General features: G+C 38.8%; 2 protein-coding genes across 2 annotated transcripts; one reads left to right on the top strand and one right to left on the bottom strand.

Moving 5' to 3' along the window:
- Positions 1-10,182: 10,182 nt before the first annotated feature.
- On the bottom strand, positions 10,183-19,668 carry LOC117382947 (GTPase IMAP family member 8-like). The gene is made up of 6 exons (XM_033980193.2): positions 19,656-19,668; positions 17,602-17,644; positions 17,392-17,439; positions 13,600-14,244; positions 12,253-13,383; positions 10,183-12,148 (listed from the first exon to the last, which is right to left on the bottom strand). The coding sequence occupies exons 2-6, from the start codon at positions 17,615-17,617 to the stop codon at positions 10,506-10,508; spliced, it is 3,483 nt and encodes a 1,160-aa protein (XP_033836084.2). The 5' UTR covers positions 17,618-17,644; positions 19,656-19,668; the 3' UTR covers positions 10,183-10,505.
- A 28,081-nt stretch (positions 19,669-47,749) lies between these two features.
- LOC117382946 (cationic amino acid transporter 2-like) lies at positions 47,750-60,036 on the top strand. Its single transcript, XM_055227341.1, has 12 exons — positions 47,750-47,897; positions 48,824-49,209; positions 50,732-50,887; positions 51,474-51,636; positions 52,661-52,800; positions 53,695-53,917; positions 53,990-54,126; positions 54,217-54,319; positions 56,200-56,321; positions 57,574-57,740; positions 58,482-58,590; positions 58,871-60,036. Exons 1-12 carry the CDS (start codon positions 47,887-47,889, stop codon positions 58,999-59,001), a joined length of 1,848 nt encoding a protein of 615 aa, XP_055083316.1. The 5' UTR covers positions 47,750-47,886; the 3' UTR covers positions 59,002-60,036.
- The last annotated feature ends 2,315 nt before the right edge of the window (positions 60,037-62,351 follow it).

The raw sequence follows: 62,351 nt of genomic DNA, 5'->3' as shown, positions 1-62,351 counted from the left end.
CAATTGCTCATGTATGTGCACACAGCGGATCTGTGCTTGAATAGGACTGTGTCACCTCGCTCATAAACACACAGTGCTACATGATTATGTCACCGGTTTATGGAGGTGCGAGTGCAGGACATAGAATGCTCCACAATCGTTCTTGAATAGTGAATGGTTCAAAAAGCCTTCTGTGGCTACGCACTTTGTCTAACTTGTTCCCAGTGCATGTTGAACTCTGCCAGGGCTTTGTCACCCATTCTGTTCATTGTTTTTATGGATAGAATTTCTAGGTGCAGTCAGGGAGTTAGGGGCCAGAGAGGGGCCGGAGGGGGGCTGGATGGTGGCTGGTTTGGGGACCACAGGATCTCATCTTTCCTGTTTGCAGAACAAACACTCAGTCTCCGCTTCCACTATCATCCATGTTCAATATTCAAGACCATATCAAATTCTGCTTGTTTTTCTCATTTCATGCAACAGTGTGAACCGAAACACAATGATTTACCCAAGAATAATGCAGCAGTTATGAGCGCACAGCCTGGCCGCCGCTGTAAAATAACGTCCTGTGTGTGATTTGTTCAGCGCTAATATCCGAGCGCTCACCGCATTGAGACGGATGAGCTGCCGTTCTGCCTGCGTTCCTTTTGGCAGTGCACGGTCTGATTGGGAGAGCTGTTCATTTGCATTGGACAGTGGAAATGAACTCCTCTGTGATGGATGGGCCCAATACAAAATCATATACACTGTAAAAAAAATCTGTATGTTAATCTGGTTTGAATTTAGAATGTTATAAGCAGGTAAGGCACAACTAAATGTTTATTGAATGTTTAAACTTTGGTGCTTGGACATCAAAACCGTAAACAGCAGATCCCAGGAAATACATCAGACATCTGAGTCCAGAAAAGTGCAATAGTAGGAACAGCAAAGATACCTTCCAGAACCCTTATATATGAAGATGTATGATTACCATTTGTGTAAACATAGTAAAAAGAATTAATATTCAGAATGCAACACATTTTAAAGCAGAACTAAGCTACTTTCAGCGATAGAGCTCCTCCTACAACTCCCTTATGAGAATACACTATCAGGGAACAAATTCATGTTTTTGTCTTCTGGGAGTATAATCACATAAAAGGCATACAATGTTGCCAAATATGAAAATGAGCTGGGCGAACTCTCGTCAGGTTGTGTAAGCCATATTGCAAGATTGGTTTTCTGCAGAGAGAGACTATACACGCTTAAAACACCCCAAAAAATACATACTCAACCATCACAAGAATGTACAATGTCATTTATAAAAAGATTTCTGCTTTAAAGCCTGTGGATATTGTGTTTTTACAGTGTGCACAGTGGTTATAAGAGCCCCTGACTCCATGTGGTCCCCTCCACACAGTTTTCTACCCAGACCATTAGAGTTGGGATGGAGATGTCAGCGCTGGATTGATGTCGCCGAGAGAGGAGAAGGCCTGGTACATGTGGACGTGTGTATAATATAACAGCGTACTGTATATTTCCCTGTTATAACTTGGAGAGGCTGTTTATTCAGAGCAATGCATCAGACTCTAATAAATTCTGGTGTTAATCAAATGTCAATGCAAAGGTCAAAAGTGTAATGTGTGGAATGGAGAAAATAAAACAAAAATGTTACTGACAAAAATGAAAAGCTTATTCTGGGAGTAAGCTATTATTTTTTTTTTTTAGCAAACCACGTAATGCTTTTGTAATATGCTCATAGAAGTGAGGAAATCCAAAGTAATACTGAAAAAAAAAAAAACATATATATGATTTGATATATTTTTGAAAGGGTTGAAATTATGTCTTAAAACCAAATAGATGGGGGAAATAGTAGTTAAGCAAAGAAATTACAAAGGGGAAGATGATGGGCAGAAGAAACAAAGACAAACAAAGATTACTCAATATGTGTGTGTTTTGTGTGTTTGTTTGTACGAGAGGTCGTACGGGACATACTCTTATGCTACTCCTGCTTGCTTTAACATTACGTCTACTCCATGTAGTTCATCTACAGCTCTCCTCATGTACACTACATCTCTCCTCATGTACACTACATCTCTCCTCATGTACACTACATCTCTCCTCATGTACACTACAACTCTCCTCATGTACACTACAACTGTCCTTATACACACTACATCTCTCCTCATGTACACTGCAACTCTCCTCATGTACACTACAACTCTCCTCATGTACACTACAACTCCTCATGTACACTACATCTCTCCTCATGTACACTACAACTCTCCTCATGCACACTACATCTCTCCTCATGTACACTACAACTCTCCTCATGTACACTACAACTCCTCATGTACACTACATCTCTCCTCATGTACACTACAACTCTCCTCATGTACACTACAACTGTCCTTATACACACTACATCTCTGCTCAAGTACACTACATCTCTCCTCATGCACACTGCATCTCTCCTTATGACCTCTACATCTGTCCTCATACAAACTACATCTTTCTTCATGCACACTACCTCTCTCCTCATCCACGTTACATCTCTCCTCACGCACACGAGATTTCTCCTCATACACACTACATCTCTCCTCTGCACACTATATCTCTCCTCATGTACACTACATCTCTCCTCATGTACACTACATCTCTCTTCATGTACACTACAACTCTCCTCATGTACACTACATCTCTCCTCATGCACACTACATCTCTCCTCATGTACACTACAACTCTCCTCATGTACACTACAACTGTCCTTATACACACTACATCTCTGCTCAAGTACACTACATCTCTCCTCATGCACACTGCATCTCTCCTTATGACCTCTACATCTGTCCTCATACAAACTACATCTTTCTTCATGCACACTACCTCTCACCTCATCCACGTTACATCTCTCCTCACGCACACAAGATTTCTCCTCATACACACTACATCTCTCCTCATGTACACTACATCTCTCCTCATGTACACTACATCTCTCCTCTGCACACTACATCTCTCCTCATGTACACTACATCTCTCCTCATGTACACTACATCTCTCCTGATGCACATTACATCACTTGTTAGTAATAGTGTGTAAGTCAGATAGTTATAGTGTGTAAATTTAGAGTTGAACTGCATATGTGAAAGAGCTACAGTGTTTAAGCAAGTAAAAGTAATATAAGAGTGAAGAGATGTTTATGTCCCGTACGGCCTTTCATATGTGGGTGGTATATTTTTCTATAATTATCTTTTTGTCCTTTCTCTCCTCTCCTCACCTCTCTCTCTCCTTTCTCTGTCCTCTGTCCAATGAAAATGTGTTTTTATAGCACATTTAAAACAACCACAGTCGACCAACATGCTGAACAGATCATAACAGAACACCTATCATTTATAAATATGTTTTTGGATTGACTTTCTATTCCCCACCCTCATTTTTCCTTTCTCCTTAAGTCTCCCCTCTCTCTTTTCTCTCACATAACCATCCCTCTTGTCTGTTTCTCTCTCTTTCTCCCTTTCCCCCTCTCTCTGTCTTCTACTGCTGTTTAGCCACTTTCAGCCCCTCCTTTTCGATCGACTCAGCTCCAATTGAATTGATTTCCTCATTACTGGGTTATTGACGCTCTCTCCTGGACATAACATTAACAGCGGCTAATGCTAATGCTACCATTTATCTTCCTAACACATCTTCTGTCACAGTTCAGGGCCAATGCTACGAAAAATGCGTTTCCCTCCTGTTCAGACCCATTTTCAACAGCCTTAAAGGAACTGTATTTCCTGGGCCACAACTACTTAAAAAAGGTACTACCATGGCCAGTACGGTTGTCAAAGGTATCGAAAATCAGATACTAACTGATACTAAAACTGGTAATGAAACCAGATACTCATTTGAGCAGGTATTGATTTGAAAAAAGGCACATTCACAGGACAGAACTGAACCCTTTAGAATGATCTTGAGCCGCATTAGAACAAATATAAGACCACACAGATGCACATTAGTAACAGCCAGGTGTAGCTACCCGCAAGTTTTTGTCTATTTTGCATGTTTTGGGTTGATGGGGGAAACCGGAGCACCCAAAGCAGACCCACCCAGACACAGAGAAAACATGCAAACTCCACAGAACCGGGACCCTCTGGCAGATAAACACTACAGGCTTCACTTAGCACGAACAATTAAAACAGCGCTAACGTCATTCTGCTCCTCTGCAGCTACAGCGTGAGAGCCCCACTCAGCACTGTGCCTCATTAGGACCCCCTCTCTCTCCACTCCTCTTCATCACCTTTCTTTCTCTCTTTTGTCTATTCTCTCCACCTCTTCCTCGCCTCTTTTACCCTTTCTTCAGTCCTGAGTTTTCTCTTTCCACCTTCTCCCTTTTCCTTCTTTCTTTCTCTCCCATTCTCTCCACCTCTACAAAGCTCTCTCCCTCATTTCACCCCCATCCTCCCCCACCCTATCTGTCTGTCTGGCTATCTATCTATCTATCTCTCCATCCTCTTCCTCTCTCCTTTTCCTGTCTTCATCTCTGTTTCAGTATATCGTCTGTCTCTCTCTCACACATACATGTCTCTCTTCTCCCTCTTTCTGCCCCATTCTTCTGCTTTTTCTCTCTCTCATTTCTCCAACACCTTCCCAGCTCCTTTTGTATCTTCTTTTTCTCTGCCCCCTTCTTTCTCTCTCCCTCTATTGATCTTATTCTGTTGCTCTTCTTCCTCTCTCTCATTGTCTTCTCTCTCACAGCATCCCTTTCTTTTTGTGACCTCTCTTTTCCTCATCCCTCTTTCTCTCCTCTCTCTTTTCTTTTCTTTTTTCCCTCTGTTCTGAGCTGCTGAGTCACAAAAACACTGCAAAATTCTGAAATGAAAGTGTCAGACAGTAACTTTTTCGCATTCAGATAATTTGTCTTGGGTTATTTGTCTGATACTCCTAATAGTCTCTCCAGAGAGATGGGTCAAATGCAGAGTAAACAGGTGCAGTTTAATTAATTTTAATAAAACACAATGATCAACTATTTAAACACGCATTGAAACTGAGCTCTCTCTGCACATGCTATACTCTGCCTACCTACAGGAAAAATGCTGCACACTCTCTCCAAAGTCCATAGACCGAAGATACAAAGAACAAAACTCAACACACAGGAATCACAACATGAACATGAGTTTATAGATGGACACAGAAGCACTAGAAACACTGCTAAAAAACACAGAATTGAAAAGAGTGCTTTTTTGTGACCTCTCTCTCAAACCATCAGAAACATTGTGACACTAGTCCTGCAGGTCTCTGACTCTCTCACACCACATGTTTAAAAATGCTGTAGTTTTCTCCAGCCAATGTCTGGAGAGGAGCCTGGGGAAGACCCAGGGCACGCTGGAGGGAAGATGTCTCTTGGACGAATGGATCATTGGAAGGACAAAACATTAAATAAGGCACAAAATCAGCATTATATCTGAAGAAACAAAACACAAATGTTCAAATCATTTAAAGCGTTTGTCAATTGTAGAATTACAGTGGGAAGAGTAATCCAAATGTTTACTCAAGTAAGAGTGCTGCTACTTGTATGTATTGTAAAATATGTCTAATAGTACATAAGTAGGAGAAACTGTATGCTGCTACAAAAGTACTCTTAAAAATGTTACTCATAAATAACTGAGTAAATGTAACTGAGTAAATGTAAGTACCACCCCCTTGGGGATTTGGAGAGTTCATACTTTGAAAGAAGAAAGTTTTTGTGTTAAATGGTAATGATTAAAAGTCTGTATTTATATTCAGGAAGTGATCAGTCATCAACTTGAAGAGTTTCTAATAAGACAAAATCTAATTGATCTTGAAATCTAATTGAAAATCATAAAGAAAATCAAGATTATTTTTTAAGTCTTAGCAACCCTGCTTACTAAGAGAATACTGTAATACATTTAAGACACATGACAGACATTCACAGTAGGGCTGGGTGGTATGGTGATAAAAACACACACACACATATTTTTGGCAGCATTTTAGATCAGTATTTTATATAAATTCAACTGAATTGAGAAATCACAAACCACAATCTGCATATTCTCTGTGTTTGTCCGTTATGCTGAGCTCAACACTTATGATTTTAAATGTAACTAATTATAATTGCATGGCTAGAATTATACTCAATTACAAGTACAGGTTTAAAAATCTTCTTAAAAAGTTGTACAAGTATAGTTATCCCCAAAATATCCCCAAATATTACTTTTAAAAAATGACGTAGTTACCCCTGCTATTAGAAAATACAAAAATAAATCTGGCTCAAAAAGAAATTTGTGATATTATTTTTTGCCATATCACCTGCACCTAATTCACACTAGCAAGAAAATGAGTCCAACAGTGATCCAAAAACAGCACAACAGGTATGAAAAAATACTCTTCCTTTTTGAACACACACTCTTTTTTAAGTGTTTTAATAAAAACATGGACAAAATGCATTCTCGTCCCCCTCTCCTCTCTCTCGCTCTCTCATAGTCAGATAGATTGGATCGGATAGATTGGATAGAGGCCAAAGAAAACACAACAAAATCAAATTAAAAGCAGTGCGTTTCCACGGAGACAGACGAGGAAGCGGACGCGCGGGTCTTAAGGTGGACAGGTCTGTTTTTAAGGTAGATGGAGAGCAGAGGGAGAGAGATGTGTGAAAGGATTTAGTGGGACAGGTGACTCAGGGACAGGACAGGTGATCTATCTGCGGTGTGCTTTAAAACATGGGACTTTTTATTCGATTTAGTGTAACACCAGTAAAGCAGCACGGTGGAACTTTATTATGATCTATGGAGCAAGAGAAGAGAAGGTGACTGGAACCATAAGACTGAATAATTATAGAATAGAAACAAGACTTGTAATTAGGTCGTGATTTGCAAGCATCGTAATCCCGCTGTAGGGTCTATATGCAACTGTGGTCTGCTATTCTATTGTATTTGTAAAATTTTGAGGAAAATCACAAAAGTCAAGCAAGAAACAATAACACATAGACAAGTAGCTGGTATTAAAACTTAGTGTAGTCAACTCTAATTCTGAGTGACGAAAAAATATAGAAAGACGGCTCAGTAGTGCCACCTCAAAAATCAATTTACGTTTCTGCAATGGAAGCCCGACCCAGAAAACTTTCAGCGTATACAGTCCTTATAATTTATCTTGCATGTGTATTATTGTAGCACTATAAAAGCAACTGATATTTACAATTTTTTTCCAGGAGTGTCATGGAATTTCTAATTGTAAAAACCTAAAAAATATAAAATCAGCAGAGAAGTTGTCTTGAATCAAAAAGTCTTGTTTATTGAATCAACTGTGCACATTTGTCAAAGAGCTGTTGTCCCTAATAATGTCGTCTCACCCTCAGCTCACAAATGAACATTCATACAGTGTATTTATGCCCTGAAAACAATCGTACCCGTTTAGTCTAGTCCAAGGGCCTCGAGGCTGCTGGACGCAACAAACAGCAGAAACACCCATGTATAACAACAGATGGTATTACAAAGGTTGAATTAAAAAGATCCATAACAATACAAGTAAAGATTTAGGGTGAAGAAGGCCCTAAAAATGAGCATTAAAGGTGCCGTGCCTGATTTTTACTGTCTTAAAAACATGAAAAACTGAACTAGTTTGCACTGATCCAAAGTTTCTTAGTGTTTCTCAGTTACCTTTTGCATTCAGAGCATCCTGATTATTCACCACGATGAGTTTATAAGCGCTTTTCACAACTTACAGAGTTCAGAGCGGAGTTTTGTCATGACGTTAAAGCTAATAGTGCACTTCCTGATTACATCCCTCCTCATCATTATCCCGATTCTTTCTCTATTCCTTCTACTCTCCTGTTTTTTTCTCTTTTCTCCACTACGCTCCTCCTCTCTTCCTTTCATCCCATCCCTCTTCCTCCTCCTGTCTCCTCTCCTCATTCCCTCCACTCTTTCTCTCTTCCTCCTCCTCTTTCTTTTCTTTCTCTCCTCTCATTCGCTCCTTTCTTTCTCTCTTATTCTCCGTCTCTCTCCTCTTATTCTCTCCATCCCTCTGTTCCTCCTCGTCTCCGTTCTCATTTACCTGAACGTGTCATCTCTGTCACCTCCTGTACATCTCCAAACACCACATGTGCCACCAGGAAATAGCATTAGCATCCAGCATAGCCCCATCTGTTCTCCAGTACAATCAGTCTAATGGGAAATCACATTAGGAGGCTAAGTTATGCTAACACCATGCTAGCTCCACAGTCTGGTTTTGCTAACATTGTATTATGGATTCAGCCCACTGCTCTCAGACTTGTTGGGGTCCACACAGACATTTAAACAGAGCCGTGCTTTGAAAAAATGTTTGCTCGTCGATGTTACAAAGAGCCCTGCATCAATAGTGCTAAGCCTGAGAATTTAGATGGGAATAAACCAGACAGAAATGTTAGGAGAATAAATCACAGAAAATTCCTTCCAAAATGCAGTGACAATTTACATTATTGACATTCGGTCATTCATTTTTATTCATCTAATCATAACTATTGTGCAATTTAGACACATTTTGGCCCCCGTTAATATTATGGTTACTAGGGAACAGTTATCACCTCTACATATGTCAAATCTCCTGCCCACGTGCAACCAGGACTTATATACAACAACAGATTTTTTAGTTATTGTATGTAAGTGTATTGTAAGTCCTGGTCCAGATTTTTTAGTTTAATTATTGTGCTTAATTATGAAAAATGTATTATAAAAATTAACTGTTTTAGTGAAATGAGTAGACCAACCCATCACGTGCACTTTAACAATAGTTTAAAAATATGGAGTCATACTGAAAATGAAAGCTGCATTTTCAACAATCTAGATTTTGATTAATTGCTAATTTTAAATGGTAGGGGTCAATTCATTGTATTTTGAAAGCCCTGAAAGGGGTGGCTGGATTTTGTTAAATATATTCATCCATCCATTTTCTTCCACTTATCTGGGGCCGGGTCGCGGGGGCAACAGTCTAAGCAGGGACTTCCAGACTTCCCTCACCCCAGACACGTCCTCCAGCTCCCCAAGGCATTCCCAGCCCAGCCGATTTTATATATATATGTATATATATAAAAGAGATATATTAAAGAGGCTGTTTGTCTTCAGGTATAGGCTAAAATAATAAAGCAAAATAAAGCATTTAAAGTACTGTTCTGTTAGCATGCTAGTTGTTGTTAGCATTACTGTGGTGCAGAAAAAAGAGCAAAAGCAAAACTCCCATCTGGCCTCTGAAAGTTGTGACATGTGCTGATAAACTCATTGCAGTGAAAAAAATCTTTAGAACGCAAAAGGTAAGTGAGGAATAACTTTGGCCATCATAAGGACACCAAAATAACTGTAATGAATGAATGATTTATTACAAAAGTGCCATTTCTCCATTTTCTTGCTAATGTACAGTTAGAGATTCATGCTGTTAAATGTATACATCCAGAACAAAAGCACTGTCCAAATTTTGACCTTTTAGCCTTTGTTACAAGGACCAGGACTCAAAGAACGTGGGATTATTACCATGTCCAGAGCAGTTGACAGAAAGCTGAACTAGCTCACTGGCCTCAGTGGGGTTGGGATAGTTTTTTTACCTGATACTATTTTTTGCAGTTGTATATCTAAACTGATGGTCAAATTGTTTTCTGTTTCATGAATAAAAACAAAAAATGAAAAACCAATTAAACAAATGGTACATGGATCTGTTCATGTTGTACAAGACCGTTTAATGACTCGTCCTGAGATGAGTAACACCATAAACTGAGTTGGACATGGTAGTATCCAAAGAGAATGACTTCTTGGATGTGTAGCCTACAGTTCATGTCAGTCTGAGGCAGACTGTGAAACCACTTGTGGCTGGTTATAAGCTCCACTTGGCTCAGCTGGAAAGTGCTTCATGACAACAGTACTTTCACGTTACAGCTAGAGCTCTGTCCCACCAACGCAGATGATCTAGCACTTTAGGCCATACTTCAAAAAAGCAAACAGTTTGTCCTTGTTTTTGTAGCCTCTTAGAAATGGTAAAGTTAAGGTAGACTTTATTTATATATATATATATATATATATATATATATATATATATATATATATATATATATATATATATATATATATATATATATATATATATATATATATATATATATATATATATATATATATATATATATATATATATATATATATATATATATATATATATATATATATATATATTCTCTGCATTTGACCCATCCTTAAAAAAGTGCCACCTTGTTGAAGGATGTCAGAAGCAATGTGCTTCTGTCGTACAGTAGCCAGGGACCCACCTTCAGATCTTGGTCACAACCTTAGCTGGAGGATTTGACCTATCGTGCAAGTTTTAGGTTGATGGGGGAAACCAGAGTGTCTGGAGGAAACCCTTCCAGACACAGGAAGAATATGCAAATGCCACACAGAAAGGAATCAAGCTGGGAACTTACTTTGCTGTGAAGCGAGAGTGCTAGCCACTCTGCCACTGTGCCGCCAGAACAAGAACAACCTTCTTGCTTCTCATGAAGTATGATTTGGCCTCAGAATATTCTTTAAGAAAATTGTTTATAAAATCACACAGGATCTTCTGAAGGAGTTTTCCTTTTCCTTCAGAAGACCCTGTATCAGGTCTTCTAATTCTTTCTTTTGCTCTATTAGCAGTGCATCTTTTCCCTCTTCCTCTAGCACACATTGATTTTCATGTTTTGTCAGTAAATCGTGTATCTTTTTCACATTATCTTTGTTTCTGGACACACATGTCACTATATCACTGATTTCTTTCTTATGCTCCTCCATCTTTTGTCTCTCTTTGTGAGCAGCAAGTGCCTTTAACAGGTCGTATTTTTCATCCTTATCTTTGATACTTTGCTGATACTCCTGCTTACGCTCCTCTAACTCACTGTTGAGTTTCTCTTGAAAGTCATTGAATTCTTCAGCTTTTGTTCTGGCCTCCTCTTTGTACTGATCCTTTTCCTTCTCCATTTCTTCTAGTTTTCTTTGATACTCGTCCTGTAACTCCTTCATCTTTTTCTCCTGTTGTTCACGCATGAGTTGTTCTTTTTCCAGTCGTTTATTTAACTCCTCTCTTTCGTGATCATATTCTTTCTGTTTTAGCCGTTCTGCTTGTCGTCTCTCTTCGTCTTCCAAATGTCGTTGTTCCCACCATTCTTTCTTTTCTTTTTCCCACTGCTCTTTCTCCTTTTCTATCTGCCTTCTGTTCTCCTGGAGTTTGAATTCAATTGTTTTGTTTGACTTTTCTTCTAATTTTATTCTTTCCTCCTGTTCTTTATATCTCTGTTCCAATTCCTGACGCTTTAACTCATCTTGTTCCCTCCTCTTTCTCTCCTCCTCTTCTCTTCTTTCTTGCTCTCTCATCTGTTGCTCTTTCGCCTCTTTAATCTTTCCCTCGAGTTGTTCTCTTTGTAATTTCTCCATTTCAGAGTCTTCCTTTTGTTTCTCCAATTTCAGTTTTAATTCTTCCATAGCCTGTTTATATTTTCTTTCTATCTCCTCCCTCTCTTTTCTCATCTCTTGGTCCTTTTCTTGGAGCAGTCTCTCTGTTTCTTTGTTGATGGCAGCCTCAGCCTTTTTCAGCATGTTGTTGGTGTAGTAGCTTCCTCCGTTCTCCTTCACCATGATGTCGATCTTCTGAAGCAACTCACTGACCTGACTGTGGTTTGTCTCGTTCCAGTTGTTAAACACGTGGTACCTGTTCCCACACTCAGAGAGCAGCTGATTAAAGGAATCGTAATCTTCTCCCTTTATGTACTTTTCAATGGACATATCATGTTTTTCCAATTTATCACCATGAGTGAAAAGAATAATTGTAAACTGATCAGCATCTTCCCCAAAGCCTTTCTTTATAAGCTGTATTGCTTCTCTCTCTTCTGCTGTAAATCGGTCAATTTTTATGACTAACAGAAAGACGTGTGGTCCAGGAGCCAGCAGACTGATGCATTTCACCATTTCCCTATTGATCTCCTCATGAAGCAAGTTTGTATCAAATAATCCAGGAGTGTCCACCACCGCAACACAACGTCCATCAACCTGTGCACTGACTTTTTGGCATCGTTTAGTGACTGAATTTCGACTAAGTTCAACATTAAACTTTTTCCCTCCCAGAATGGTGTTCCCCGAAGAGCTTTTTCCACAGCCAGTTTTTCCTATTAGCACAATCCTTATGCAGTCAGAGTGCTGGTTATTTTTGCCTATAAAATAAAAATAATAATTAAATAAATTAAAATATTCATTAGAAAATGAAGGAAAACATTATGCAATATACATGTTACTTAAATTGAATGCATACACTTACTTGTGAAAATGTTCCTGGACCTCAAATCCTGTATCTCCTGTTGTTGGGTCATTACCTTCTCAAACTGGCCTTGCACCAGTGTCTCAGTCGTGAATGCATTTGGTGCATTCTTGGCCCTTAGAGCCTCTGCATGATCCAAGAGCTTAGAGACTTGCTGCTGCTCCCTGGTGTTGAAGATGAAGTATCGTCCTTCACAAGGCTCATACAACTTCTGAACGTCACTGTCTCCTGTCACAAAGTTGACCACAGCTGGATCAGTTGAGTCCACAGCAAACAGAACCATCGAGAAGAGCTGGGAGCGAGGGCTGAGTGTGTCCTGGATCATCTTCAGTTCAACCTTGTCTTCGTCAGTGAGGGGACCCACAGGTAGGACCAGGATGAAGACATGGACTCCCTCCGGAGCACAGAGGGAGATGTAGTGGAGGCACTGCTGCATCACTACCTCTGGAGGTTTTCCAGACAGAGCTGGCAGTTCCACTAGAGATACCACACGCCCACACACCTCCAACTCATGTTTAACACACTGCCCTGAGCTGCTGGCTGCAGGGACATCTGCTTGCCCTAAAATGGCCTGAGATACTGAGGTCTTCCATGCTCTGGATCTCCCACACAGCACCAGGTTCAGAGCTGGTCTCTTCGTTTCAGTGAAGGTGAGGAATGACTTGTCCTTATCTACAAAGTGCTGAATCTTTCCCAATAATTGATTAAGATTTTTTTCTGACATATTATATTGTTTTCCTTCACAGTCACCAATGAGACCTTCAACGCATGTGTTCTTATCATTGTCTTTGTGAGTGAGAATAACCATGGAGTGTTTAAAAGCATCTGGACCAAAACAGTTTATAATGGACTTAAGTTTGTTTCTGTCACTTTCAGTGAAGTTAGAAGGTTTCACTAACAGCAGCAGGACATTGGGTGCTGGAGAACACAAAGACACACATCTCTGCATTTCTTCTCCCACATTCTTCACAGAGAGACTGGACAGGCCTGGGGTCCTCACTACTGTCAGCTGGTACCCTCTCCACCACCCAGCGTTTTTTACACTGTTTTTTGCATCAGTATGACCAGTAATGAAGTTTGAGAACTTGGTCATTTTGTTATCACTTTTTCCAAACAGCATAATAGTGAAGGCTGTAAATAAATAGATAAACAAATGCATAAATATAATATGTAATTTGTGATGCTCACTTATATACAGTATTTCCTTGAGTTACTGTGTGGTGATGGTGACTTACTTTTATTCCATCAAAGATGTGCAATGATTCCTACAACAGAATATTTATTGTACTATAATTAGAGGCTGAGTACTTCACATTACATTTACATTTTACTAAAGTATTCTCTTACCGGCCTTTTTTACTCTTGCAACGAGTGACTTCACAGTGGGTGCCAGCGGCGCAGGCTCAGGGTCCTTGGATGGTTCATAGCGCAGAGGTTGTACATTCTGTTCTTTCACTATTTTGATTATTCTTGTTAACAAGTTTTTATGATTGAAGTTTAGTTTTTTGTCTACATCAGTAATATTTATCCAAAGATATTCATATCTGCATTTGATGATCATGTCACTTAAATGTGGCTCGTCCATGTACTTCTCTATGTCGCCTAGAGTCTTGTCTCTGAGCGTGGACATCAGGACTAGAGAGTGGTCATAGGCCTGGTCACTGAAGCTCCTCAGGACTGACTCTAGTATGGTTTTGTGTTTCTCAGTGAAGTCTTCAGGCTGTAGAATCAGCAGGAACAGATGAGGACCAGAGTCACAGGCATCAGCTATCTGTTTGACCAGCTCTGTGAGTTGGACTTCAGAAAGGCCGGGCTTGAACAGGTCTGGGGAATTAATGACAGATATTTTCTTCTCTTGAAGTTCTCCACTTTGTCTCTCAGGACTTTCAGATTCTTTCTTTGCGTCAAACTTTGTCTCATTCAGCAACAGGTTTCCCACAGAGCTCCTCTGAAACCAGCTGTTCCCGAGGAGAACCACCGTCAGCTCAGTCACTGAAAACATACAATTACATATTTGTCAAAAGAACACTAAAAGTGTGACAGTTATAAATAACTACTCCTACAGGGCCTGTTCAGGTCTCTTTGACATCTTTGACATTATGTTACTTGTAACAAACTAAACAGTCCTATATTCTTATTTCTGAAATGTCATTGAAGTCTAAAACTTTTTACTGTATCCAGGGGGGTAAGATATATAGTGCAGTAACACTACTTTTAATATTCATAATTATAAATAGACAAGTGACAGTTAAGTGATCCAGGCAGTTGTGGATAACACAGATGCTGAATTAGCTCTAATACGAGTGATAAACAACTCCCATTTTAGGCAACATGTTCCTCTTTCAAGTGTGTGTGTGTGTGTGTGTGTGTGTGTGTGTGAATGAGCAGATAGATGATGATGACATGTGAGTGTGGATGAACTGTGGATGAACAAGAGGAAGCAATCACCGAAACCAGAGTTGGACCAATAGGAGAAGACAACGCCTGACTGCAACCAGATTAGGCAAGACTACTCAATGTTTAGACTAGGAAGAGCCTCAACTATAAAAGGGTTCAGGAGCCAGAAAGTGGGGTTCGAGAGCGGAGCACCTGGCCAGATCCCAGGTTTTGTATTACATCAGGGACAGTTAGTCAGACCCTTTTGTTTTGTTACTCAAGAGTATTTTGCAGGGTATTCAATAAATAGAAGTGAATTGAACTATTTTTGTCCTGTGAATCCTTCTCCATTAACAAGCACTTGGAGGAAAGAGTTTAAGGTAATAAAGAACAATTAAGTACTTCTCTTAAAGAAGGTGGAAAAGGCTTAGTACTGTTTTTGAGTAGAGGTGGAAAACAAATGTTAAATTAAAGGAGTCAGATAAGTAAAAAGATGTAAATTCTTCCAAACAGAGGATACAAGTCATTTTTGTCATTCTTGGAGACAAAGCTAAAATAATCTTAAGAGCCTGGTCCCAACCAGGTTTGTATCCAAGAGCTTGTTACGGTAACTCAGCGCCATCTCAGGGTGCTTCACTTCATGAAAACCCCCGGTAAAACAAAATATACTTAAATATTTACTACTGCAGCCAGTGTTTCTTGAACTAATTATTTAGTTGGACGGTAGCACAAGATTCTTGTGTATTATAAACATTTACTCATCTAACACCTAACAGTGGTTAGCGTGCTTCTTAATAACTGCGACTAATCATTGCTATTAACTGACAGTTATTAATTGCACATAATCTTGATTAATTACATTATTTATGAACTTGGAGAAAAAATTGTCCATTTAGAAAGTTTATTTTTAATTGTTTAACTTCTACATATTACATACATTAAATATTGGGATAAAACCAAAAACTTGATGCATATAATCTCCTTGAGATCTGTAACTTAAAATAACATCTTCACTATCAAAACATATCTAAGTAAGTTTAATAACCAACCAATACAAGCTTGTGGTTCATATAAGCAAAACTTGTATTGAAAATGCATGTGTAATCTGAATCTATTGCTGATATGTAATGAGAAATAAATAATTAGTTAATAACAAATCTTACACCAACAAGCACATTAAAGAGGAGATGTTTTACTTCTCTGGGGTATTAACTGCTAACACATATTTAGAACACTGTGTTATCTTTTATTGTTTTGAAAATGCTATATATTTGCCAGATACAAACTATTAACATGTTTTATAAGTGTAGTGTCACTTTCATTTTTGACGCTCTGCATCAAAAACCACTTCCTCTTCACAGTGGTATCACAACACAACTGCCGCATGTTCCACCAATGAAACTACTGCACATTGCATCAGGTTTGTAAAGCTCTAGTGTATTGTTTTGTATCATACTTTGTATATTTATGGAGAACTGTTGTGTAAGAGCATTAGGTGATGTAGGTTTGTGGGCATTGGACAAATCTTACAGCTACTCATAAGGAAGGTTTGAATCTGGCCTGGGAGAGGTTGCTAAAATACTCAAACAAGCAAGGATGAAATAAAACCACTCCAGGCATGTTTTTTGATGAGGTGGAAGAAAGGTAAAAAGTACATTTTGCATAATACCCCCCTGATAATCATAACAAATATTGGACTTCGTAAAAAAAAGTCCCCATCTGTGAAGCATTTGGCAGTGAGGTGAGGGGCAATCATTGCAGCTTGCGGCGATATTCATTATTATTGCTTTATTTAGGCTATGACTTTAAGTTGTTTTTGGATTTGCACTTTGGTTTAGCTGTTATGGTTGTAAAGCGGTATACAAATAAAATTTGATTTGATGAGGTTTTTTATTTCCTGGCCTATGTCAGTGTTCTTTTGCTTTTAATCATTGAGCACAACAATTAATTTTCTTTAAGGTTCAGTTTTGGTATTACTTAAAATTAAGGCGGCAACAATTAATCTGAATAACTGTGACTATTTGACTATTAGAATAAACATATATTGATAATCACAATCATAATCTGTAATATTTGATGCTCCCTGTATATACCCTGGATGTGTCAGATGACTGTAATTACATTACACCAATGGGAGCGGAGGATTCACTTTTTGCTACATAGAGATGAAACTTGGAACACAGACTCTGTCAGGACAAGTAAAAGATTATTATGGCTATTATGGCTTGGCCCCAAAGGAAGTCAGGAAGTCTGCCACATTTAGCAGAACCTGATACAATAAAAATCTGTCACGGTTTTACTTAGGACTTGGAGAGATATCAACGACAAACTTGCAAAATCATACTTCTCGTGCTTTTAAGCTTTTAATATGACTTTCTTGTTATCTCTTTCCAAAAGGCCACCACGTCAACTGTGGTACATCACCTCGCGTACCACAGTTTGAGAACCACTGTCACAGACCATGGAATATTGGCACACACATTCTCGACAAACAAAAACGTTGATGAGGACATACCTCTATCTCCAACTATGCAGCCTTAAGAATGTCAGAGAGATAAACTGACACTGGGGTTAGGAGTGGCAGACAGGCATGTAGCCACATTCGGCTCATCATAGAGATATTTAACAATACAGTTTACTACATTCCATTTTGAGGGGCCACATGTAGGATTTTTACTTTAAATTATGTCTCAACACAACATGCTACCTGCCATAATATTTCTTTTTTTTATATATATATATATCTACAGTTTGTATACTTACTGTTAGGTGGTAACGTGTCAAAACTATTGCTACGCTTCCGTGACACATCTGCAAAACATAATAAATAATACAAATAAAATATAACAAAATGAGCAGGAGAACCATTTGAAAAGCATGATAATTGCTTCTGCTCAAATCTTAGTTAAATGTTAGAATCACACAGCTTTATATTAATTTCTGGAGGCTTGGAGTAAAATATAATGTAGTTACCAGGTTCAGCGGCCATGATGTCAGACTTTGAGAAACATCACATCTGAAAAGGTGAGAAGTAATCCTTTTGTGAGTTTATCTTGTACAATGCATTTAGATTAGCAAAACAACAAGCACAAGACTCCGAAGCTCACTATAATGCTTTTTTTCTGATATCAACTTTATTTGTAATCAGAGGTAAGTAGTAAGATGACTATTCATAAGTTTCAGGCAAATAATACATTTCTGATTTAAAGGAGTATACTATAGTGAGTACTTTTGACATTAAAAAGATGCACTATTTTGATTTGAACCTGTTTTACATCCTGTGCCCTTCTACCCTACTAAAGCAATCACATTAGAAGGACTGTTTTGCAATAGTCTATTCAAAAGAAGAACCTTTACTCACTAAATTCTTAATGCACCAGAAGATGAAAAATAAAGTAAAAAGGGAGCCCGTTACATACGCACAAACCTGTAACACAGAATAAAAATTGTTCAAATACCACACCCTCCACTCTGTGTCCCTCCTCCTCTCTCTCCTTTTATCTCTCTTTCACTCTTTTTCTCTGTCTCTATCAGCTGTGAGGATTTACAGTAATATATACATAATACTGTGCATTTGAATTTTAGATTACATTTTTTTCAGTCCTCAAGAAAGCTGTGAACTCAAAATTTAACATTTAAGTTTAAGTGCACAAACATTTTTCTACATTTTTTACTTTAATCTCCAGTTGTACACTTGGTTCCTTCTAGTCTCTCAATTGATCAGCGACATATTGGATTTTCTTGTCTCATGGATAAACTGTCAACACTGAGGAATAATACCTCCACTGGCCATGACCCCTCACTCCTAGAGTTCAAAGGCTAAAGGTCAACACCATAACAAAGAATCAGAAAATGAGAGCAACAAATGAGGGGTCAGACATGTCACGGCCTCAGCTAATATCTTACACGAGCTACTGGATCAACAAAATCAAATTAAAATGGTGGACTTTCAAGAGCTGCAAAAAGCCAATCACAGTTATGATATTTGTTCTCTTGTAGTTATTAGTAGTACAATTCAGTTGATGTAAAGCCACTGTTAAGAAGAATACTTTTTAAATGTATGCAGTTGAATACACTGAGATGCATTATTTATAGCACCTGTAGAACCACTCTGTATGTCCCTTACTAAGCGGGTGCTAGCTACAGATGGATACCACAATAATGTCCTATTTCCAGAAGTAAATTTCCCATTCAAATATAAAAAACAAATCAAGTATCAAGAGTTTGAAGGCAGGACAGAGGCTATCCAGCTATGTGGTCACTGATGTACATACTGCAGTAGTTTTATGTCTGAAAAGCATGATTAAATAAGATTCTGTGAACTGTTTGAATAAGTTAGCAGATTATAAAGTTTCAGAAACACATTTTAAATAAAATTATAGGCCTTGTGGCCATTAGTTACTACATAGTTTAGTCATTAGCCATGAGCTTTCAAACTTTTAATACTCCAGACTAACTAATGAATTTGGCTGTTGTGTATATTTTGTCTCCTGTCCTTTTTTTTTTAACTATGTACAAATTAATATTTGTGTCTGAAATAAATAATACATAAAAATAAATACATTAACTTTTGAAAAGTCTATGGGAAAAAAATGAATGCAACATTTACTTCTTTTCCAGGGGGGTGAGTCACTGTTAAGCTCCATTTCCTTTACAGTGGCCAGTACACAAATGAAAACAATGTAGCCGAAACAAAATGTCTCTCAGATTTTAGCAAAGGTGATGGTCCCACTCACACAGACACAGTCAAGTTTACTCACAGTACTGGAGATAACCTTATTTGTGATCAGTGATAAGTAGTAAAATGACTATGCAAAGGTTTCAAGCATTAATTCCTGGTTCGTGAGTACTTTCCACATTCAAAAGCTGCACTATTTTCATTTGATCGCTTTTTGCTATGGCTTAAAACTTGAGGAGGAGTTATATAAATATAAGTCAGTGTAATACACCTTTCTAACTTACTAAAGCAATCACATTTAGATGGACTATTTTTTTATTTGTCTATTTAAAAGAAGACCGTTACTTACCGTCTGAATTCTTAATGTGCCATAACACGAAAAAGAAAGTAAAAAAGGGAACCGGTTGCACACACAAGCCTTTAGGACATAATAGACACTGTTCATATACCACATCCTCTTCATCCTATCTCTCCATTTATCACTTTTATCTTTTTCTCTCTTTTTGGAATGACTAAAAATTAAGTGTGCTAAAATACAAAAGTTAAAAGTTACAGCATACAATAGTACAATATAAAATAATACAATACAGGCATTTCTTCACAATGGACAGATGGACAGAGTTTTTAGACATAGACAATCATGAGATGTTGTGTTAAAAATTTCTCATATCAAAGTTCAACAAAAAAGTGAGACAGGCAGTCCATCAAGTAGTGCCTTATCAAGTTGTCCCTTATCACCCGATATGAAGGGCTGAGTGAAAGAGTGTATCTAAAGGTCTAAATGTACTGGTACTGGTTTTATTATGTACAAATCAACAAGTTTGAAAAAAAAAAAAAATGGCATTGAAAAAATTCCCAAGCCATTCAATAGTCAATAATATTTCAAATAAAACAAGTACTTCTAATGAAAGTAAGTTACATTAAACCAGGTGAAAGATGCTCTACTACAGTTTTATCCACTCCACACGTTTATTTATTTTCCACTAAACTAATGCAAATGTTTTATTTGTATTATTATTTTAATCATTTTACTTATGAGCTATTGTGTCTTTAAATTTTGGACCTTGAGGATTAATAAGTCTTCATATTTTGAACCTATTCTTTCTTTCTTCTTTACGCTGGAGAGAAAAAGGACAAGTAAAAGATGCAGCAGGAGTCCCCAGTAGTCCCCTGGCATAATGGGTTAGATATATGAACATTGTCTTTCCTTTATCTCAAATATCTCACAGTTTTTGTCAAATGATAAAATGATACTCATCTTCTTGTCATGGTCAAGAGAAAGAAGATGTCCATGAGCCCATTGTCACAGAAACATATTACAGCCAAAAAAACTAACTACTTAATAGTGACTTTTGGCAGATTATTCTCTTATTCTCTTCTTTGAGCACAGACTCAAAGAAGAAAACCACCAACTAAAATATTGCTGCTTGAAAATATTGGAACGGTGTGGCCCTTACTCTTTGTAGATGTGTTGTCCCAACATAGAATGTGTTGTAAATGTATAAATATACTTTGTAAATATACAAAGAAAATGTAACCAGAATTACAATACTCTTTTTCACAAAATTTTGCTGCCCTAACAACTGTCAATAATTTGATAATTTGATTATTATTATCATTTGAGCAATAAAGACATTTGAAAAAAGTTAAAGACTTTTATTTCAAATACACTAAAAATGCAAAATGATACGTGTTTCCATTTCACTTCTACATTCTACACAACATTTACATGGATGTAGACCTACACATTTTTATTTTATGGACTATATACAGTTCCATGCTGCTTACCAGATCATTGGTTCTTTGTTCTTTCATACAATTAGCCATATTTCAAAAATATTTACATTTATTGGATTATATACAATATAAAACTAAATCTACAAATATAACACCACTAAATATGTGCTAAAAGTTCAGTAAAAGATCACTCAGTCACTTGTTTTCAGGTAGACGATTGTCCTGCTCTGCTCTGCTCTCATAGAGTGTATCGCTTCCTGTCAAATAGGAAGTGATACACTCTATGGTGTATCACAAATAGGAAGTGAGCATGGGTGCACTTTTTCATTGACTCTGGCTCCAGTTCAGTTGTTATTGAAAAACTGTTAACCCTTTGCCTGTTATTGCTGCTCGTCAGACTCATAATTTTGGCCTTAAAACCATTCATATTAACCCACTGTACATAATCCTTGTGTTTTTATTTAGCTATTTTCTCCAAAAATCCAGATATGAACATTAATAACAGACAAATCATGTGCCTTCTTTTCCTCAAGGTCACAACAGATTTGACTGACAGCGTAGCTAAGCCCTGCTGAACCAGTGGTGCAGGCGGGAGGGGGGCATTACCTTCAACAGCCTGGCCCCGGATTGGCTATTTTGTTGCTATGAATCAGAATTTCAAATATCACTCACTTAGTCCACTTCTTTATACAGTCCATGGCTCTCACACTGTTGAGTACTACAATTTAATGTTGAAAATACACTCTATTGTCGAAATAAAGATTTTTTTTTTTTTTTTTTTTTTTTTGTGATATCATAATCAGTATTGAGTATTGAGTCTATTCCTTAGTATCAAACCCGAGTTTAAAATTTTAGTATGCTGATGGATGGATATAGATACTGTCCAGTTGTAGTTCAAAGAGACAAAAAAATGCAAATTATGTAACTTTTTGCTGACTTGTTTGTGCCTCATTCTTTTTATGTCAACAATAAGGACTTTCTTAGAGCATACAGATCACAGATTGGATTTGGGATTATAATTCTAGGATAATCTCTCAGGTAAATTTGCATAGTTGCTGATCTGACTGAACCTCTGTTTCTAAAACATTTATGTGCAGGACAGAAGGCCATAAAGAGCCACCTGCTGGTCATAAAACTGTCACTGCACCTCCATATTTCACGTTTAACGCACATTATCTCAGAAATTAGTTCAGGGAGATACTCCTTTGCGTGGTTTGAGGAATTAAAAGCACTATCACTTGACAAAAACTCCATTAATCTGGTTGGCAGTAACCTGAAGATTGAAGGTTGTTACTGGAACAGACAATGCACAGTAGCAGTGTTACAGTGTGTGTGTCGTACCTTTCCTTCACCTAAAGATCTCTGATTACAGTGGACATATCATGCATTATTTTGGCCTTAATTGCCTGTTAAACATGCTTTTGGTTATCTTAGCTCATCTTTATTTCATGTTTCAGAGCTAATACCTTGGTTAATGAAATTAATTAAATTAAAATTAGACCTAATAAGAAAAACAAAACAAAAAACACCTTTGAAGAGGAGGTATTATGCAAAATCACCTGAAGAGGTTTTAGATGTCATCCATGCATATTTGAGTAATTTAGAGATCTTTCCCGGGCCCTATTCAAACCCTCCTTATGGTTAGCAGTACTATTGTGTACAGTACTCAGCCCACAAGCCTACATCACTCATACTCCCACATAACAATTCTCCATAAATAACTGTACACAACACCTTCACAAACCTGATGAGATGTGCAGTAGTTTCATTCATGGGACGCACACTGATTATGTTGTGATAGTCCTCTGAAGGGGGAGTGACTTTGTGTAGAGAGCAAAGGGAGACAAAAATAATAATAACATTTATTGTTGCAAATATAGTATTTTCAAAACACTAAAAGGTGGTGATACTCCCTCTTTAAAAGAAAAACTGCACAGGAGACTTTTGGGTCGATTTTGAACAAACTGAGGAAAATTGAAATGGAGTCACTTCTGAGTGCTAAGAGAAAACAATCATGTAAACAAACAGGATTTATGAAGCTCTTTTATAATAATTAGCTTTTAGTATATTGCATCAAATTACAAATCTTTGCTAATATTTTGAGTGATTGAGTGATTTTCTCTTTCCTTCTGTAGCCTTTTCAAATTCAGACTGATCAATAAACGGCTGAGGCAAGAGGGCAGAGGTCACAGGTCCCTAACGATCCAATGTTCTCTCATTAGAGGCTTTAACGAATCAAAACAAACCCAGGAATAATGAACTACCTTCACCGGAGAATCGCCACAGCTTCACAGACTGGTTCATTTAAGTGGAACTAAAGGTTAAATACACTTTTTTGCTACTAAATTGTGAGGTGTTTTAATAACATTATCTACTGTTCCTAGTATTTAAAAAAAAAAAAAAAGTTTTTGGAAACGTTAATCCAAACTGATTAAATTTGCAGTTTTGTGTTGAAAACTATTAAAAACTGCGAGTAGTTGGTGACATCACAGGTGTTTCTGATTGCACCTGGCTGCAGGGGCGGAGTCTGGATACCTGTTAGACCAATCACAGTGTTTCTTATACATTAGAGTCTATTTTTTGTTTATTTTTAAGTCTATTTTTTTTTTTGTTGAGCTATTTATCTATTATCTTGTTTTATTGCATGTACCATTTTCCTTCTGTTCTTTAACTGTGCGGTGCAATACTGGAATTTCCCCACTGTGGGACTAATAAAGGCATATCTTAAATTATACACTCACCTGAAGGATTATTAGGAACACCATACTAATGCGGTGTTTGACCCCCTTTCACCTTCAGAACTGCTTTAATTCTACGTGGCATTGATTCAACAAGGTGCTGATTCATTCTTTAGAAATGTTGGCCCATATTGATAGGAGCATCTTGCAGTTGATGGAGATTTGTGGGATGCACATCCAGTGCACGAAGCTCCCGTTCCACCACATCCCAAAGATGCTCTATCAAGTTGAGATCTGGTGACTGTGGGGGCCATTGTAGTACAGTGAACTCATTGTCATGTTCAAGAAACCAATTTGAAATGATTCGAGCTTTATGACATGGTGCATTATCCTGTTGGAAGTAGCCATCAGAGGATGGGTACATGGTGGTCATGAGGGGATGGACATGGTCAGAAACAATGTTCAGGTAGCCCGTGGCATTTAAATGATGCCCAATTGGCACTAAGGGACCTAAAGTGTGCCAAAAAAACATCCCCCACACCATTACACCACCACCACCAGCCTGCACAGTGGTAACAAGGCATGATGGATCCATGTTCTCATTCTGTTTACGCCAAATTCTGACTCTACCATTTGAATGTCTCAACAGAAATCGAGACTCATCAGACCAGGCAACATTTTTCCAGTCTTCAACTGTCCAATTTTGGTGAGCTCGTGCAAATTGTAGCCTCTTTTTCCTATTTGTAGTGGAGATGAGTGGTACCCAGTGGGGTCTTCTGCTGTTCCGCCTCAAGGTTGTGCGTGTTGTGGCTTCACAAATGCTTTGCTGCATTCCTTGGTTGTAACGAGTGGTTATTTCAGTCAACATTGCTCTTCCATCAGCTTGAATCACTCGGCCCATTCTCCTCTGACCTCTAACATCAACAAGGCATTTTCGCCCACAGGACTGCCGCATACTGGATGTTTTTCCCTTTTCACACCATTCTTTGTAAACCCTAGAAATGGTTGTGCATGAAAATCCCAGTAACTGAGCAGATTGTGAAATACTCAGACCGGCCCGTCTGGCACCAACAACCATGCCACGCTCAAAATTGCTTAAATCACCTTTCTTTCCCATTCTGACATTCAGTTTGGAGTTCAGGAGATTGTCTTGACCAGGACCACACCCCTAAATGCATTGAAGCAACTGCCATGTGATTGGTTGATTAGATAATTGCACTAAGGAGAAATTGAACAGGTGTTCCTAATAATCCTTTAGGTGAGTGTACGTTCAGATCCTTCCCCTCCTCCCCTGTCACTCTCTTCTTTACGACTACACGTACTGCCCAGTTTAGATGCGCTTTTTGAATTGTGGTTGTGAACGGAGTTTAGTGTCACCTTCTCTGCTTAGTTTCAGTAAAGAGGGAAGGTGGTGACACTTTTCCCCTCCCTCCTACTGGTCAGGTGGAGTTAACCAATCACAGTCAACTCTGGACTATCAGAAAAACAAACATGGGCTGTGTCTCAATTTTGACGGTTGAACTTCATCAGCTGCATTTGAAGGGCACTTATGTAACTTCCGGTGTGACAAGGACAAATGTGCCCTCCGTTTCCAGCATTTCCATGGAGATCATGTAAGAAGTGTGCATCCGAGTAGACTTTGCGCACATCTGTATTCCATCATGCACTGCACGTGACTTCTACAGGAGAAATAAAGTATATTTTCTCTAAGTTATGTAACACTAGCTATATTTGGGACGAAATCACCTATAACATTATATTTGCCTATTGATATTCAAAGGGAAAGATGAATTCCTTACTTCATTCAATCTAAACAGAAATAAGCGCCTAAGATGATACCTTGACTCTTCTTCTATTAAATAATAAAGAATTGAAAATAAAACTAATTATTTCAGAGTCCATTTAAAACGACGTAAGGTAAGCACACAAACAGTGGTTACACTCTGTGGCGTAGGCCTGTCCCATTTCGGCAAGGCCTTTGCGGCTGCATGGCCTTGCGGCTACATGGAGGAGGACCGTTTGTTGGCCGGGTCCTGCAAACGCTACTTCAAAGTGTGCAACCGTCAAACTGAGACACGGCCAAGGTGTACCACATTATCATCATATAGCTTAGTTTTAATTTAGTTTAGGCCTCGACTTTGACTATGTTTAAATTCAGGCTCAAAACAGTTCTGTTCAGCTGTGCATACGACTGAAAGGTTTTTATTCTGTACTCTAATTTTATGATGATTATTTGTGATTATTTATGTTTTGATTTGTGTGATTTTAATGTCTTTCTTATTCTGTAAAGCACTTTGAATAACCTTGTGTACGAATTGTGCTATACAAATAAACTTGCCTTGCCTTGCCTAGTTTATCCAGTCAACAAACTTAAGTAGGAGTAGCAGAGGCACTGATTAAAGATGGCTGCAGGTGCTGGGGTTTAACTAGTGCATGAAGATTCAGATTAGAGATATTTGTCGTTATGGATTTCAGCATTAAAAGTGGCAACCCAAATGAGGAAAACACCAGATTTTTCGCATTGTTTTGTGTTTTGTCCTTCCATGTTCATTAAATTGAAATCACAAATCCGATGTTACACTTACACTTTACAATTTTTGAGTAGTTTCCCAAAATACTTTTTTTACTCTTGAGTTATTTCTTGGGCCGTAACTTTGTACTTCTACTTGAGTAATTATTTTCATTTTGATTAACTTCATGTATCTTTATTTATACAGGGTAAGCCCAATGACTCTTTTTCATTAGTGCCCTGTAATTTAATATCTGCATTAATACTCTAGACGAGCCCTCCAGTTATGTACTCCTAACTATTTATCTATAGCTCAAGATCTGCAGATGCATTGTGGTCTCTCATTGCTCCTGACAGGTTACTCTCATCGGCTTATAAACTACTTTAACCTGTGATCCTAAAGCACCAGTAGTTTAATTAAGATCTGTCTGTCATCTCTCTACACATCCACATTGTGTCAACAGTTATCAAACCTTCAATCAATCAAACATGTTTTCTATACTAAAAAAAACAACTAGAACTAGCTTCCTGAGTCCAGTTATTGTGAACCAGCCACCACGTCCTTAATTTATCAAACCATAACAGAGGAGTGTTATTGGAAGCTTATTTTCACAGTACAGTGGTGTAGTGAGTAATCTGGCACCTTGTGTGAGAGATTGAGTATTGACCCGAGCAGACGTAATGTGGTTTTCTCCTCAATTCATTTGTTTTGGTGTGAAATCCCACTAAAGTTAATGCAGGAACGACCAGTGACCTGCGTCTCCATGTGTGGGTGATTTGTCCTGGTTAAGCCCCAAAACAAACTCACACTCACAGCTTTCAATTCAACCACGAGAGGAGCAGGGGATAGATTAGATCAGAGCAGGTAGAGATGTCAGTGACAGGGTGAAAGGGGAGTATGATAGATCAGTCTGTAAAAATATCTGGAAGAGAAGATGGAGAGGCCGAGGAGGCTGCTGGTTCTGCTGCTGCGGTGAAGATGCATTTTACTGAGTAGTGAATGGAATTTTAGTGCTGAATCAGAGTGACAGAAAGTCCCTCTTTCCAAAGCGATTTGTAAATAAATAAATACTTTGATTTCTTCTACAAGACGTGTATATTTTTATATTTGTTGTCATACCCCGACATGTTTGGACTTTACCTGGGACACAGACACACACTAGGCATGGGATGGACGATTATCATGGTGAAAATAAATGTGATTAATGGTTATATCTTGTTAATTATTAAAGTTTCTCACAATTTTATTTTGGATGTAAATAATTATAACTTTAATATTACGATTAAGATCCATATTTAAGCTGGTATCGTATTGGATAGTATGGTACTTTATTTTAAGAGAAAGCAATTATGATCTGGGCCACAGTAGCTCAGTTGGTAGAGGCAGGTATGTCCACTCATCTGAAGGTTGGCGGTTCAAATCCTGCTCTCGATATAAACAGATGAATGCTGTTATATACATATATATATATATATATATATATATATATATATATATATATATATATATATATATATATATATATATATGAGTTCAGATCGACATGACTGACAGGTGAATTAGTTGATCAGGGACACGCATGATCCGTCCATATGAAAACAAATATGTCTCCATACGAGGAAAAAAGACAGAAAAAAACTCACAGGGGACTGAAAAACATGCCAGATTTCTGCAGAATCAGTGACACTAAACTCTGTTAATCTGAGGTGAGAGAAATTAGATTTTGTTTTGAGTGATCAATGGGGATGTGTGTAACTGAAAAAAAATTAAAAAAAAAGAAGATGGCACGATCATATTTATTACTGGCTCAAAACACGACGGAGAGCGTGGTGACCAGACTGATATCCTTCTGTATAAAAAATACATTGAGAAAGATATCAGTCTGGATTTGCCAGGCTTGTTAAGACTGATCGTCATCCACATGTGACACTGTGACGTGTCTTGCCGGCTCATTTACAGTCTTTAGACTCTTCTTCCAGGAGAGACAGGAACCTTCTTGCTGTGAGGCGAGAGTGCTAGCGACTCTGCATTCTTGGCAAAATATTTGCATTTAGAGCCCAAACAGAACAAGGTAAATTGGATCTTTATGAACCTGAAAGAAATCTTAGATACGCAATGAGACTCATTTAAATTCCTGGTGACAGAGAGACAAGTCTTTGGAGATTGATCACAAACAGACGAGCCGAGAGTGAACAAACCTGTCACTTATGCTCACGTCTCATTTACCTCCTGTGTCTCTGTGTTTTGTTTTCTTCATACATATTGAGCTGTCTGCATTTCAAAAGCTCAAAATGCTCAATTTCACCTTGTGATGTCATTTAGTGGTAGTTTTAAGGTTAAAGCCTATTGTTCAGCCTTAGTTCAAGTGCTTTATTTTCAGTACTCTAGAATATCCATACAGTTGTTGCTTTTATTATTGAATATTTCAGTTTTACCTTTTGTACAGTTGAGATTGTCAGCAGAAAGTCTCTAATATCTGCTGGTGTGGAGGAGGAAAACAGTTTCAATGAGGCTAAAACAGTAGCTGTTAATTCAAAGTTAGGCAAATCCATTGCTAAAAAGATCAAAATGATTCTAATGGTGTATGGAGTTTTTAAGCTTTTCCTGGATTACCACTTAATGACATCACAAGGTGGAACAGCATGTTTTCAGTTTAAGAGAAGAACACAGCCTAAAGATGCAGGATTTGTGTGTTAAACACATGTGAATGAAACAAAACACAACTCCATGTGTGTTTGTGATAAGGAAACATTACAACAGCCTAATGTATGTAGTGCAATATAGGGCCTTTCAGCTCCAATCCTGGAACTATTTATTCATTTGATTTTTATTCTATTGCTTTAAGCATTTTTTTTTTAGCTTTAAGTATTTTAATGTTTTCTTTTTATTATTTATTATTATTGTCTTAATTTCTCTGTAACACTTTGGAACGTTATTAAATGTGCAATATAATGTGGATTGGATTGGTCACATGGGAGCGAGCTGCAGAAATCCAGAGGTCACAGTTCAGATATAATTGTATATATATATATATATATATTTATATATATATATATATATATATATATATATATATATATATATATATATATATATATATATATATATATATATATATTTACACACATTTATTTATTTATTTTTAATTTATTTATTTTTTTTAAATTTTTATTTTCACTTGATAAAAAATACAGACTAAGACTTGATACAATAGAATGTGAAGGAAGGTTACCAAAAACTCTCGGGGAGCTTAAAATGTCGTAACCTCCATAAGGCTGTAATAAAACTGCAAAATTCATATTAGACATTTTAAAGTGTTTTAAATGCCCTCTATAAAGGAGGAGGACAGGCTGTCCCATATTTACGTGAGTTTAGTGCTGGACAGCATGTGGCTTTTCCTGACTCGCACGCATATGCACCTGCCTGGCTGTTTTATACAGCTATTTTTCAAGTACAGCCCCAATTTACATGTATTGTAACGGGCTATACTGCATACACCGGGGCACGTAAAGTTACTGCAAGGGAAATTCTTTAACTGTGACAACCCTGGGAATGTGTACCAAACTTCAATGGTCTATGACAAATTCATTTTTTCCATGATCCTACATCACAACTGCTCCTGCATTCTGACCACCCCTCCATCACAACTGCTTGGAGATAGAGATATCAGTTTTTAAGATGACACTATTGAGCATAATCCATGATATTAAAGATACTTGCAGTACTGTCTGTGATCCATGTCTCTGTTAACCCAATCACATCAAAAGCAAAATCTAAATTTCAAGACAAGCATACAAGACATGATCCATTTTAGCTCGGTTAAAGAGATTAATATATAGAAGAGAGAAGTCAAGATAATTTGTCATTATTCACAAGAACTATTATTTAGTTTTAACTGTGATAGAGTTTTATCTGGATCATTAAGAAGTGAGTTAATCCTGGTAAGACAAACATGTTCAAACTTCACAGTTACTTGTGGTCTGTCCCTTTTAGCACATTGGACCTTCCAATTTCCAATCCGATGGGCTCTTTAAATCAAATTTCAGTGTGGTGTTTATGAATTCTATGACTTTCCTTTCAGAGTCCATAATTCAAAAGCATTGTCTTGAGCCAGTCCATCAGTTATAACATTGTTTCGTCCACTGTGGTTTCCTAGTCCACTTGAATGATGATATCACAGATATCAAGGTTAGTGCACAGTTGTAGCTCCTAAGGTTCAAATGAAGCAACGTTCTTGTCTGCTTACCCCTCGGAAAACTGAAGGCTGGTCTTTATCTCCTGAATGTCTTTTTCTTCTGAACTTCTCCTCATTCTGGGATGTCATCGTAGTACCTGTTTTAGTTGATGACTGTGGACTGTAGAAAGACCAGAGGCCTAGTCATGTGTCCAACTCAGGGAAATCACACACACTGGGAGGAAGGCTGAGGCTGATGTTAATGCATCAAATATCAGATTTTGTAAAAAGCTATCCTTTTCAGTTAGATATCCACATATATGTTTAAAAAGCTTGGTGTATAAAAATTGCCAATAAAAAAGAGTCATGTGTCTAATTTCACTGAACCACTTTCATGTATAATATCAAATACCTTTACCTTCAGAGCGTCTTTGTTCCTCTGTGAAGGAATGAACAGTGAAGCAGAATTAGACCTGACAGTTTTAAAAGAATTAGCTCTGACAAGTGAAAAATGAAACGCACCATACCTCCTTGTCAAAGCCTGATCTCATCTGATCTCTGAAGTTAAGCGGGGCTGGGCTATAAAAGACTAATGCATTATTATTATTATTATTATTATTATTACTGTCTGTCAGTCTGGTCACACCCTTCTCCTCTGCGCCTCAGGCTAAACTCACACACAGACGTCCAGTCAGATTTGTTTATTTCAGCGACACATGGTCTGATCTATTTCATTTATGGTATATATATTTATACAGGGAGTGCCCAATTAGAGTACTCAGTCTTTTTCATGAGTGCCCAGTTAAAATACAGAACAATACAAACACAAAAATAAACAACACAAATAACTACATAGGTCTATTTAAAACATTAAACACCAGTGTAGGTGTGATTATAAATGTGTATCACCAGATTATTGAAGAGCATTTGTGGGATCAATGTACCCTGTTCTGCATAACCCAAAGCTTTTTTTCCCCATTTCAGGTTTAGGTGCGGCCAGTTTTTAGACGTAGACAATCATCTTGTATTAAATGGTTCCTTATTGAAGTTCAACAAGCAAGTGAGATATTCAAGCAGTCTATCAAGTAGTCTCTTATAAATACATTTGATACAGTCTTATTTTCTTCTGGCAGATAGTGATGGCCAACCTACTTTTTCATAAAGTATACAATGATGGGCTTTTAATTCATCACCTGTTATAAAACAAAGGGCTGAGTGAGTATATCTAAAGCTTTCAACGTAGAGGATGAAGTCTGCATGTGTATTATACCTTCATAATCTTGTACAGAAATAAAGGCTGCTTGAACAATTTCTTTTCTGTAATTCAGTGGGATACAAGATTTGTTCCTATAATAAAATAATTCCGAGATATGTATTTTAAGGGATAGGTTTTCCTCAAGTGAAGACCCAAGATATTTACACTCCCCTGAAGGATTATTAGGAACACCATACTAATGCGGTGTTTGACCCCCTTTCACCTTCAGAACTGCCTTAATTCTACGTGGCATTGATTCAACAAGGTGCTGATTCATTCTTTAGAAATGTTGGCCCATATTGATAGGAGCATCTTGCAGCTGATGGAGATTTGTGGGATGCACATCCAGTGCACGAAGCTCCCGTTCCACCACATCCCAAAGATGCTCTATCAAGTTGAGATCTGGTGACTGTGGGGGCCATTGTAGTACAGTGAACTCATTGTCATGTTCAAGAAACCAATTTGAAATGATTGGAGCTTTATGACATGGTGCATTATCCTGCTGGACGTAGCCATCAGAGGATGGGTACATGGTGGTCATGAAGGGATGGACATGGTCAGAAACAATGTTCAGGTAGCCCGTGGCATTTAAACGATGCCCAATTGGCACTAAGGGACCTAAAGTGTGCCAAGAAAACATCCCCCACACCATTACACCACCACCACCAGCCTGCACAGTGGTAACAAGGCATGATGGATCCATGTTCTCATTCTGTTTACGCCAAATTCTGACTCTACCATTTGAATGTCTCAACAGAAATCGAGACTCATCAGACCAGGTAACATTTTTCCAGTCTTCAACTGTCCAATTTTGGTGAGCTCGTGCAAATTGTAGCCTCTTTTTCCTATTTGTAGTGGAGATGAGTGGTACCCGGTGGGGTCTTCTGCTGTTGTAGCCCATCCGCCTCAAGGTTGTGCGTGTTGTGGCTTCACAAATGCTTTGCTGCATTCCTCGGTTGTAACGAGTGGTTATTTCAGTCAACGTTACTCTTCTATCAGCTTGAATCACTCGGCCCATTCTCCTCTGACCTCTAACATCAACAAGGCATTTTCACCCACAGGACTGCCGCATACTGGATGTTTTTCCCTTTTCACACCATTCTTTGTAAACCCTAGAAATGGTTGTGCATGAAAATCTCAGTAACTGAGCAGATTGTGAAATACTCAGACCAGCCCGTCTGGCACCAACAACCATGCCACGCTCAAAATTGCTTAAATCACCTTTCTTTCCCATTCTGACATTCAGTTTGGAGTTCAGGAGATTGTCTTGACCAGGACCACACCCCTAAATGCATTGAAGCAACTGCCATGTGATTGGTTGATTAGATAATTGCATTAAGGAGAAATTGAACAGGTGTTCCTAATAATCCTTTAGGTGTGTGTATAGGTATACTTAAATGATTTTTAGAAAAAAATCACATATTTTATGACTTTTTGGGGAATTTTGGAGTTCATTAAAATCTTGCTGCATTTTTAAAATCACCTGACCAGCAGAGGGAGCACTTGCAACCAATTCCAATTAATAAATACAGTAAAAAAGAGGCGGGCCCAAAATCGAGCCTTGGAGCACTTCTTTACTTAAAGTTAAATATTAAAAATGTATTGATTTAAACCAATAGACACCTATTGCCTAGGTTCTGAAAGATACGTTTGGAACCAGAGTACTGTCAAATCCAATGTGCTTCAGGTGCTTCAAGAAGATTTTATGATCTACTGAATCAAAATCTTTGGTTAAATCAATAAACAGAGCTGCACAATCTTGTTTGTCATCAAGGGCTGAGAAAATGTCATTTAAAAACTTGCTGTGGTTGCAGTGACAGTACTATACACTTCAAAATGGGGCATTTGTTTAAATAAATTGTACATTGATTTACAACCAACTTTTGCATGACAAGGTGATTTAGATGTTGGCTGGATTTACATTTTTGTTATCTCACCTTTATGTAAAGGCACTGTTATCTGCCCAAGGTTCAGATTCAACATAGTCAAGATCAGAAGGATCACCACCATTATTATATAAACATCATATGCAGAGATAAAATATTATTATTAAAAGTGTCACATATTTGCTGTTGTACAAATGTACAATAACTGAATCCAATTAAATATGTGTTGTTAATGTATGTATATTAGGTTCTGTGAGCGATCTTACTGTGCTCCAGGACTGTGCCAGGTTTGCATGACTCTATCAGTGCAAACATGAAGTAAGATGTTTTTGCCTTTCTAACTGTTGATCAAGATCTCTTTCATTCTACTGTTTCTTTTAGATGCATGTCAGTCTGCACTTTCTTGAAATGTATTCATTTACATAGTGAACAGACAGAGACAGATATTAAAACATTTAGACTTTGAGCAGGAGAATAGAAGATTCACTGGTTATTTTTGAGATAAATGGCAACGTCACCTCCTTTAGATTACCTGTCACAATGGCAACGTAACTTTCAGTATTGACTTACTTATCATTTCATTTGATAGCCAGGGTTCAGGAAATACAAATATATCTGGATCTGTTTGATTTGCCTAGACTTTGATGTAACCTTATTTAGATGTGATACTTCATAAGTTTATATATGTAATTCTCAGTCCCGTCCTTGTGTTGAAGTTTTGCTCTTTAGGGATAGGCTTATTTGAGTCTGACCAGGGTCGATTTGATGACTGGAGGTTTTTTTTTGGTAATATTGATCAACCAAGTTACACAACCTCCAATAATTTATTTCATGCCTACAAGATATTCTATGTGAAATCTGAGCATTCTTTGTTTTAATGCCTAATCTAAGCCAGCAGGAGTCACAAGTTGCTGTTTATCCTATTTACAGGTGTAAAGAAATGTTTTATCAACTTTAAATGGATGTGATCACATCTGTTTTAAAACTTAAAAACTTACACACAAGGACCTCGAAAAGAAGCCCTCTGTGTTGAGAGGACCTGAGACAGATCGACACAGGATCGATACACTCCACACTGCCAGGAGGTATGTATTTGACACGTAATGTAGAAATCCTCACTTACTGTTGCAGTAGCATCAAAGTATGAGAATGTTTATGTCTGGTCTATATTTCTCAAGCTTGTAACTTTGATTTACTGCCACTGATTGAGGGAGGGAGTAAAAAATGCCCTATAGTGTTATAGTGCATAGAAGTTTTTATTAGTTTTTAGTATTAGTATTTGTACTTCACTTATTGATTCTGCAGAAATCTGTGATGTTTTTCAGTCCTGCGTATTTTTTTGTCTTTTCCTCACTAAAGCAAGAGAATTTATGAGCACGCTCAGTCCATAGTGCTACAGAACACACGCAGTCCAGTCCACTGAATACTGATGTGTGACATTTGGAACTGCCACAAACAGTGAAGCAATATGGGCTCAACACAGCGAGAAAACAGGACTTAACCACGACTGAACCAGAGCTAAACCAGGACGGAAACAGCACTGAACCAGGACTAAACAAGGGACTGAACCAGGACTGAACCAGATCTAAACCAGGACTGAAACAGCACTGAACCAGGACTAAACAAGGGACTGAACCAGGACTGAAACAGCACTGAACCAAGAGTGAAACATTTTAGTCCTTCTTTAGTTCTTGGTTTAGTTCTTGGTTTAGTCCATGTTTAGTCCTGGTTTACTCCCTGTTCAAGCCTGATTCAGTACTTGCACAGACCTGTTTCAGACCAGGTTCTGCCTTGGTTTAGTCCTGGTTTTGTGCTGGTTTAATCCTTGATTTATACCTTGGTTTAGTTCTGGTTCAGTCCTGGTTCAGTCCTGGTATAGACCTGTTTTAGACCTGCTTCCGTCCTGGTTTAGTCTTAGTTCAGACCTGGTTCAGTTCTGATTGAGTCCTGGTTTTGATCTAACAAACACTGACAGTGAAGGTTGTTCTCGCTGCTATAGAGATGACTGTTTTGATCTGCTCTTCACTTCAGCTTATACCTGGTTTGGTCCTTATTCAGTCCTTGTTTAATTCTGGTCTAGTTCTGACTCAAAACTGGTTTAGATCTAACACACATTTCAGGGCTCCAGACTAATGATTTGAGTTGGGTGCGCCGGTGCGATTAAGATTTTCATTTGGGTGAAAATTAAGAATTTACCCTTTCTTTAAGTTCTTTGAGTTAGAAGCCTATAGCTATTGCTTCACAAATTTGTCAGAGGGAGAGGTCTGTGCTTTTAAAGATCTTAACAGTTCACTATAGAAGTGCAGAGTGAGACCTCTTACTTTCAATTTCGATAGCTGATCTTTGATGTCTAGATTTATTTAAATAGTTGCACCGGGCAAACCTTTAGGCGCCTGTGCACCCAAATTGGTTGCACTCTGGAGCCCTGGACATTGAAGGCCCTATGTTTTTTCTGCTGTAGAGATGACTGTATTGATCTGCTCTTCACTTTAGCTTACACCTGGTTCAGTCCTGGTGCAGTCCTGGTCTAGTCCTGGTTCAAAACTGTTTTAGATCTAACACACATTGACATTGAAGGCCCTATGTTCTCGCTGCTGTAGGGATGACTGTATTGATCTGCTGTTCACTTCAGACTGAGGGAAATTACATGTGACACTTTGAGAGGGTCCGACTGCAGACTCCAGAGAGTGGAGGGAATACTAAACAGAAGTGTCCTACGGAGGAGCAATACTCAAATCATGGACTGGACTTTACAACATTTGCCTGGGATTCAGAATACACTTCTTCGATACTTTCTAAAGATATGAGTCTGGTGTTCAGATAATTGACAGCTAGATTAGCCCATTAGCGACATGCATGGTCCGTCCATATCACAACAAATATGGCCGCTTATGAGGACAAAAGGATGGAAAAAGGAGGACTGAAAAACATAGTAAAGAACATTTCTGCTGAATTAATGAGCAAAGCACTAAACTGTTAATATGAGGTGACAGAAATGTGATTTGTAAATGATGGGTGACCAGTGAGCTCCTTTGTTTTACATGCATCACTGAAATAAACACAACTGATTGGACAAACATGTTTTTGCTTGTGACCAGATTGATATCTAATAAAAAATACAAAGAAATCAGCCTGGACTTGCCATTGAACCAAATCATTAATCAATAGAGAACAAGCATGTGTACCTTAGTCTTTAGCAACTGCAGCTGAATCAAGTCATAAAATCACACTGTTCTTTTCACCTCTTCTTTAGACAGAAATAGACCTGGTTATTCTGCAGACTGAGGTTCCCTAAACCTCCTGTGGTCTCTGAATGACTGGGACAAACTCAGATCTGGGAGAGGACAAGGTTAGACATTGGAAAACTGTTCTTTCTGCTCTGCCTCTACAGCTCAGGAGAGAGAGAGAGGGGGAGAGATGGATAGAAAGAGGGCTGCATTAGGGGTGTAATGTTTGTGAAAAAAAAAATCAGATTTGGATTTTTCTGACAAGTACTGTTAGTGGATGCATGTTGGCTTAGGGGCTAGCACTCACAGCACAAAGGTTCCAGGTTAAATTCCTTTATGTGTGGAGTTTGTCTGGGTGGGTTTCCTCTGGACACTCCGGTTTCTCCCATCAACCCAAAACATGCACACCTAGTCAAATCTTCCAACTAAGGTAGTCCTGACCAAGACTAATACAAGACTAGCCCCCACTTTAAGATAGGATTCTGTTCAAATAACACACAGGCTAAACTATAATTAGCCATTTTTATGCAGAATAAGACAGAATATTTGGTTGTTTATGAAAGAAACTGTCAGTAAACAAAATTCACTAACAGGGAATGTGCTGTAATATTGTGCAACATCATGTGCCTGTCCTGATCACATTTTTTATAAAGAATCTGGGTCCTACCTGGGTCCAGTTGATCCTCTGCATCTGCCCATCTCACCACAGATGGGCAGATGCAGAGCTCCTTTCCTTATCCTAGACCTGGGCGTGCATCATCGTCAGTCATGACAAGGTTTGACTGCACTGATCAGTAAAGTTAGGAGAGGAACCATTGTGCTTCCTTTTGATAGCTCCTTTTGCATAGGAGCCTCGGGAAGTTCCTAACCAAAGGCAATTAACTCTGAGGCATCCCACAATCCACTGTGCAGATCAAAGCGAAAGTTTCCAAATACCAACTTACTTTATTAAGTTATTCAGGGAACATTAGTCTGTGCTTCTCTAACAGTCTGTAACCAACCAAAAAGAAACATTCCCTAAACGTTCTTTAAAGGTTAAGTTATAACCTAATATTCTCCAGAGGTTTGCACCCAAACCTCCAAAGAACATTAGTCTGTGCTGCTCTAAAGGTTAGTGTGTAACCAACAAGTTTAACCTTCTACTGAGGCTCTTCATACAACATTGACTGATGTTTTTCTTTTAGTGTCTATCAAACTAATTTCCCAACAATCATACAGTTTCTATTTTTCTCAAATACATTTTTTATATGAACAATAAAATGCCAATGAGTGGAAAATGATAAACTGAAAGAAACTAGATGACTTTTCAATTCAGTTTATTTTTGTAAAGCCCAAAACCACAACAGCAGTTGCCTCTAAGGGCTTAATAGGATAATTGATTTAAAAAACAGTGAAACAGACATTGGTCAAAAACAGAAAAAAACAGATTAACTAACAGAAAACAAGCAAATGTAGAAATGTCCCAAAAAATCCTGTATCTTTAAACGATCCCTGTCAAGGAAAAAGCTAAAATAAAATAAAATAAAATAAAATAAAATAAAAAACTGTTGAAAAAAGAGAAACCTTGAGGAAAACCACAGTGAAGGAGAGATCCACTCCCATGGACAGACAGCTGCAGATGAGTACAGGACTTATGCTCATCCAGACAGAGTTCAACTCTATATCGTAATCACTGCTTTCAGTGTTGCTGTGAACTAATGAACTTAAGCAAAAAATGATAAACCTAAACTTTCTTGCCTAATGTTAAAGAATCAAACTAAAGAGGCTAGCAAGATAGCCATATAAATAGCAAAGTCACACAAAAGAAAGACAGAATATAAATAAAAACATTTTAAAATGTATATGGACAGAAAAAAAAAATCGGAAATTATTCACAAAATCAGAATTTAACGTCAGCTGAGCCATGGCATCTGATTTGAAACAGAAAAAAACGTATATATATATATATATATATATATATATATATATATATATATATATATATATATATATATATATATATACATTATATATGTTCCTGTGCATATAGTATTTGTATATGGCAAAGTGTGTATTTCTATGAGCACATTTTATGGATTATCATAAATGTTTATTTTTATACAATATTCAAAGCTGGATACATAAATACAGTTTTTTGTTCATATGCTCATATAACATAAAGGTCACAGTTTGGTCAGGTTAGGGAACATCCAAAGAACGTCATGTAAAGGTTACCTAAAGGTTGTATTTTCCACTTAGGGGAATGTTCTGGGAACCTTAAGGGAACTTTCTGTGAAGGTTTGCTGAAGGTTACATTTAAGTTAGGTTAGGGGAACATTCAGAGAACCTTAATAGAATGTTGGGAGTAACCAAACAGAAACCTAAAAATAACCTTCCCAGAATGTTCTGGGAACCAAAAATTGTTAGCTGAGATGTGCCACTGATGCGGCCACAGCTGAGGGGCTCAAGGACAGGATTTAGTGGAATGAATTTGCTCTTTGTGTGACAGAGGGATGTGAACTGCTGCTGGCGGGTCTGGAGAATATTTATTATAACTTGCTCTTCATTTGTGCAGCTCACTTAGGCTCTTCAACAACAGCATTTCATTTAAACAGTCATTCAGTTATTTCTGTTGTGATGAAAACATTAGTGTTAAAGACTGAACGGTTAATTCTCCTAAAAAGCAGCACAGCAGTGGAGGACAGTCTGCTCGTTGTAGTCAGTTTTCTGGGTGTTGTAGTTTTTCCTGAAACCTGTTGTTCTCCTCACTGCTCTTTACTCCTCATTGGTCATTATAGTTGACTTCATGACATAACTCTCAAAGGTCAAGGCAGAGGAGAAGAAAGGGAAAGGAAGGACAAGGAAAGGGGTATTTTTGCCTGATTTTGGACTGAGCCACATGCTTATTTATATCCGATTCACCTGTGCTACTTCCTGCTTCTGCCAGTGCTAACTGCTAATTACACCTCACAACTTTACGAGAACATGGCCACTCTGAGAATCTGTGGGTCACACCTCAGATCTTCACTCTCCATGTACTCTCCTGTGCAGGTAACAACTTTCTTCTTATGAAACCATAACAGATGTTTTAAGGTGGTACAGGTTTATTCCCAATTTTTTATAATTTTTCCATCTACCCCGTTTTTCACTGGCACCGGTACGCTCCCACCTCTCTGTATTTAATCAGTGATATATGTAGGATTCCATAGCAATTTCAGCTAAAATATCTGCTGCTTGTTATTGTGATCTACAGCTATCCATAGGGGGGACCATTGTGATGGCATTTGCAATGATGTACCATAAAGGGGAGGCGGGAATTGGCTCCTAAAACCTCATTTGGCACCGCAATTGCCCGGAAGTCAGCTAAATTATTTCGTTTATTAAGTTGTTTTAGATCAATATTGTGATTTTAAATGTCCATAATATTCCATAATAATCCAAGGGTGTCTTTTATTATCACTATAAAGCAACTTGAGAACAATGCTAATGCACAAAGTAGTGATAATATATAGAGTCTGTATCTTACACTGAGCAGATGGCAACACCTGGAGGAAAACCAAAATGGCTGACAGACTCCACATTCCTGCTCCTGTAATATTTATATCCACAGACACAATGTCCCTCTCTGCATGATCTTAAATAGCAGTTGATTCAAACAGGCATCTAAATGTGGGTCATTACACAGATTTTATAGACATTTATTCAGATATATTTCCTTATAAAGCCTATTTTTAACGTTTCGCATAATATAAAATCATTGTTTAAAGGTGCACTGTGTAACTTTTTGTGGTGGAGGGAATGCCATCTGCTTGTCTCCATAAAGATGACATTTATTTTGCCTATAAAATGTTCCTTATCTGTCTTGCATTTATTAATTTAAGGTGTTTTTATTGCTTCCTAAAATACCTTGAAAAACGTGCATTCTTACTGCCTGCATGGTCTCCTCTCCACAGATCTGACCTTTAATTTGACCTTGTGAAGTTACTAGTTTGTCGCCATGGAAATACATAAGATAGATGCCATAGAACATGCCACGTAAAGCAATATGTATGTAATTATGTAGCCTTATCTTATTTGCATTTTTCATGTTTGTGGGTGTTTTTATTTACTAAATGAGAATCTGTAACAAAACGTATTAGTTATTAATTAAACTTAAATATTGTATAATTTGTAAACAATATGTAAATAATTGTAAATACATACTTTATTACCCAAATTACCATAATATACTGAATTAACTTTAAATGTACAAAATGAGTTATAATAAAAACACATGTAGCTCAATCTCATACTGTAATAACGTCTTCATGGAGACAAGCAGGCAGAAAACACATTACCAGAAAAGTTACACAGTGCACATTTAACTGCACAAAGCGATCCATATATTTTGAGTTCATTTTAACCTCATTTAGACTTGGGTTTCATGCAGTGCAGAGCAAAATAGTTACCATTGTATCTTTGGTTCCATTCACATCCCAGTGCCTGTTCATTCCTGATGGATTGTGGGTAAAAATAGCCACTTAAATGAGCAGAGCGGAGAAGTCTGTGGGGCTGAGTCAGATTTAGGATCAGGTCTGATTATAGAAGCCCCTCCCTGAGCTCAGGAGGAGTCTGTCTGCAGGAGGAGGGCAGTCGATCTGAGAAAGAAAAGACTTTTACACCAACTGGTGCATTCAGGCAAAACAAAACAGTTGTACATAAATCATATGTTCAATGTTAAAATGAATATTGCATTCTATCGTTAATATAAAAGTTAGTATTTTGAGGGAATTTGCTGCTAAAAATTCAAACTAGTTAATATCGCTGTAATTACTGGGCCTATCCACATGAAACAAAACTGGCACAGAGTTCATTATCTCGGTCAGTTCAAATTAGCTGCTGTGAAAAATGTTTTGTCAATTGGTTCATTTAAAAATAGACTTTGTTGTCGTCAGATTACAAAGTTAATCTTTATTAGAGTTATTGTTTGGGAGTCTGAACAAAGGCCAGGTGAAGGGAAGGGCCAAATGATGGGCAAAAAAAAAAAAAAAAAAAATCAAACTTACAGATGGTAGCTTCAAAGACTGTGGCTGACCCTGATGCCACTAAGCGAAAAAAGCCTTTCTCCGTCTTTGCTGGAGCTGGATGTTCTGTCATTGTGTCACTGGGCAAGACACATCCAAACATCCACTTCCATCCTGGTCCTTTTATATTTGACTTGTCGCTGGTTGTGGGAATACGGCCTGTTTTATTTGTGTTTATTGTATTTGCATGTTTGATATGATTTGTGATTATTTGTGTTGTATTTTAATTGTGCAGAGATTTTTTTTTTAGCACAGGCCCAACCCACAACCTACAGCCACAGACAATGGCAGAGCGCTCCTGTTCTGAATAAAACAGGTGGCACGAACCAAAATGAGAGCAGATAAACGGATGGAAGCAGCAGATAAAACAGAGCAGTGGAACAGGCAAAGAACAGGGCAACGAGGGCAACAGCAGCACAAAGGCAGGTGCACCGACGCAGAGGCCCGAGACCTAGAGGACAAGTGGCAACCATGGCTCTGATTTCTACGGGGCGTGTATAACTGGCGAGCTGTCCAGATGGAATGAGCCTGTAGAGTACGGGGTGGGTAGACTGCAGGAACCTTGTACTTTTTCCAATAGTAGTCTTTCCCTCACTCTCTCTCGCCCTCCTCCTGCAGAGTCAACAGAGCCCTGGACCTGCAGCCTTGACCAATCCCTCTTTTAAGCCTGAGTTTATTAAGAACTGTTGTAATTTTTCCCTTTTCGTTTGACTTGTTTTAATAGTAAATTGTTCTAATGTGATTTTATTGTTTTATTGTAACAAATTCACTGTAAAAGTTTATTCTCTTGTTTTTAATTTAATACTCCCGCCTTGGTTTTAACTGTGGTTTTAAATTTGGGTTCTAGGCCTCTACGTCTAGGTGACATTGCTGGAGCATGTTCTCTCTCTCTGTCTGTCTCTCTCTCTTCAATCCAACACGCCTTATTTTGAAGCATATGAATTTCTGTGTAAAACCCTTAGAAAATCTAGCTCTCTCCAGGCCCGAGGAGCTGACATTTTCCTCTGTGCTCTGACGCCTCTCGCTTTGACATTGTGACATTTGAACCCACCAATCAGAGCTTAGCAGGGAGGCGTGATTGACATGAGAGCTGTGTGGAGTGAAGCAGGATCAGAAGGATTTAGTGAAGAAGGGTCAGGATGTCATCAGGATCTCAACCAGTCTCAAATGGGTCTGAAGCACAGGGTGGATATTACAAGGAAAGGGGGACATTTCTATCGTCTGTACCATATGTTCATTATCCTGTCCTGGTTTACTCTTGCTTTAGTCCTGGTATAAGTCCTGGTTTAGTTTTGGTGCAGTCCTGGTATAGTTCAGGTTTAGTCCTGGTTTAGTCTTGGTTTAGTCTTGGTCTTGTCATGGTTCAGTCTTGGCTTAGTCCTGGTTTAGTACAAATGAGGAGGACATATTTCTGTTCCGTAGCATATGTACATTATCCTGTCCTGGTTTACTCTTGCTTTAGTCCTGGTTCAGTCCTGGTTTAGTCATGGTATAGTTCAGGTTTAGTCCTGGTTTATTTCTGGTTTAGACCTGGTTTAGTTCAGGTTTAGTCCTGGTTTATTTCTGGTTTAGACCTGGTTTAGTTCTGGTTTAGTCCTGGTTTAGTCCTGGTCTACTCATGGTTTGGTCCTATATTTGTTCTGTACTGTCCTGGTCTCCTGAGTTCCCACTGGCTGCACTGTCTTTTCTTGTGTCTTCTTTTAGTTATGGTCTAGACCTGGTTTATTCCTGGTCTTGGTCTAGTCCTGGTTTAGTCCTAGTTCGGTTCTGTTTAGTCCATGTCTAGTCCTGGTCTAATCCTGTCCTGGTCTAGAGGTGGTTTAGTCATGGTCTAGTTCTGGTTTTGTGCTGATTCAGTCCTGGTATAATACTGGTTTAGTCCTTTTTCAGTCCTTGTCTAGTCCTGTTTCAGCTCTGGTTTAGTCCTGCTTTAGTCCTGGTTCAGTTCTAGTTCTGTCCTGCTTCAGTACTGCTTTAGTCCTTGTTTAGTTCTGATTTAATCCTAGTTCTGTCCTGGTTTAGTCCTGGTTTAGTCCTGGTTTAGTCCTGGTTTAGTCCTGGTTTAGTCCTGTTATATTTGTCCTGGTTCTCTAGGTCCATCTGTCCGCACTGGTCTGGGAGAAGTCCTGGACCGGAGCCCAGATCCGGAGCGCTCTGTTTAAACTGAGTCCCATATGTTCCTCACACAGCTCAGAAAAATGGGCACTGACATACGTGGTGTGTTTAAGGGCGTTTAGAAATGGGGACAAAAACATGAGCAAATCAATAAAATAATGTTTCCAGTATTTTTGCAGTAAAATGAATGTCTTAAAAGTTTGGATATGCTGCCAAAAAAAAGGAAAAAAAAAGAAAAAAAAAGTTAACACGTAACATGTTTAGGTCACCGTGTTACCTTTTTTATTTTATTGGAAATGCGATATTTGGCAAAAAAAAATGTATTACCATGTTGTATACATGGTAATACATGTTTTCACTTTCATTTTTGGCATTCTCAAGCTAAGTCACTCCCCCTTCAGAGCACTTTAATGACCCAATCAGTGTTCAGCCTAAATAACTTTCTAATGAAACTAGAACACATTGCATCAGGCATGTTTTTGATGAGGAACAATGTTATAACATGGTAGAAAGTTCCAAAAAGTCAATTTTGCGTAATACCCCTTTTTTAAGTTATCATCAAGGAAACAAGCAGGCAAGTTGCAGGTCCGATCTGTGGAAAGGTGACAATTACAGTTAGCACGCATGTTTTTCACGGTATTTCTGAGCAGAAGGTTAGGTTTAATGCCATGCTGTGCAACATTCCAGGCAAAGCAATACCATGAGACAAGCAGACATCATAATTATTGCACACATTGGACGTAGGGCAATATACAAGCTAATTCTCCAACTTTTTTATTTTTTTATTTTTTTAAGTAGACCCACATAATAAAATAAATAAGTATATTCTACAGTACTGCCAGGAGTAGAAGAAGACAAACTGGAATTCCACTGAATTAAAAACTAAACTGGGAGGGTATAAACTGGGTCAACAATGGGATATAAAAGTAAAAGAATATAACATAGTGTCATGAAATAGGTACACTTCCCACTGTATGAGAACCACTGACATGAGGCACACTGAGCACTGATCATTGGGCTGACCCTCTTCTGGTCCTCACAAAGAGTTCAACTGTGCCCATCTGTGAGGAGGTCTGTGGTTCAAATCCCAGGAGCAGGGTTGCTTTTGGGAGCTCTCTCACTGACTCTGACTGCAAAGTGCAATTAACATAGTGCCACCAGACGCTCAGAGACTAAACCAGATTGTAAAAATCTAAACAGATTATATAAAGCCAGGGCAATCAGTGATTCTCCCCAAAACTTCACAACAGGTCAGCAGGTCCAATTGCCTGGTGAATCCAGATTGATATGTCTCTGTATTTTTCATAAATATTAGTCTGGTCACCACACCCTCTGTTACACCACGAGTCAGGCTCAAACACAATTGTCCAAGCAGATCTGTTTATTTTAGTGACACATGTAAAATGAAGGAGCATTCATTTTGAACAAACTCAATTTTCTCTCACCTCAGATGAACAGAACATTGATTCTGCAGAAATCCACAATGTTTTTTCAGTATCCTGTAATATTTTGCAGACAGATAATGTGTGTCCCTGTTTGGCTAATCCACCTGTCAATCATGCCCATCTGAGATTCACTGGTGACCCGACTCACATCTTCGTAAAGTATTGGAGAAGTGTGTGTTCTGGATCCTAGGCAAAGTCCAAACTAGGACACCACTAAATAGAAAGTTGACGAGTAAATTTGACATTGCTGCTTATTAACCTGTATTAAATTGCAATGGCTACTTGCTTCTTCCTGTCAAATTATAATCTTAACTTCTCCAATGTGTTGATTAGACCTTCTTGCAGCAATGATTATTCCAAAGCCCAACCAGGGACGGGAGTTGAAAATTAGCTCTTGCTATAAACTCTGTATGCATCACATCAGCTGCAATGTTCATTTTGTAACTATGTCTGATTGCATTGTCCCTGTCAAATAAATATATAAATAAAAAATAATAATAATAAAAATCGTATTTACTGGTTTAGTTCTTGTTAGCCCTGGTTTAACAGTTTAGTCCTGATTCAGCCCTGTTTTTTTTTTTCTTTTTTTGTCCTGGTTTAGCCCTGGATTAGTCCTGGTTTAGTTCTGGTTTAGTCTTGGTTTTAGCCTGTTTTTTTTTTCAGGTTTAGTCCTGTTTTAGTCCTGGTTTAATCCTGGATTAGTTTTGGTTTAGTCCTGGTTTAGCCCTGGTTTAAAAAATGTTAATTTATTTATTGTTTAAATTAACAATATAGACTGCTCCTCCTCCTCTTCTCGTTCCTCTTAAACAGCATCGGCCTCTGGGCTGGGTGTTTCCATGACGATCTGCATCTCTTACTCACAAACACTCAGGTGTCACAGGCTTCACACTGTGGGAGACTCCCTGTTTGGGAAACAAATATCCAAATTTATAATCCTCAGATGTTTAACCTTCTCATTATTTTTATTTGTTTGGGATTGGCTTCGTACACTTATCATATTAATCTTATGTTTTAAAGTCCTTTCAAGAAACAACAATCACGTCTTTGGGGGTGAATAATGGCACCACTTTCTGAGTCTATTGTGGAAAAAAAACATCTCTTTGAAGATTTTATTTGTGCCAGTATTTTTTTTCCTGTGGATAGTCCCAGTAATTACAGAGATATTAACCATAAACCAGGTCAACAAATCTGCAACCTGTCAGTTAAACAGCAAATTCCACCATAGACTCCTGACCTGTCCTCCAGCTCTGTTTAAACTATAGGGATTTTACAGTATTGTGATATCATGTGGACAGAACCTATTTGACTTGAATTAGACCTGAGTTAGACCTGGTTTGAAAGGTTTTCATTGGAATCAGAGAGACCAGATTAAGCACCAACTTCACAAAGCAGCCCCCCCAAATGAAGCCCGTACTGTAAAGAGGTGGTCCCTGTGCATATTAATTTGCATGGATGAATAATTAATTGTCAACACAAGGGTAAGCCACACACCGAAGGAGGGAGCCTGGGGGAGGGGAGGAAGGGATACGCAAGTCATCAAGTCATGGGACATTTAAAAGATTTATTTACAGTTTCAATGAGGAAAATTGGTGTAAAACTGGTTAAATATAATGCCAGGTGGACATTTTAAGAGTGGTTCGTTGTCCTCTTGTGTTTCTATTCCAACAGAATTCCTGGTGATTGTTTTTTTTTTCCTGGAATGGGAAAGCATTATGTCATCGATATCAAGGGAAGCTGGATAAATCTTGAGGCTGTGTTTCATCCCGTTGCACTGCCTCTATCTAGTGGCTTACTCGTAGAATTGCAGGTAGTTTTAGTGGATGACATCATTGATAACCGAGTCACGACTCCAATGTCTTTCGCTTAAATTGGTGCCATGTGGAGGGTCAGATAAAGCAGAAGATGCAGAGGAGAGGGTCAGATGGAGCAGTTCTAGACACACTTGCGATTTTTGTTTTGTTCACATATTTCAATCATCCTGTATCCTGCAGTGAGCTAAAATTATAATACTGAAATATCTGACTTTTCTCTATGTGAGAAGAATCATGAGACTTTCCTTCACCTCTGCCTCCATTTACAGATTTACTGATATGTTTGCAAAAATATTAACTTAGAAATATATTAAAGATGTACAAATATTCAAAGATACAGAGCTGTTTTCTTTCCAACTGTAAGACTCATCATCATTTATGTATTAGGGCAAACTGATCATGTGGTTATCAGGGCAATATTTAAATTTATATAGAAAAACACTATAGTTTAAAAGTTTGAAGAGTCCATAATATTTATTTGAAAGAATATGAAGATTCAAAAATAGATAAATAATCTATAACTAGAAAGTCAATACATCTGTCACGCCCCGCCTCCTGAACGTGGCGTCTGATTGGCTGATTGGACTCAGGTGTGCAGCAGACAGGAGCAGGTCTGAGAGAGCCTCCTCACTGTGGATTTTATATGCTGAAAAAAAACCCAAAACAAACATAAGTACATTTGCAACTCGCCTCCTTTAAAATGGACAACAGGTACTTTTAGATTTAATTCATCCACAACTTGAGAAATTACTTGAAAATTCAGTGTTTAAGTCTATAATATTTGGAAGTTTGGTAAGAGTTTAGTTTTTATGCTTGTATTGCTTAACTCCAGTTCATGTGTCCATATATTTATGCATTTTTCAAATAATTGAAAGGCATTTGAGAGGTTGGACCACTCATTTAAAACATAGTTAACATAATTATATTTATGTTTTTACTCAAAATATTGCTTCATTCTTTATAGAAGTTTACGATTTCACTTCCTGGTTGGACATGGGCAGGAGACATATTTACAATTAATGTTAACAAGAGCCAAAACAAAAGATCTAAATCATAATCTAACTAACAGAGGTGCTGGGTTATACCTGGTTTACTTCTGAGTTAGTCCTGGTTGTGTACAGCTCTGGTGGGGAGTTCCTGTGTGCAGGGATCAGAACCAAAGGCGCTTTAGACCTGCTGTAGATCTGGTTCAGTCTTGGATTAGCCCTGGTTTAGTCCTAGTTTAGTGTGGGAGGTTTCTACTGTTCAGTGTCTATCAGAAGTGCTATTATTAGGGTAGTCTTGGTTTAGTCCTGGGTTAAACCTGACTGGTTTAGCGTTGGTTTAGTACAGAGTTTTGGGTTTTGTACTAGAATAATCCATTACAAAAATGTGTGAAAATGACATTAGTTATTATAATAGTTATGGTGTGACAAATAATGACAGCACTTTCCTTTTGTTAAATGAAGTTTTAAACTGTCAGAAAAATGTCTTCCATGTGGTTAACTTGTCCCTGTATTTTAGATGGAATTTGACACACTTCCTGTATTAGCCATCGTTTTATCCTTTACTTTTCTTCAAATTGCTGTAAAACTATGATATTTACTGTCACACCAAACCAAGCATGTGCCGTATGCACAAATCCCTTCTCTCCCCAGCCCCTTGGCCTGTGGATCCTGTTGGTCTAAAGTCCAGGTTTTGGTGCAGACTGTGAGCGTGAAGAAGCCCATAGACCCAGTGGGGGGTGACTCGGGCTTCTCTCGTCGCCTGAGCACCATAGACCTCATCGGGCTTGGTGTGGGGAGTACCCTGGGTGGGGGAGTGTACGTCCTCTCCGGTGAGGTGGCTCGTGAGGCGGCTGGTCCCAGTATTGTCCTCTCTTTCCTGGTAGCAGCAGTCGCGTCTGTGTTCTCGGCGTTGTGCTATGCTGAGTTTGGGGCGCGGGTTCCTAAGATGGGGTCTGCTTACCTCTACACTTACGTCACTGTGGGGGAGCTGTGGGCCTTCATCACGGGCTGGAACCTGCTCCTGTCCTACATCATCGGTGAGTCCCATGTTACATTGAAATGTATATTCCAAGTTTAAAATCACAGTATGCAAATTTTTGCCAAAACATTGTCTGCATTAACCAAATGCTTTTAAAGTTACACAAGCATGCGTCCTTACTGTGAGTGGGCTTGCATTTCCACAAACCTGCCTCCTGTTTGGCCAGAAGGAGGACCTTTTTTGTGTATATCCATGTAAAATGTTCTGAAGAATGGTTTTAACTTTATATTTCCATAGAAACATGCAGTTAACTTTACACTGGCAAAACGGGTTAGAAGTTTTTATGCAAAATAAGAAATGTTGTTGTTTCTGGATGAAATTATGGAAATCGCATCCTTTGTGATTTGCTAATTGTATCCATTCAAATCTTGCGACCCTAATTTGTACATACAGAGCAATTTATCAAATAACTCAATATTTTAATCAGTGCAGGAAATGACATGCAGGGATGTTTTGGAGGTCCACTCTCATCTGCAGCTGTACCTAATGACTTAAGTCTTGGGACAACTGGGGAAATCAGCTCTTGGCTTTAATCCCATGTGTTTACATTCATGTTGGATCATGTCTGTTCATTAACATGCACTGACCCAATCAAATAAATAAATGCATACATAAAATAAGTATTTGATAACATGTTTGTAGAAGTCGAAACTACAAAGTCAGCTGTCACAACTTTTAGAGTTGATTGTGATTAGCCTGTGTGTGCAGCTGAGGTTTTTTCAGAGAGATGGATATATTATTAAGGCCTGTTATACTAAGGCCTGGATAGGATGCAAGTTGTGTTCATGGAAGTATAATAAGATCTGGAAGAACTAAAAATGGCTTTCTGTTGTTCTCAGTGGCCTGAGCTCATCGTCGTGACATGCCAGAAATCTTTTTTTTTCTTGTGCATTACTTCCTGAATATTGCCTTAGTGCTGCCCACTGTGTGATGACAGAAACGGGCACAGCATGATCAGTTCTGACCAGTGAGAGCAATAACTGCTAGAGTGGAGCTAGCACATGCTCGGTGCGAGGCCAGGCTAAATTTGAGGCACTTTGAGGATTTAAAAATCCAAACGTTCATGTGAAAATACAGAGGAATCCCTTTAAAAGCCGACATTTGTGAAAGCTGTGGATGCCCCATCAGGTGAATACAGGCAGTTTGAATTCCCAAAAAATGCATTGTGTTCTATGGGAGAATTTTTTCTGGGCCGGAGCTCCTGAGAGCTGCAGTACCAATGGGGTGACCGCTAATCGATCTCACACAGGGACAGGGGGGATGTCTTATCCACTTCGTATTATAGATCCATGGTTGTGTTGCGATGGCAAATGTAACGATCATTTTTTGAGTGAAACAAGTGCAAACAGGGCCAGAAAATTCATTAATTCAAGTTTTTAAATTGACATGTAATGGTGTATTTGTGACCAGTACTCTAATGTCTTTGTCAGGACATGTTTTTCTCTGAATGATGAAAATGAATATTCACCCTACTGCATTGGTCGATAGTTTGTGCAGAATTGAACTGTGTGTGATAACAGGAACATCCAGTGTGGCCAAAGCATTTACCGGAGCATTTGATGACCTCATCGATAATGCAATTGATCAAACTCTGGAGCAGCACATGCCCATGAACTCGCCTGGTCTCGCCCCCTACCCAGACTTTTTCTCTGCAGCATTTGTCATGCTAATGGCAGGTACAGCCATGGAACTCCATATATTATTTTTTCAAGATTGATGACATATAGTTGTCTCTAGTGAAACAATATTTTCATTGCATTCTCCTATTTTCAAAATTCTATGTAACAGTAGTAATTTCTTTAATTTAACCACAAGATCTTGTACCGTAAATATTCACAGACATTTTTAACACATACTCAAGTTAATCATCATTGTCAGTTAAAAATACAAATTTGGATTTAAGCAGCACATTTTCATAAACCTGTGATCAGTGTGAGTTCATCGTCCCGTTTAGGTGTTTTATATTTGACAAAAAATGTGAGGATGACTAACTGAAAAAACTGTTTGCTAATTTTAGCTAGCTTGTGACTCTAATGTTTTGGGGTTTTTTTTGCCAACACAAATTAGGTCATCTGTTGTAGGTCCAATGAAGTTAGACTTAACTTTGTTTTAATACAATCTGACCAAAATATAGTAACTTCAGGCAAAGTAATGCCTCCGGTTAGCTTCACCCAGCCCCCAAGGAATGTTGATAGCCTCAGATGTAATGTATCTACAATCATTTAAACATTCTAACCTGAGTATTCACCTGTTGTGTGTCAGGAGTGCTGGCATATGGAGTGAAGGAGTCGGCCATCTTGAATACAATCTTCACTGGTCTGAATGTGGCTGTGCTCATCTTCATCATCATCTCAGGGTTTGTCAAAGGAGACATCAGAAACTGGAGGCTCAGCAAAACAGAGCTGAACTACACTGCACATATAAGGTGAAGAAACTCTTTATGAAAATATAAAAGTTAACCACTATATGTGCCTGTGTAGTAGTTTTTGTAGCGCTATTGTCCTTTAGTTCAATTGATGAAGTCTTAATCAATCAAAAAGCAAAAATGTTATTAGTTGACAAATTATTTTATTTAAATTATAAGGATATATATGCACAACAGAAAAATGGAGAAGTGACTGAGTTAGCTGAAGATTTGGCAGTGAATCAAGAATTATTTTTTTCCCCCCGTATAAACTTTTTTAAAAAAACACTTTTTCTTCGTATTTTTGCGTTTAAATAGTATTTTTTGTGTGAACTTCCATGCAGATGTTGTCTAGTGAGCGCAGTTTGGGTCAGATGCATAGAAATAGTCTTTTTAGTCAATTATTCAATCTGCAGGACATGTCTTTAGTCAACCAAGAGTTTCTTTAGTCCACTATTCATAGAATTTTTAGCCTAATCTCTCCCTTTTTAGTAAGTGTAAAAGCTATAGTTTGACACAATAAAATCTGATAATTCTAGTTTTTGCACAAATAACTTTGCTGTATTAATAAGTACTAAGAAATAATGCTAAAACACTTAACTTTCAAACATTTTTACTCTCAGGTATTTGTTAGATAGCAAAAAATAAATTGAATTAACTTAACATTTTGAATACAAAAGGCTTCAGTTCTGACGGAATAGATGGTCACTGCATTATATCTGTCTGGGAGGAGCTAATGGAAATGACTAACTGTCCCTCTGACCGGAAAGTGCCAGCTGTCCAATTGTCCAGCAAACAGAATTCCGTTGTCTTTTGTGATGAAACGTACATGGACGACTAAGAAACTGCACCGATGTTTGTTAGATATCTTTGTTTTCCTTTTATGGAGTTGTATTATGAAGTAGAACCTATCTTCAGTACAGTTTTTGACTAGTACCCATCTCTGGTTCAAAGCTGTGAGGCAAATTCACTCCTTGTTCCACCACAATACCAGAACATTAAACATCACTTCATGTTAAAGCCTGTCTGTTCTGGTCCTGTTCAGGAACCTGTCTTTTCCTCAGAACTCCTCCGACTCGCTCTTTGGGTCTGGAGGGTTTTTCCCATTTGGATTTGAGGGAACTTTATCTGGAGCAGCCACATGTTTCTACGGCTTTGTGGGCTTTGACTGTATCGCCACCACAGGTACAGCACAATACGACTCATAATACCTTTTGCTCTGAGCCATCAACCGTGTTATAATCTAGTTTCCTCATCAAAAACAAATGGAGTTGTGATTTGTATTACCCTCCTTCTCCAGATTTGTCTCTTTGTTTGTAAAGTTCACACACCTTCACTAGACATTTTGATCATGCCAGAGCTAAAATTACACTCATATCGAAGCATCTATTTGTTAGCATCATGTTGCTAAAAACAGTCTACCATTTGGTTTGCCAGACAGTTGATGTAAACCTAAAAAGACAGCTTAGTGAGTGAATTCTGGAGGTTTTGAGCTTTCACATGAGGCATGGCCCGTCCATATACTGAGAATGAGAAAAACTTGTAGTTGTAATTGTAGGATCTTTCTAATAATACTAAATAACAGATTTGTATAGCGCTTTTTCAACACTCAAAGACGCCTTACAGTGAATTATTCATTTATTCTACACTTGGTTTTGGTAAGCTACTATTATAGCCACAGCTGCCATGGGGACTGATGGAAGCAAGGCTGCCAATCTGCACCATTGGCCCCTCTGACCACCATACAAACGCACGCACAAACCACACTCATACCCGGCAGTAGGGGTAAAGTGCAGAACAACAGTTTTGCCACTAGCTCTCCACTGTGGCACCTGATATTCCCAGCAATCCAAGTACTAACCAGGCTTGGCCTTGCTTAGCTTCTGAGATCTGACTTTGACAAGCCAGTATGGCTACATTTTAAAACTGTAAGAGTGCTTTTTAGAATAACACTTAACTTTAATTTTAACCTTGAGTAACACAATCCAGTAATACAAATATCATTGTATAAATACTTGAACAAGTCATAATTAGAAAACCATGAAAGCTTACAATATTTACGTCCTGTCTCATGTCCAGGTGAGGAGGTGGAGAACCCAAAGAAGGCTGTTCCTCAGGGCATCGTGGTCTCTCTATTGTTGTGTTTTTTGGCATATTTTGGTGTCTCTGCTTCACTGACACTTCTGATGCCCTACCACCTGCTGGACTATCACAGTCCTCTGCCTGTAGCATTCGAGTACGTGGGCTGGGACCCGGCCAAATACGTTGTGGCTGTGGGCTCCCTGTGTGCCCTGTCCACCAGGTGAGGCAGATCATAATAGGTCTTTTTTGAAATAGTGAGGTTCAGATACACTTTGTTTCTCTATCTCCTCAGTCTCTTGGGCGCGATGTTGCCTATGGCTCGTGTGCTGTTTGCTATGGCCAGAGATGGACTGCTCTTCAAACCTCTGAGCTTCGTTAGCTCCAGACAGAGCCCAGTGCTGTCCACACTGGTCTCCGGAGCTGTGGCCGGTCAGTTACAGCATGATGCTGTGGGGCATGACACGGATTCAGCCCATAATATAAATTCCATAACATCTTCATATCTGTGTCTGTGCTCAGCCTTCATGGTGCTGCTGTTTGACCTCAAAGCCCTGGTCGACCTGGGTTCTATTGGAACCATCTTCGCCTACACTCTGGTGGCCGTCTGCATCCTTGTCCTCAGGTAAGAGATTGACAGTAGGCTACTTGTTACATATAATAACATACAATTAGTAAGAGTTAATTTTAGGGTTTTGTGAAGTCTGGTTACATCTTATGACATGTTGTTTCATTGAACTCAAAGAAATGGGTACATGGACCCCCCCCCTCCTCCCCCACTGCCCTCACAGTTTTGGAGCAGGACGTGACTAAGCTTTTCAGGAAGCAGAATCCCTGTAAGGCCGCGGGCCCAGATGGTGTCTCTCCTTCCACCCTTAGACACTGTGCTGAGGAACTGGCTCCTGTCTTCACAGACATTTTTAACACCTCCCTGGAGTCATATCACGTCCCAGCCTGCTTCAAGCTGTCCACCATTGTCCCCGTCCCCAAGAAGCCCAGGATCACTGGACTTAATGACTACAGACCTGTGGCGCTGACGTCTGTAGTCATGAAGTCATTTGAGCGCCTGGTCCTGCACCACCTCAAGTCCTTCACCTCCCCCCTCCTAGACCCTCTGCAGTTTGCCTACAGAGCCAATCGTTCTGTAGACGACGCCATTAACCTGGCCCTTCACTTCATCCTCCAGCATCTGGACTCCCCGGGAACCTACGCCAGGATCCTGTTTGTGGACTTCAGCTCTGCGTTCAACACCATCCTCCCTGCTCTGCTCCAGGACAAGCTCGCTCAGCTCAATGTGCCTGACTCCACCTGCAGATGGATCACGGACTTCTTGACGGACAGGAGACAGCGCGTACAGCTGGGGAAGAATGTCTCGGTCACTCGGACTATCAGCACAGGATCTCCACAGGGCTGTGTACTTTCTTCCCTGCTCTTCTCCCTGTACACCAACTGCTGCACCTCCAGCCACGACTCCGTCAAACTGGTTAAGTTTGCAGATGACACCACCCTCATTGGACTCATCTTGGACGGCAATGAGTCTGCCTACAGGAGGGAGGTGGACCGGCTGGTGTCCTGGTGCAGCAGCAACAACCTGGAGCTTAACGCCCAGAAGACAGTGGAGAAGATTGTGGACTTCAGGAAAGTCACAGCCCCCCTGCCTCCCCTCACCCTGACGGACTCCCCCATCACCACTGTGGACTCTTTCTGCTTCCTGGGCACCTGCATCACCCAGGATCTCAAGTGGGAGCCAACCATCAGCTCCCTCATCAAGAAAGCCCATCACAGGATGTTCCACCTGCGGCAGCCGAAGAAACGCAAGCTGCCGGTCCAGATGATGGTGCAGTTTTACACGGCCATCATTGAGTCCATCCTCACCTCCTCCATCACTGTGTGGTTCACTGGGGCCACTGCCAGGGACAGACAGAGACTGCAGCGCATTGTGCTCTGCTGAGAAGGTGATTGGCTGCAGCCTTCCATCTCTACAGGACCTGTACGTCTCCAGGACTCGGGGGCGAGCAGGCCGTATAGCAGCTGACACTTCTCACCCTGGACATGGACTATTCGAGCCACTTCCTTCTGGCAGGAGGCTACGGTCCATTGGGACCAGAACCTCTCGTCATAAGAACAGTTTCTTCCCCTCTGCTGTTTGTCTCATAAACACTTTATAATATTTGCACAAAACTGGACACTTTATAACACCGGTCACTTTAATAAGTCATGTTTGCACTGTTGTTCTGATGCTGCTGTTGTATATATTTTCTACCTTTTAAGTATTTTATTTGATTTTTAAGCATATCTTTTTTTAACTTCGTGCATGCCCTTATTTGTATTTGTATTTATTCAGTGTGTTTTATGTTTTATGTTGCACTTTATCACCAAAATAAGTTCCTAGTTTGTGAACTGTGTTCACAAACGATGGCAATAAAAGGATTCTGATTCTGAAGTAAAGGTAGTGTAATATAAATTGCACCACTGTCTGAGAAACCCCTGCACTTCTGTGTGCAGATACAGAGAAGACCACTTCGTCAGAAGGAGGGAGGACTTCAGTGTGATGGGTCTGCTTATCCCTCCACACAAAGCCACTTCACGGACCTCTAAGAACGTCCGGGTGCTCATCATCTGCATCTGTGAGAGACTAGTTACTAGACCACCCAGACTAGGGCTTAGACCAGCATCATCTGTATCTGTGAAAAACATAATTATTGTAGACCCACATCTAACAAACTCTGAACCCCACAGCAAATTACACTGGCAGCCATAATACTTTCAGTTGTGGAAAACATAATCATCATTATTATTATTACCTATTTTGGCCAGTTTCACTAAATCTTTTTAAAGAATACACATTGTGCTTGTGTCTGCTTTGTAACTGTAATGTATGACACCCATGGCTCATTATTCCATAATGAGCCACAATATTCATCTAAAATGACTTAATAAAAGAATAAAATCCGCTGACTTCAATGTTAGGAAACTGTGGTGCCCAAAGGGAGTTAATGTCACCATAAATACCATCACAATAAATATTCACCACCTCAAATGCACAGCTGCATAGTAATTAGTACCAAAATGACAATGCAGTGCTGTAGAATCCTGCACATACCATCAGTTAAGAAAATAAAATGAGTAGAGGGCAGTGGGCATATCAGTGGTGATGAAAGCAGGGATTGATCAACAATATGATGTCTTGAAAATAAATGATTCAAAATTATTGCTCAAACATGCATCACTCCAAATACAACTATGGGTGAGTAAATGGTGAGGGGAAACTACTATAATATGGTTTAAAAACTGAAAAAAGTAGATTTTGCACAATTGGTCTCCTTTTAGCTGATTAAATGCAATTGAAAAAATATATTCATATCATGTAAAAAAAACAAACAACAAAAAAGGCCCAGAGTTCCTCTAGATGGAGCCCATGTACTGCACAAACCATTGTTACTCATACAACAGTTTGTCATTTCCATTATAACCTCTCCCCCCAAATGATGTTGGTATATGTAACCCTCCTTCCTCTGTCTTCTCTCCCCTCTTTCCCCTCTTTCCGCTCTTTCCTCTCTTTTTGCTCTCTGTCTTCTCTGTCCCCTCTGTCTTCTCTGTCCTCTCTGTCTTCTCTGTCCTGTCTCCTTCCCTCTGTCCTCTCTATTCTCAATCCTCTCTGTCCTCTCTTCTCCTTCCTTCTCTGTCCTTTCTCTCCTCCCTCCTCCTCTCACCTTTCTCTCCTCCCTCCTCCTCTCACCTTTCTCCTCCCTCCTCTCTATCTCCTCTCTCCTCCTCTTTGTCCTCTCCCGACCTCTCTCATCCTCTCTTGTCCTCTCTCTTCCCTCCTCCTCTCTTCTTTTGGTTCTCTCTGTCCTTCCTTCTCCCTCCTCCTCTCAGTGCTGTTGGTTCTGGTGCTGAGTCTGCTTCTGTCTGAAGCCCTGGTCTTCCTCCAGTCTTTGAAGGTCTGGGCCGTGGTCTTGGTCTCAGTCCTGGTCTTCATCCTGGTCCTGGCTATGGTCCTGATCTGGAGACAGCCTCAGAACTCCACCAGAGCCTCCTTCATGGTAAAATGTGCTTATAGTAAGTCTCTAAGTTTCAGGTGTTTTGATGTTAGAATGGAGTTCTAAAACAATAGTTCCTGACCTTGTTTTCAGTTTCAGAGGGAGTCATTTCTCTGTGGTATACTTGGACAGTTAAAGCATAGATCTACTGAGCTAAAGCCTTTTATCATTGCCCAATTTTATCACACCTTTTTTTTTTTTTTTTTTCAACTCCTTTAAACATGTTCCTTTTGTGTTCTTTCTACTGCAACCCCAAAGTAGTGCTCAGTTTAAGGTAATCTATATCAGAGCTGGACTGGAGTTAAAAATATATTTTTTTTTGCTCATGATGATCAAAATTGGCTGCTCCATTTCCTCATGTATGTAAAGTAATAAATCATATTTTTTTTCAGATTTTAGTCAATTATTTGTAAAACTGTGTATATTCCAAGAGTGCATTTTATTGAACAAATCTAACATATGAGATTTATGAAATATGCTTAATACTCAGTGCTTGTGCCAAAGTATTTCAGAACGTGCAGTTTGAAAAAGTGGGCAGGGCTCCAAATCAGACAATGACATCCCTTTTCTCTGTCATCTTCTCCCCTCTCTCTTCTCCTCTCCTTGCCTCTCTCTTCTCCTCCCTCCCTCCCTCCCTCCTCCTTACTCTCCCCCTCCTCCTTTCTGTCCTCTCTTTCTCTCCTCTTTCTCTGTCTTTCCTTCTCTTTCCTCCTTTCTCCTCCTCGACCCTCTTCTCTGTCTCAGGTCCCGTGGGTGCCCCTGATCCCCGTCCTTAGTCTCTTCATAAACATTTACCTGATGGTGCAGTTTGGAGCAGACACCTGGATCAGCTACAGCGTCTGGATGCTGCTGGGTAACTTTTAAATACTACTTTACGCTTTGTACGTCTCAAGAACTATTTGTGACATCCCATAATTTGCACAGGGGTCTTGCCACAACAGGGGTTGAGCCAACACTACTTTAATGGAATTATGCACTTATGTTTGTGAATTAATGGTTTAATGATGTGTACACCTCATCCACCCATACTATACCCCGGTGTACTTTTTAATCTCAGCTCAATGCTAAATCTGAGTAAAGTTGTATTCAGAATAAAAGGTACTTATTCCTGCATTTGTGTCTTGTTCCCTGAGGTCTGGTGATCTACTTCTCGTATGGTCTTCATCACAGCACTCAGAGAGGACAGACTCACAGCGCACAGGAAAACTTTGCTCGCATCATAAGGAATTCTGTGCACTTCCAGAACCACAACCCTGCAGCATAGAACCATCAACCACCACATCCCTGCAGCACAGAACCATCAACCACCACATCCCTGCAGCATAGAACCATCAACCACCACATCCCAACAACATAGAACCATCAACATTTGTGCATCAGTCTCAAGATCCCAAGATGCTTTGAAGGACTTTGAGGACTTTTGATCATAGAAAATGTATGCATTTTAAAAATTTTAAGTTGATCAATACAGCAACATTAACACCTTTTCATCACTCTGAAACTTGATTGATTGTTGTGTGCATCTGCCCTCACCATCCTGCCGTCTTTAGTAAAATTCTTAAAACATCTACATCAAAAAATAATTTATAAAAAAGCTTAAGGAATTCTCAGATAAATGTAGTAATTTAACAGCTGAGACCGACCTGATTTGCCTAATAGTAAAAATAATGCTTTGAGTTTATATAGAACCTTTACAGATTATAAACACTTTATAGACTGCATTATTCACTCAGTCCAGAGCCACTTCTGTAGCCACAGCTGCCCTGGGGCTGACTGACAAAAATGAACATCTGAAACCACTACAGTCACGCAGAAATGATGGAGAAGTGTCTTGCTCAAGGACACAATGAATAAAATGTGCAGATATTTATATAATGTGCTGTTGAAAATACATTTTACATGTTGTGTGTGATTTACTGAAACCCTCAGTGTTTGTTTTAATTAGTGAATGTCTAAAATGTTCTAAAATATTCCAAGGTGACTCATCTTGTGTGTTCAGCTTTTAGCCAAAAGTTGAAGTTTTTGAATCTCTCATGTTTTATTGTGAACTGTCTTGATATGATGTTTTTTGAACAGATCTTATGAATATGTTTTAGATGTGCTGTTGAAGTGTTCTTGACTGATCAGTCCTGGATCTGAAACTGTTTAACCTGTGAATTTGTAATACTTTTTAATTTGTATAAAATAAATATTAATTTTAATTGTAAATTCAGGCAATGTTTTTGTTACAAGTTCTTCTAAGTAACTGATATGCAATAAATAAATAACCCTTTAGCCATTTTTAGGTGGCCTCATGTCGAAAAGCTCTCTGGTTTGATTTTCAGTCTAGCATATTATTGGAGGTTGTCTGAAGTTGTGCCACTGTATTTGGAATGTTTGCCCACCTACTAAAAGTTCTGTGGTTCAAATCCCAAATTCGACCCCATCTTATTGTGTGCTTGTAAGGTGCTGGTTTTACGTGTTGACTTCTGGTATTTGAAACAAAGAAGTTAGAATGCAGCATAAATGGCAGAAAAATAACAAGCACTCCTCCCTCCCCTCCCTCTCATCTCTCTCTCTCTCCTGTCCCTCCTGCCTTACTCCTCTCCCCTATTTACACCTCACACAGAGCTAGTTTGTCTCTCTCTCTCTCTCCCTGTCTCTCTCTCTCTTTCTGTCCCTGCTCCGTCTCTTTTTCTCTCGCTCTCTCTGTTTCCTGCTCACCTGAGCTGTTTTGTCTTTTTTTCTTCCTCCCTTTCCCCTCTTCTCTCTTCTCATTTCTCCCCCTCTCCCTTCCTCCTTCCTCTCCTTTGTCTCTAGTTTGTCTCTCCCTTGCTCTCCTCTCTTTAACCCCTCTCTCTCCCTCCTCCACTCTCTCTCTCCCCCTCCCTCTCCTCTGTCTCTAGTTTGTCTCTCTGATGGATGGCTCTGTCAAAAGTCTTCTCTGATAAACTCCTACAGCTCCGTTTCACACTGCGCCTCCTCCACACTCCCCTCTGGGCAGCTGAGGACCACCGGCAGCCATTTTGTGCCAACTCACCGCCCCGTAATGGAGGAGCGGCTCTAATCAGGTCAGGTGATTACAGCAGACGCCTGAGTGGGAGTTTTTACTTTATTAACCTTTTTGAGCAATAATAAACTTTATGAAAATCTGTGCTAATTTTATATAGAGCAATTAGATCGCAGACCTCTCCCACTTCTAGTTAGAAAGATCTGTAACCTGCTCTGTAGCTGTCTCCTTGACACCATTATAATATTTGATTGTAAATGTATAATATGTAAGTGCTCTTTAAAGACAAAATTAGATTTTTGTCCACAAATGTATTTTATAATATATATATATATTTTTTGGTTTATTTGAGTAGAGGTGAATAAACCGTGACTGTAGCACAGCAGTCCGATGCATGCATCATACTGCTTTTAGCTGGAGCTAATTTGTAGCACGTAAAATAGGAGAGGACAAATAAAACCCCCTTACCTCGAGCAGCAACACAAACCTCACAATATATTACAAACTCATGAGAATTTTGAACAGCTCCTGCCTCAAATCCACCAAGGACCAATCTCAACACTGTGGTTTGGGGTGAAGCACCAAAACAAACCCATCAGAATTACTTTTGTTTTCCAAGTGGAAAGTTTTTGTTACAGACATGCAGACTGACCGACCAGCAGAAGAACAGAGTCATCAAAAGTAAAGTTAAGGAAAACTTAAATGAAATATCAAGTATCTGACCTTTTTATCAACTACACTCTCAGTGAAAGAAAAATCAACTTACATGAAAATGTACTACCGTCACAACATATTTACTGTACATAATTAGAGAATATTGTATATAGCATAAGGAGTACTCAAAGAGATTTTATAGTACAGAGTTTAGCAGTTTGATGGTGACAGACATGGCAACACAGATGGATATAAATTAAGGTTAACCTTTATTGGGAAATGTGCATTTGACACATCTCCATGATATTGTTGCTAGTCTTGGTCAAGACTGGAGGATTTGACATAGGTTCTGATGAGGCAAAGAGGCATGTCCAGAGGAAACCCACCGAGACACAGGGAGAACGTGCAAACTCCACACAGAAAGACCCACTTGATCCCAGAATCAAAAATGGAATCTTCTTGCTTGAAGCGTTAGTGCTACTTACTCAGCTACCGTGCTGTGACTGATCTATAGACTATTTTATACTATGTGATACTGATTTCAAGTTTGTATCAGAAATTATTTTTATTTTTGTTCACAATATTCACTGGTAATGCCATAAAAAGGAACACGTCTGTCATGTCTGTGCTTTTCTTATTGGGTATGGGTTCTCTTCAACCACTCAGTTTCATCTTTATCTTTAGATGTATTTAATATTCGACTTTTTACACTGTCATCTGCAGTGTGACAAATCACCACTAGAGGTCAGTCTTACCACACAGTCAAATCTCACTGTTTTTAGGCTTTAGTGAATGATGAGACATTTACCCCCCATACAAGTGACATCTTTCACTCCCTAAATTATCAGAATTTAATTACAGGATCTGAAACAAAAACAGCAAAACTATTGCATTTTATATCTAGAACTAAAAATATTAATTACATTACATAAAAATATGAAAAATGTAAGGATAAAATTACAACATAGAAA

Source organism: Periophthalmus magnuspinnatus, chromosome 15, assembly GCF_009829125.3.
Source record: "Periophthalmus magnuspinnatus isolate fPerMag1 chromosome 15, fPerMag1.2.pri, whole genome shotgun sequence".
NCBI lineage: Eukaryota > Metazoa > Chordata > Actinopteri > Gobiiformes > Gobiidae > Periophthalmus > Periophthalmus magnuspinnatus.
The sequence above is the reverse complement of the archived record's forward strand: the minus strand, read 5'-3'. Positions and strand labels throughout refer to the sequence as shown.

Coding starts and splice junctions, on each gene's coding strand:
- LOC117382946 (XM_055227341.1), top strand. Junction 50,888..51,473: donor ATTTGTCATGCTAATGGCAG/GTACAGCCATGG, acceptor GTTGTGTGTCAG/GAGTGCTGGCATATGGAGTG. Junction 56,322..57,573: donor GGTGCTCATCATCTGCATCT/GTGAGAGACTAG, acceptor TCCTCCTCTCAG/TGCTGTTGGTTCTGGTGCTG.
- LOC117382947 (XM_033980193.2), bottom strand. Junction 14,245..17,391: donor TGACACGTTACCACCTAACA/GTAAGTATACAA, acceptor GTATGTTTTCAG/TGACTGAGCTGACGGTGGTT. Junction 12,149..12,252: donor GTCCAGGAACATTTTCACAA/GTAAGTGTATGC, acceptor TTTATTTTATAG/GCAAAAATAACCAGCACTCT.